Source organism: Myotis daubentonii, chromosome 1 (genome assembly GCF_963259705.1).
Source record: "Myotis daubentonii chromosome 1, mMyoDau2.1, whole genome shotgun sequence".
Lineage (NCBI taxonomy): Eukaryota > Metazoa > Chordata > Mammalia > Chiroptera > Vespertilionidae > Myotis > Myotis daubentonii.
In genome coordinates, this window is record NC_081840.1 from 8,550,053 (window position 1) to 8,607,141 (window position 57,089).

General features: G+C 39.0%; 1 protein-coding gene across 7 annotated transcripts; it reads right to left on the reverse strand.

Annotated features, from left to right (window-relative positions):
• Window positions 1-840: 840 nt before the first annotated feature.
• Window positions 841-44,502, reverse strand: PPP4R3A (protein phosphatase 4 regulatory subunit 3A). Of its 7 annotated transcripts, none has more exons than XM_059687720.1 (16): window positions 44,361-44,489; window positions 43,672-43,873; window positions 35,513-35,568; window positions 31,863-31,961; window positions 26,831-27,448; window positions 23,761-23,838; window positions 23,562-23,678; window positions 21,874-22,029; window positions 19,987-20,118; window positions 19,783-19,885; window positions 18,243-18,401; window positions 12,790-12,959; window positions 11,577-11,719; window positions 10,495-10,685; window positions 9,839-10,065; window positions 841-1,150 (listed from the first exon to the last, which is right to left on the reverse strand). In XM_059687720.1, the coding sequence occupies exons 5-16, from the start codon at window positions 27,371-27,373 to the stop codon at window positions 1,007-1,009; spliced, it is 2,163 nt and encodes a 720-aa protein (XP_059543703.1). In that variant the 5' UTR covers window positions 27,374-27,448; window positions 31,863-31,961; window positions 35,513-35,568; window positions 43,672-43,873; window positions 44,361-44,489; the 3' UTR covers window positions 841-1,006. The 7 variants fall into 7 exon arrangements, 6 of the variants coding, with proteins under 6 accessions (XP_059543703.1, XP_059543711.1, XP_059543680.1 ...); XM_059687728.1 differs by having other exon boundaries at window positions 26,831-27,471; XR_009451863.1 differs by lacking the exon at window positions 43,672-43,873 and adding an exon at window positions 1,263-1,359 and having other exon boundaries at window positions 1,016-1,150; window positions 44,361-44,502.
• Between the last annotated feature and the right edge of the window lie 12,587 nt (window positions 44,503-57,089).

Genomic DNA, 57,089 nt, shown 5'->3' on the forward strand with positions numbered 1-57,089 from the left:
AGCCTTCTAGAAGTTCCTTTAGGAAGCCGGTAATGTGGCCACATTGACCTGGGCCAGGCCCAACTGACATCACTTCCCCTGCCCCCACCACCACTGCCACTTTGCCAGAGAGGAGCCAAATTCCGGATTTCAAAGTGGGGGACATAGCAGCAGCTTGGTGGCAAGCGACAGGAAAAAGGACAAGGGCCCCAACTGAATGGAAAGCAAAGGCCCAGTCCTCCCTGCTGAAACAGCTGCAGCAGACCCGCGTTCCTGCCCTTCTTTGCCGCCTCACCGTAATTCGGTCATTGTTCAAAGCACTTTATACGATTTAACTAACCTCATTGTCACGTGTTACCCCACCAGTGCAGGGTTGACCTGAAGCGCCTACCATAATGCGAGGCAAGTATTCAATAGGCACCAAATGCCCGCCCGTTGTTAGCAATTTGAAAGTTGGCTGTCAAGTGTTAGGGCTGCGGCATCTGCCGGTAAAATGTGGCATTGCAGCCGAGTTTTGTCGCACCTCGTTGGACTGGCAAGGTGTGTGGTCCCAGGAGCCTAATGGGAGTTAGGGTTTCCTAAAGGGAAGGTGTGGAAGTCAGAGTGACAGAAAAGAAAGTGGGGGACTGCGCAGGAACTAAAACTGAGAGGCTATGTGGTTTCCCTGTGCACCAGAAATTCAGTAATTCCTTAATTAATGCAACAGCCCGTTTCGTAAAATCGGTTAGAAAATGGGTAGAAGTTGTATCCACACTCATCTTTATTAGAAGGCCTGTTCTGTAAAGTAAGGGATGCCCGTATGGCCAGAATTTTTTTCTCATTGACCCTAATTCGTTTGGAAAGAGGAGGAAGGGATTTTCAAAAGTTTTTTATTTCACCATCATACATACACAGGACAAAAGCTTTCTACCAGTGGTGAGACTTCCCACCGTGGGGAGAGAATTTGTCCCTAGTTGACAGTCCCTAGGCTGTAGCCAGGTCAGGAATTTGTTTTGGGGGCAGATAGCTACTGTGTCTTGGTTCATGATCACTGGTGTTTCAGCAGTTCATTGGCTGGAGATCCTACCTCACATTCAGAAGGAGCTGACTCAGCATTCTTTACTTCGTTCTGTAAACTGAATGGTGCCCATGTGTTGGAAGGTTTCGAATAGCTGGATGAGCAGGACAAGTTCTTTGATAGAGGAAGGGAGAGAGAGAGAAACATCAATGAGAAACACTGATTGGCTGCCTCCTGCACACTCCCTACCAGGCATGGAGCCGGAAACCCAGGCACATGAACTGACCTGGAATTGAACCAGCAACCTCCTGGTGCACAGGTTGACGCTCAACTGAGTCATACCAACCAGAGCGACAAGTTACCTCTTAAAAGTCACTTAATCCCTAAAATCAGAATAAGAACATTTTCCCTATATAATTTTATAATTTTGAGGTTGAAGGTGATGCATGTACTAGTAAAAGGGTTTATAATCATCTTTCTCATCTTCTCCATGTTCTACCACTACTTTAATAAGAATTATTTCCTCCTAAATCTCTATCCAGTTAGGACATACACTTTAGGGAACACACAGATCATATACTAATCACTAAGCAGTGGCCCTCCATCCCCCCTACCCCGTCCACCTCTGCATAAAATAAAATTTTTCTGCTTCATACGTTGCCTCCTAAACAGAAGCAGTATTGTAATTTTGATCTTAATTCTGATAAAGGAATGTTTACCCCTCTCAGAAAATGTTGGCTTAACAGTGTAAGCTAATGGCATCTCTATGTTATGTGATAGAAGCTTAAATTATTTGTACAAGTTGAGGGAGGAATGACTATTTGTTAATGTGTCCTTGTATTTTTTTGTTATGAGCATATATTACTTTTATAATTTTGTTAAAATACATAAAATTTACCATCAGCCATTTTGAAGAGTACAGTTCATTGATATTAAATACATTCACATTATTGTGCAGTCATCATCCCCATTTTAGCATGTAAATAAAACTCTAATAAGAGAAACATGCAAATTGACTGTACCTCTGCTACGTCCAAGCCACGCCCACCAGCCAATCAGAGTGGCTGTATGCAAATTAACCCAACCAAGATGGCGACAGGCAGCCATGGGGCTGGAGCAAGCAGGAGGCTTGGTTGCCCCGGCAATGGAGGAAGCCTAGCTTCCCGCCTGCCCTGGCCGGCTGTGGCCTCTGCTCAAGGCAACAAAATTTCAACTATGTAAGATAAATCCCAGATACCTGCTTCCAGCCAGCCTCCACTGGGAGCTTGAGTGGTTGGGGGCTGTGGCCAGCCTGCAAACAGCCATCAGCCCCTCACCCAGTCTGGCCAGGCACCTCAGCGGGAACCCACCCTGACCTGGGACACCCTTCAGGGCAAACCAGCCGGCCCCCACCCATGCACCAGGCCTCCATCCTATATAATAAAAGGGTAATATGCAAACTGACCCTAACAGCACAATGACTGGGAATGACTGGTCACTATGACACACACTGACCACCAGGGGACAGACGCTCAATGCAGGAGCTGCCCCCTGGTGGTCAGTGCGCTCCCACAGTGGGAGCTCTGCTCAGCCACAAGCCAGGTTGACGGCTGCCAGTACAGTGGTGGTGGTGGTGGAAACCTCTCCCGCCTCCTTAGCAGTGCTAAGGATGTCCAACTGCAGCTTAGGCCTGCTCCCTGCTGGCAAGTGGACATCCCTCAAGGGCTGCCAGAGGGATGTCTGATTGTCATCTTAGGCCCAATCCCCTGGGGAGCAGGCCTAAGCCAGCAGGTGGACATCCCCCGAGGGGGTCCCAGACTGCGAGAGGACACAGGCCGGGCTGAGGCACACCCCCGACACCCCCACCACCAGTGCACAAATTTTTGTTCACCGGGCTTCTAGTACCTATTAACTCCCATTCTCCAGCCCCTGGCAACACTCTCCCCGCCCCCCCCCCCCATTCTACTTTTTCTTTTTGATTTTGACTATAATACCTCATATAAGTGGAAACATTTAGTATTTATCTTTTTGTGAATGGCTTAATTTAGCCTAATGTCCTCAAGGTTCACCCATGTTGTAGCATTTAACATTGAAGAGCGTGAGATTTGCAAACATCAGACCAAAGATAAGTGGTCTGTGAAACCTATAGCTCATGGCTAGGTCCAGTGATAAAAGGGTCTGTACTTATCTGTAAGACTATGACCAGCGGAGTAAGAGGCGTTGGAACCCAGGATGAATAGACCAGGAAGGCTTAAGAACTGCAGTTGTTGAAATGAGTCAAGGTAATTTTCTGAACCTAAAATACCCTCTGTTCATGCTACTAGCTTAAAACACAGTGGTATAAAGGGCAGAAATCTCAAGTCCTCCCTTTATATCAGGGGTCCTCAAACTACGGCCCGTGGGCCACGTGCAAATACAAATATTGTATTTGTTCCCGTTTTTTTTTTACTTCAAAATAAGATATGTGCAGTGTGCATAGGAATTTGTTCATAGTTCTTTTTTTAAACTATAGTCCGGCCCTCCAACGGTCTGAGGGACAGTGAACTGGCCCCCGGTTTAAAAAGTTTTGAGGACCCCTACTTTATATCCACCAGAGGGAACTTTATGGTCAAAAATGAATCAGCTAGGTGTGGAATACAGGGTATATACAGATGGATGTGGTGTAGAGTTGTGCACCTGAAATCTGTTTTGTTAACCAGTTATCACTCCATAAATCCAATTAAAATATGAATCACTTTTAAATTTTAATTTTCACCTGAGGATATATGTTTATTGATTTTAGAGAAGGGAGAAATATCAATGTGAGAGACACCAACTGGTTGCCTCCCATATGCGCCCCAACCTGGGACCCAACACACAACCTAAGTATGCGCCCTGACGGGGAACTGAAACAGCCTTTTGGTGTACGGGAGCTCCAACCTACGGAGCCATTGGGCCAGGTCTTAATCAAACTTTGACTGTGCTGGGGCATCAGCTAAAAGACTTTCCCAGTCTATATATTCTGTGTGCATGTTATTCAGTCTTTTGATCATTCATCCAGTAAACATTTGGAGACCCATCTGTGGGCTTGTGTCATACCAGATACTATGAATACATAGTTGAAAGGCTGTAACATACCCTTCCTTCAAGGAAGAAGTGGAGTGTCAGGGAACATTTCTGAACATTGGAAGGTGAATATGATTTCATCAGCAGGTAAGGCAAGAAAAGCATTGAGAAGGGAACCTAAGTTAAGGTAGTCTTTTAGGGCATAGCATGACTGGGTCAGGGATATACAAGCAATGTGGCCTGGCTAGTGATTGGGATGGGTACCCAAGGTGCAATCTTAGTGAATCCTAGCATTGAAGGGATAAAGGGGGCCATGAAAAGAAAGTCATGAATGTTAAAGCACATGGTGCAATAGAAGCCAAGAGAAAGAGATCAAGGAGATAGCAGTACATGCTGTAAAAGTATCAAGTAATACAAGGATGGAAAGGTGTCCACTGAATTGGCAGGTAGGGTATGACCTACACCAGGCAGTTTTTTGGGATAGTGGGAATAGAAAGAAGCGAAACAAAAACCCATTTAACAACACGTTGAAGAAATCACTATTCACTGAGCCCATGGAATAACTTACCTAGAAGAGCAAAAAGTCAAGGAAAGTTGTCTCTAATCAGAGCTATTTTAAGGAACAAGACATCTGACTCCAGTAGTTAAGACATTTATCTCTGAAGGCTAACAGTTTCATTATAAAGAGTCAAGAAGCATTAAGGCCAAGCAGAGAAAAATCAGTGATTTAGCATTGGATCAGAGATGATTGCCCCATTGCCTCATGCGACTCAATGTCCCAGTATACTGGTAGACAATAACCCATCCCTTAAAACTTTTTAATAATCCTCTTGCTCGAAATGTCATGACAAATATGACCTTGTAAGAATTTTTTCATGTTTTTTAAATTTTATTTTTAGAGACAGAGGGAGGAGAAACACTTAGACAGGAACATCATCCATCGGCTGCCTCCTACACATACCTCTACTGGAGACTGAGCCTGCAACCCAGGCATGTGCCCTGGACTGGGAATCGAACCAGCAACTTTTTGGTTCCTAGGTCTATGCCAGCTGTGGGCAAACTACGGCCCGCAGGCCGGATCTGGCCCGTTTGAAATGAATAAAACTAAAAAAAAAAAAGACGGTACCCTTTTATGTAATGATGTTTACTTTGAATTTATATTAGTTCACACAAACACTCCATCCATGCTTTTGTTCCGGCCCTCCGGTCCAGTTTAAGAACCCATTGTGGCCCTCGAGTCAAAAAGTTTGCCCACCCCTGGTCTATGCTCAACCACTGAGGAACACAGGCCGGGCATATATAAGAATTTTGATGGTCCCGTTTCCCTCCAAAATTCTAAACAAAGTTTTTTATGGTAAATACTAGAAATTGTAGACAATTTGAAGTTTTCTACTTCAAGAAATCTTCCAGTTTAAACTTGCTGTTCTAAATAGACTGTTGCTTAAATCAATTTAGAACAGAACCAGGAAGAATATTAACCCCTGCTCTATGCCTCCCATTGCCAAATTCACAAAAACTAACTTGCAAATTGGAGTTCCTGGGGACAAAGTGCAGGATCTGAATACAATCAGACAGGGAAAAACCATCAGGCTTCTTCCTGTCCCAAAAAAAAAAAAATGCCCGGGTAGCATTTCTGGACAATTCAGGATGTCAAGGTGTTTCCTGCAGCAATTATAAATGTGTCCTCAGAAATCGTTAGGTAATCACTCTGAGTTTTTTTTTTTTTATTTTAAGCATTACAAATGAGCAAAAGAACCAGTACCACTGAAATGGAAAATAATCTATTCACATCATTATATTTATATCAATTACCACGACATTATCTATGCTTAAGAGCATGGACTTTTGAGTCAGATGGAACTATGGCAATTCAAGTGTTGTATTTCTAGCTAACAGTCTTTTTGCTAATTTATTGCTAACAGTCTTTCTCAATGAAATGACAAGCTATTTTAGACCTCACTTTTCCTATTATAGCAACTTGTGTTAAGTTTCTGCTTCAGTAACCATAATCACTAAAGAAACAAAACAATCCATCAATTAAAGGGCATCTCTTAAATGTCCAAGGCCAATGGTATCTTTTTAAAAAATATAGGACACCATAATTGATGAAGGCAAAACCAAGAACGCTCAGAATATGAAGGCAAGTAATATTCCAGGAGTCAGAAAGGTGTATTTAAACTGTATGTTTAGCCTTGGCGGGTGTTGCTCAGTGATTAGAGTGTTGACCTGAGCAGTGAAGGGTCTTGGGTTCAATTCTTATTCAAGGACACTTACCTTGGTTGCAGGTTAGATCCTGGCCCCAGTCAGGGCACAACCAATTTCCACCCCACCTCCCTTCCACTCTCTCTAAAAATCAATAGGAACAAACAGCCTGGATGAGGATTAACAAAACAGATGCAAAGTTAACTAATTTCTGTTCAAGAAAGACATCGTGCCTGGGATTTTTACAATACCTACATGATGCCACCAGAGCTGATAAGCTATTGCAGCATTCAATATGTTGTCATAAAAATACAAAAAGAGAGATACCAGAAATTAAAAACTAAGTTCTTAAATAAACAAACATAAACAATAAACTGTATGCTTAAAGCAAAACATTTCACATGGTACTTTCATTTCACATGGCACATGATATAATTAACTTAGATCCTATTACGTTTTTCTTATCTTTATTTGCAAGATAAGTGGATAAATTTCAATTATTAATAGCCAGAACTTGTGACTCAGAAGTAGCCCTATACTGTAGTGAAATACACTTAAACTCTTCTATTTAATTATACACTCAAAGTTTCAATTAGCTAAAAACAAAACTCTCCTCGAGTGTAACAAATGTTGCTTTCTGGATTTCCACCCAACTATTCAATATAACCTTATTTTTGGTACCACAAATTAGAATTTACTAAAGACCAAAGCAAACGAAAAGCTTAGAAGCACACAGTGCTTAATTAAAACAGTATCCTTTCCTGGATATGAATTTTTACTCACTTTTGCCAATATATTCTTCAGTAAATTCTAAAATCTTCAAAGTGAGGGTATGCGGAATTGAGATTTTTCATTTTAGCACACCTAAGACAAGGAAAAAACCTATTTAAAAAAAAAAACTGTTTTAAAAGGTACTAGCTGATGGTCCTCTGGCCAGGTATTAATTTAGGAACCACCACCATCAACTCCAACTGGTATTCCAAAGGGAGTAATTTAAAAAAATAAAAGAAACATACAACTAATACAATTTCTATTACTCTTCACTTTTCTTTTTATTATTCAAAAGTCAAATGTTAATTTTTAAATCATCCATCCTCAATTTTTATTTAATGTACCGTCATTTTCCCAAGATATGAAGTTTCAGAATCTCTTTGGAATACTAATGTCACTGTTCTAGGTTTAACAAAACTGTTGAAAGTTTAAATTCCACTCTATTTCCCTGAATTCTCAAGACAGTTGCTGATGTAAATTTTAATATAAAATATTTAGTCACAAAATAGTATTGCTTTTGTATGCACATAGTTGTAAGATTACTTTGCTTTTGTCAATAAAAACTATACCATCTTTCATAAAACTCTAAACAAATTAAGAACTGTGATGTAGAACAAAAATTACACATGGTAAAACAGGTACCAGCACAACGTTAGGTTATATTACATCAAAAAAAGTTTTAATGGTCCCAAATATATATACTCAACTAAGCATACACTCAGGGGAGCAAAAAATCAAAAAACAAAATGAAACAAAAAAATTATGACACAAATGACCACATCTAGAATTCCACTCAATCTTTAATCAAGTAGGGACAAATCCCCACTTTTAAAAAATCTGCAGTTCGAAGGGCAAAGGGAACAGATAAAAAAGAGGAAATTTTATATTCACCCCTCCCCCATAGGTTTTCCAAACCTGTTGTAGCTTGACTAAAATGTTCAGAATGTATGGTTTTAAAGGCAGGTCTCTTTAGATAAAGAAACTGCTGGCATTCTTAACTAGTGAAGAATTATGGCTGAAAAGCCTATTCTTCCGAGTCCCAAACATGGTCCGACAAAGCATATTCTGATTGTAGCAACTGACCAGTCAATCCAGAGTTCCACTTACAAAACCCCTGCCCTGTTGGCTTTATGTTTCCATTTCCTTCCCTGAGAAAAGGGCAATGTGTGGTCCAAGCTGGAGAGCTCAAGGCTTAGGTCTTTCCCCTAACGTGTAATATCCCCTCCTTCTGCTCCTTTGAATTGGCACTTGATGAGCAGAGGTCAAGTGTGCGAGGCTGATCTGTCAGTCATTCACAAGAGACCACTGCTTTGCTGTGAATTTTGTAGGGGATAGGGGTAGAAGAACCAGTTTTTTCAACAGGTACTGATTGTAGGCAGTTGCCATTATTATGACTCAAACTTTGCTTTCTTTGACAATGGTAGCATGTCTTCCTTGTCTTCATCCTCGTCATCATCCTCATCATCATCAGGATAATCTACCAGACCCACGAGGCCTCCCTGTTCAAAAACAAGGATTATTTAAAGAAAACACCGTATTTTCAACATGTTTTAAGTTTGGGTAAAGGATATAGAACCCCACCCCATCTCAATACAACCGTGGTTATTTCTGGGTAGTGAGATTATATATAACTGAAAATTCATTATTTTTATATATTTCCTAAATTTTCCAGAGTAAAACATAAATTTAGTAGTTTATAATCCTAGTAGATCACCCAGGAGATAAAAACATAAATGACTAAATTTAAAATGTTAAGATTAACAATGCATTAAAATTTTTTAAGCAAAGTTTATATAGTATATCAAAATATCTACAAAAGATTAAACAGACCACTAGAAATGAGGGCACACAAACATCAAACATCAGGAAAGTGATTCAGCCCTGTCCCCTCCCCATCATTTCATCTGGACTTCCCAGAGACCTGCTCACGCCCAGAAACCACTGTAGTTCACTTTATTTAGGAGGGTGGGTGGTGAGATTCAAACAGCTCTTGCCTGGAGCCTTTCTCTTCATCTCAGCATTTCTCACATTCACTTTTAGCCAAGGGGTCCCTGCTCACATCAGAGGAATGATCATGTGTTGATGGGCATTATATTTCTGATTTAGATCAATGAATCCCAAATGCTAGTCTGTTATGCTAATCCAGAGCAGCATAAAGCAGCCCAATGAATTGATTTTCATTCTGAGAATCTCTTTCCTACATTTTTGGTGTCAAAATTTTGATCTGTTTTTTAAATGAAATGTTACTAATAGATGGTTTACTCCTTTTTATAAACTTGCTTGGCAAAATAAAGTCAGACGTGTCTAGATATTTAGATTATCTTTTCCCCACAAAGTCTTTATCTTGGTATTAATTGGGAAAATTGATAAAAAAAATAACTTAAGCCCAGCTGGCCTGGCTCAGTGGTTGAACATCGACCTATGAACCAGGAGTAGTTAAGGGTTCGATTGCCGGTCAGGGCACATGCCTGGGTTGCGGGCTCAATCCCTAGTGTGGGGTGTGCAGGAGGCAGCTGATCAATGACTCTCTCTAATCATTGTTTCTCTCTCTCTCCCTCTCCATTCCTCTCTGAAATCAATAAAAGTATTTAAAAATTTAAAATAAAAAAAAACATAACTTTTAAATTCCTGTAAATGTTGTGACACATACAAATCTGAACTTGAGATTCTAAGATGCAAATAACGAAAATTAGAATATATTCAGACTCCTATATTGGTCACAAAAAACGTAAGTTAGTTCAAGTGATGATAGGAGAATGATTCTGTAGTTCACAAATTTAAATCAGTTCCAAAAGACAGTTAACTGTCACAAAAATTATTGTTGAGAAAGCTTAAATTAGATAGGCCTGGGAGTCAAAAGTGTACCTTGGTAGTAATAGCTGCCGTCTGAGATGTATTTTTAGGGACGGATCCAGGAGATCCAGGAGATCCTGGGGATCCAGGCGACCCTGGGGATCCAGGCAGGTTCGTTGCGGGTGACTGGCTGGTGAGGTTAGTCTTTGTCCCACTAGAGAGGGAAAGCTTGAAACTTGGGCTTTGCCGGCCGGAAAGATTTGTTTTCAGAAGTACCTCCTTTTCCTCACTTTCTTTTACTAAAAATAAGAATGTTGTCAATAGTTGTCAAACATACTCATCTTTAAAAACCCCCCAAATGAGGAGACACTAGAACACAGTTTACTCCTCTGCTAGGGAGAAACACTGAAGATCAATCTCTGAACAAAACTTACTTAGCAAAGTACTAAACATCATAACTACTGAATTTTTATTACTGATAAGGAATGAAACCTTTAGTATCATATTTAGTGTTTCTACCCTTTCTGATAATTTTCTCCTTAAGTAAAATTAAAAAAATTTAGTTTATGCTTTCACAACAGAACTATTAATTCACACTCTTATAAGCAACATCTTTAAAATTTATGTTGTCATACATACAAATCAGATACTAATCATACAGTCACAAAATAAGAATAAACGTAAGGTGAGAAAGACTTCATTTCTCCTTGTTCATATTTTCAACATACATTTCTTCCTTTCCATGAATTTACTTATTGGATCCATAATATCATCATCATTTTTAGCTTTGTCAGATGGAGACACTACAGCTTCTCCATCTTCCATATCATCTTCATCTGCGTTGAACCACATCTCCTCTTCATCTTCGAGTGTTCTGGCATCTCTTCGGTATCTATGATTCCTCAAAATGGACCGCATACTATGAGTAAAGAGAAGATAGAGTAAACAGACTCATAAAGACTTCACTAGATATTCTTCAAGTATTGTTCTGAATTAGATACAGTCTTTTTTTTTTTTTTAATATATTTTATTGAATTTTTACAGAGAGGAAGAGAGAGAGAAACATCCATCAGCTGCCTCCTGCACGCCCCTACTGGGGATGTGCCCGCAACCAAGGTACATGCCTTTGACCGGAATGGAACCTGGGACTCTTCAGCCCACAGGTGTGCTCTAACCACCGAGCCAAACTGGTCAGGGCTGAATCAGATACAGTCTTAATAAATGGGATAAAACAGATTTATACACTAAAGACTGACAAAAAGAGATTTTACCTGACATGTAATTTAGAAACACACTGCCATATCTATCTAGTATTAACTAGTGGAATCAAACTTCCTATAATCAAAATTGTACTACTACAGATCAGTTACTAAACTTAACATTAGGAATTAACAAGTCATAATTTATGGATTTTAAAATATAGCATGAGTATGTGAATTCAGGTATTTAGGAAAATGTACAAGAGTTCTTAAAAATACTTTGTAAAAAAAAATACTTTGTAATTCAAAGCAAGTAAGATAATATTTTGATTTGTTTGGACACATGAAGCTTCAATGCCACGTAAGTGGCATTCTTTTCTTTTTCATTATCTAGCTTGATATATGCTTGAGGAAGAGCCCACAGATCAAATCCACCTACATCTTCAGGGAAACACTTACACTGACCATTGTACAGAACCCTACCACTTCTAGTCACTAGCTGCTGTTTCCTCCTCCTCTGCCAAGCCAAACAAGCAAAATACAAGCAATACAAGAGTCACTGCCCTACAACTTGTCACTGAATGAACAGGTTCAAATACGGGGTAACTTACCTGTCAAGTTTGGGATTATCTTGCCTTTCTCTTTGTTGTTCAAATCTCAATTTTAATCCTTTAAATGTCTGTACATAATCTACATCTTCCAGTGCTTTCCAGTAATTTTCAATAACATGAGCAGTCAATGATTTTATATCTTCCTATAAAAAAGAATTATAATAAAAAATGAGATGAAATGCTATTTTAGAAAGATATGACTTCCTTGTCATGAACTGACAAACGCACCCAAAATAGTCTGACTTCATAAAATTATTATACTATCTTAGAGATCATCAAACAATAAAAATGGGCATACCATACTGGGTCCTTCAGTAGTCCCCAGTTTTTGGTGTACCTCAGCATTATCTGTGGGTCTTTCCAAAGTAAATGCCCAGATACCATCTGGGCAGATTTTAAATCATCCTAAAGTGTTGGAGGTGGATGGTGGTAATGGTTGTGCAACAATGTGAACACACTTAATGCCACTGAATTATATACTTAGAAATGGTTAAAATGGCAAATTTTATATTACGTATACACTTTACCATAATTTTTTAAAAAGCATGCCACAGATAACTCTAACACACACCAATATTTGAAAAGCACTAACCTAATATATTATTAAAGAACCAAGAAGAGTTTGTTATGAAATTGCCCTTTAGAAATATATGGGAGAGCCATGGCCAGTGTGGCTCAGTTGGCTGAGCATCGTCCCATGCACCAAAAGGTTGCCAGTTCAATTCCTGGTCAGGGCACATGCCCAAGTTGCGGCCTCGGTCCCCAGTAGGGAGCATGCAGGAGGCAGCCAATCGATATTTCTCTCTCTCCCTTTCCATTCCTTTCTTGCTCTAAAATCAATAAAAACATATTAAAAAATAGATAAAAAAGTTTAGAAAAGAAGTAAAAAAGATATATGTGGGAGAAAGTCAAGAAAGCTAAACAAAAAGACATCTAAATAGTTATCAACTGTAATGTTACTTTCTTAAAATGATTACCCTGACAGTATTAAAGCAGTTTTCAAACTATCCTACAAAATGGAATCATAGCTGCTGAGAGAGATTATTTTGAATATTAGTTTGAATTGACTCTCTCTCACAAGCTTTTGGTAACACACGTTTTCTTTTAAAAAATTATCTTCAAATACAATAACTCAAGCCAAAGTACCAATAATGCAGATTAAAGTTCCTCAATAATTAAAACCAAAACCTAACTAATAAAGTACAGAACCTACCACTCTAATAAATTCAAACATCTCTATTATGGCAGAGTTCATCAGATTGTAGCGGGATCCATTGTTGAGAAATGCTTTGACTACTGGTTCAAACAAAAAGCTTTTCATTATGTAGCGGTTGTAAAACTCATCTTTTAATCCAATAATCTTTCTCTTAAAACGAAGAGCACCTGAAATGAAGAGGCATTATTCAAATTATATACCACACTTCCATATTTTAGACTCACACACAAAAAAATCTGTCTAATAAATATAATTCTTCGTGCAGTGATGTTACTGCTTCCAGAAGTATGAACCTAAAGATAAGGATTACAAAAGGGTTATCAGAAAAATGTATTCTAAGAGTAGTGTGTGTCATCATAGAACACAAGTCTTAGAGAGCCAGAAAAATTCTGGAAGTTACTAATGACCAAAATGTACTTTACAGCTGACATAGGAACTAAGATAGGGCTAATGAATGAATTAACCTATCATACTACTTAAGATGAGAATCTAAATATATCCGTTTATATATACCGTCAAAACAACAGAAAAACCATTGTTTTATTAGGGCAATCCACTGGTATAATTTGACCATTACTTTTGGACACTTTATTATTTTGCATCAGAACACATGGTTGCATTGGTTTATTTGTGGACGTGCTTGGAGAAATGCTATAAACCACAAAAATCTGCATGACCCAAAATTTGCCTTCCTATATTTTAAAATAAATTTAGAGGATGTTATTTTTAAAATGTGGTCCTCTATGCTTATTGCAGCGAGTATGCTTTTTAAATTTTTTTCATAGTTTTCCTTTTTTACAATTAATTAGGCTTTAACTTACAGATTAAAAGGTATATTTACATCTTGAGGTATGGGGAGTTAAGTCACCATTCGTCAAGATCCAAATATACGCAGACAGCTAGACTTCAACAAAGCCCTCTTTACCTAAATGGAATTATCAGTAAGTTAATGCCCCAGTTACTGTAAACAGTTCAAAAAAGCATACTCACTTCATGCAGTCACATCGTCTTCGGTTGGCAAGATTAAATATTGTGTTTGTATTTTGGTTTCTTTGGAGATCATGGAAGTGGCTCGTTAAACTGCCAATTTGTTATTAATCAAGTCCTTCATGAGCAGGTAGCCAGGCAACCATGCTGACACGGTTTCTGGGTGGGAAGGCAGAGGAGTAAAGCAGCTCAATTTTTCTTTCGTTGGCAGAAAAGAGGTGCACAAGTGAATGCCCAATCAGGTACAGTTGATTATAAACTGCCTTAACAATCCAACTTTAAGAGTGTTTCTTTCTAAAGAGACACTCTGGGCAGGGAATTTCAAAATAGTTTATATAATAGCAATTGCATTTTATTTTTTAAACTAATGACTATTTTCAAATACATAAGCATGGTGAAATAAGACATTTTATACAATAAGAGGCATCTTTCTGTGTTTTAAGTCAAACCAGAACAAGGGTTTATTTTCCCAAAACAATGGTTTTAGAGTTTGGTTTTTCTTTTATTACTAGACAAATGAACTTAGTGAGGCAGTTCCATTTGTGAGAATAAAAGTCAACACTTTAGAGCTCATGCTACTAAGGCCAAATTTTAAGCTTTTAGTAATTAAGGCAAGAGCTACTAAGAATTGGTGCTCTAACTTTGCAGGCTTTGTGGAGACTTGTGTCCTACCATAACACACACTAGCTGAACCCTGTGGTCTGCATGCAGTTCCTAGGTTAAGTGCAAAGTAGCTCCCTTCCTAGAATTCACTAAGACTAAGGGTATGTATGCAGAGAGCACCACCATTTCCTCAAGAGCAGTTCTGTTCAGAAACTGCTGATATAGATAGAAGGTAGTTCTAAGATCTTTTTGTTCTGCTCATTTCCATTTGCCCTCATTTATTTTTATCAAAACTTGTATTGTTTCCACTCAAACCTTTCCCCAAAAAGAACCTGCATCAAGAATATCCAACCACTATTTTTTGCTGTTGGATAAAAAAAAAAAAAAAAAAAAAAATGCTTTCAAAAATTTACCCGAGTTCTGAGAAGTCAAGTTGCTCAACGGAGTATGAGAGAAGGCTTTTGGGATATGTCAAATTGACATAACCATAGGATTTTCAATGTAAAGTGCACTCTACTTCCACTCACACCTCTAGCCTTCATTATTAACAAGCCAGGGATCTTTTGTGCTTAGTTTCAATCATCTCTAAAACAAGTAATCCATCTTTACCTTATAGAACATGAGATTTCATGTAATAAGTTTGAGACTTTATGCCTCCTATGTAATTAAATGATAGCTGAATAAAAGCACCTCGAACAAAATTACCTCATTCCTCTTACAGATTTTCATGTTTTCTACAAAAATACAGACAACATAAAAATATGAGCTAGAAGGCTATAATGTAAGATCCAAGAATCCTGAAAAGGCCAAGAAATAAGACTGCTATTACTAGTGTGTGTGTGTGTACATATCTCTAACCTATATTTGAAAGGATTGCTGGTCTCAGCTACAAACTTGATTAGTTGTCTTTAAATATGATAAAAGTATACTAATTAAGCAGCAGCAGATATAAAAAATGAAGTTCCCCAAGTCCCCAAATTGTTTACATTTAACCATTTATATTTTGTCCTTACAAGTATGTATCTAAATTTACTTACAAAACCCTCCCTTACAAAACTATACCTAGTATTTTAATGTACTCCTTTCTCAGAAAACCAAAAATACCTTAAATCATCTCAAATTATATTTAGTTCTTCTCGAAATCCTTGATAAAAACTCGTATATACTGCAAAGCCAGTCCTAAAGAGCTCATTACTACTAACAGGCATCTTCTTTTAGAAGCTACTTATATTCTCAGTACTGGGAAGACAGCCACACTGAGACTAATTTGAGGGTTAGGATTAATGATAACTTCATTTGGAAAATATTAATAATAAAACATAACTAAGATTTATCTGGCATGCTTGAATTTCCTAAAAGATAAACTTCCATTAATTTGTAATGATTCTCTTCAGAGTTCTCATTAAATGATGAGACATTTTCTTTGCAATACTGCAAGCCAAATGAGATGGAGAACTGAAGAGATCTTTCCTGCCACTCTCCTATGGGACTTGTGTTCTACCCACCCCCAAACACTCACACACCACTTTTCCACATTTGCACATCTTAACAGCGTGTTCAAATAAGAATGCCACACTCGCCCCATGATTAATAGAAATTCAACTGAACTCTTTCAAAATTTCCTTGATCTGCCTTATTCATGTAGAATAAACCATTTCCACTAAACATCTAAACCCACTACACATCTAAACACATCACAATATAGTGCTTGTGATGATGTGTTTTGACTTTTATAGGCCATCTCCTGAGTACAGGTCAAAATCATCTTCATTTTTATAATTCCAAGTACTTCTTCAAATCGAAGATGCCACTGATTGCAAACTCTTTATCTTTTCTACTACTAGGAAAACAAAATGAACAAACAGGACTACAGATCATGCCATTAACTGTGAAGACTTACCTTGAATTGAGAAATGATAAATGCATACAAATATATACCTTAGGGCAACGGTCGCCAACCGTGGACCACTGATGGTCCGCAAGGTCTGAAAAGTTGGTGACCGCTGGTTGAAGAAAACCTTTGGAGCAGCAGTCACCAACCAGTGGTCCATGTGGTCCGAAAGACTGGCGACCGCTGCCTTAGAATCAATGAAATATGGTAGTATTTATTTTTATTAAATTTATTGAAATAAACTGATTAACGTTTTTATTCAGATGTTCCATTCCGTCCCACCGGCTCACAAACTCCCTTTCCCACCTTCAAACAAAACCTTCTATGGTGGACATAATTCAAAGAAGCATTCATTATAAACTCCCTCTCAACTTGGTCTTGGGGCTCACTTTTGCTGTGATAGGTATACAAGGAAAATGCACATTAAAAACCCTCTTTCACATGTGCTAATAAAGCTCATGAACATATGCAAAAGCAGGATGGAACCAAAATAATTAATTTATTTTTTTGCTGCCCTTAGCAGTCTAGGTTAATACCACCAATACTATTACTTCTGGCTGGAAAAAATGATCACTAAAGTATTATCAAAGATTCTGGGTAATTAGCAGAAAGTAGTTGTACTTAAATATCTGAAAAATGAAAAATATACTCTGTCCAGACGTATTCTCAGTACATACTGCAATGTGTACACAGGCCTGAAAAACTGTCAAGTGTAACAACTGTTATCCTGATAGAAAATTAAATGAATTTTTTAGAAGGAAACCTATTTCTAATAGATAAAAGATAAAATGTTGATAAAACAAATCAACACCAGAAGCAGTCTTATATAATGTTTTTATAATTTAAGGATGTTTTTAAAAGTCAAGGAAAAAAATGTTAAATGATGTAAACCAAAACGAGCAAAAACGGGTATATATATTCAGGTTCCTAATTAGTGTATGACTATGATGCCTTTAAACAATAACAACAAAACAACCAAACTTACCTATAAACAACCAAAAGCATAAGTTAGTTACCAGCAGATGTCTCTTAATGAGTCACTAGGGTACCCCTAAAATTGGTCTACCAACTTAACCAAAGAAGGCTGGCTGCTATATGATCAAGAATGGATTAACCTATTCCCAATATAGAAAAAATGTTTTTTATTTCAATAAAGTAGGGTCTTAAGAACACAGTGAAAGTCAATTTTTGAGAACTGTGTAACCATAAACAACCTTGTTAAAAGACTATCTGTTACTCTAAAAGAGTTGACAAACCATTCTATAAAAGTGTACGCAGTACATACTCTAAGCTTTGTGAGCCACGTATGGTTGGTCATATGGTCTCTCACCTTTTTTAAACAACCCTTTAAAAACATAAAAACCATTTTTCAGTTTGCCAGTTGCATAAAAATAGACCACAGGCCAGATTTCACCACAACTACCACCCTGCTCTAAAATATCTGAGGTAACACAATGTCAATAAAGCTGGAGAAAAATCATTTGTGGAATTAAAAAATGGACCATCTGTAGACATCTGTGCTAGGCATTCTGTAACTTGAGAGAGGCTGTGCTTTGTGAACTCAGTTCTATTAGGTATAAATTTTCCAAATTATGAAAATGTTTCTTCATGATTTCATTTGAGACAAGTCTAACAAGAAGAATGCCTAATTTGTAATTAGTAATGCAATCTAAGGTTAAAAAATAGTAACTGAGTTAAAATGATCTCAGGTGCCATCTTAATGATGGAATGTAACACTCTACGGCAATATACTTTACAGATATACTTTAACCCTTTGCTGGATACTAACGAGAAAGAATAAAGTCAGGACAATCAGCTGCTCAAAATGTGGCACAAATACATAATCGGTGTAGCTTAGCATTAGCTCTTCTGACCTGAAATCAGTCATCAATTCTTAGGCAATGAGACCTAAAAATACCAACAACATGATAGTATATAGATAAGTAATTCTACCAGAAGCAACACTTACATAATGCCAAGAAAGCATGCTTCGAGGCCATGAGCACTAGCACTCTCCGGAGGATGTCCTTATTAATTATGTAGTTCTTTATGTGGTAGGTATGATGCTCCACACAAAACGTTAACAATTCCAATACAAGTGCCAACAACTGGGCAGTCTGAAAATCATCTAAAATAAACAAAACACAATTTATATTTAATGGATAATTTTCTTTTTCTCCCCAAATATAAGAACCAAAATTCAAATCAAGTAAAATTCCTTCTATTAACCTAAATATTTTAAAGTTAAGGAAAAGGAAACTAACATTCACTGAATGCCTACCATGTACTAAGAATGACGCTTTACATTTTTTCTTCATCTAAATAACTCTATGAGGAATTAGTTTTACAAGACCCACGTCTGAACAGTTAGTAAAGCAGAGATGGGATACAAATGTACTACATCTGCTTTATTCCAAGTGCAAGAATGCTCTACCACGTCTTTAACACACCCCTCAGCATAGCATAGGTTCTGCCAGACACATCTAGTCTTTGGTGGAATTATTCTCTCTACTCCTATGAATGAAGTGTGTTCTGTGCCTCCTTTACTATACATAATGAATCCATACTGAATTACCATGATTGGTGTATCTTCCTCACCAGGCAGTAAGCCTCTGAATGTATTTTACTAATTTTTTCAATTCTCCCATTAAGCCCCTAAGGATTATAGCACATGCCTTCCATGCAATGGGTTCTCAATAAATGTTTGATGAATAAAACATCTGAGTCTGGAAAAAAGCCTCAAGCTTTACCTAACAGGAATAAAGTAGGTAGGAGAAATGAGTATATCTTGTTTCCAAGACTTGATTCCAAAGTCATTAAAAGTAAATTTAACATTTATTTTCTAAGCAGTGCTGTAAGTTAAAATATTCTATACTGATAATTCATATGACAAAATAATATAGTTATTCGGAAAGCTTCAATAAGGAATTTCCCAATGAAGACCCTAAAACTACTTTCTAAATTAAACAGACAAGCTAAAAGCAAAAGGAATAAAATGCAGAAGTAATAAATAATCATGTTTTGATTCATCCTCAATGCAAATATAAACAGCTTAATATTGAGTACAAGCTTTGCTCTACTACACATCTCAAGTATAAATAACTTAAAATGAATTTTCTCATAGCTACTTCTATTTATTTCACCTATATAAATGCAAACTAAAAACAAATACTGCCAACAAAAAATTGTTTTAAAATTCTGAAGGCGCCCTGGCCAGATAGCTAGAGTTGGTTAGAGCATTGTCACAATACATCAAGGTTGTGGATTCATCGGGGACAAAAATCAACCCATGAGGGCATACTGGTAAATAAATGGAACAATAAATCCCTCCGCGTCCTCCCATTAAAATAAAATTTAAAAATCCGAAAGCAATTCTTATTTTCTTTGATCTCTGATTATAACACTTTAAAGAAATTTTACTTTGAACACCTCTTCTGAAAATACATTAGACCTCTATGTTAACACCATGAGTTTCAGAATTCAAGAACTACCAATCTGCATTATCTTACCTTTGCTAGGTTTGTCTTCCGTGGTATTTGCCAGTAAAGGAGCAGTGAGGACATGCATACAGTGTTTGTAGAAGAAACCCAGAAATTCAGTCTTTTCTGTTTTCTAAGGAACCAAAAACACTTCCATGAACTTTAACTGCATTGGTTACTATCAGCAATAATCATTATACTAGTATGATAAACAGAAAAACACCCGTGGCTTACATTGGAAGTAGCTAACATGTTCTCTGGGTCAACTAAAGTTCGAAGCAGGCCCATAAGTTGGACTGCTCCTCCAAGTTCAGGGTCTGTATCACAAATCATATGTTCTATAATGAGGTTGATGAGCAAAATATCCTGGTGAGAAAAATACAATAAGGATCACTTATTATGGGGGAATGGAAAAAGCAAATGCTATGACATACTACAGCATTATAGCTAGCTCTAGCAATCTTGTTAACCTCAAACAAAATGAAATGATTGACTGACTTAACAGGTATATGGCAGTGTTTCCCTAAAATGTGGCACAGGCACATTACACTAAATACTACCAAAATTAAAGTTTCTTTCCTTTTCTAGTATCTGTAAATCCCTCTGATTAAAGCAAAAACAAAGTTTCAATTTGGTACTAATAATCTTTATACCTTTTGATAACAAAATATCCTTCCTGAAGAAGGCAAATGGGCCTTGGGTTCATAGCTTTAACAGTAAGAATATTTAGCTAAAATTTTTAACATTGTTCTACTTTCACTGCATTTTTATGGGATTCCTTCTATTCATGGCAAATGATATCTACATCTATATTCCATTTATGGAAACAATATAAAGTTTCCACTTTAAGAAAAAAATTAGTTGGTACCTGAATGTCTGAAATCGGGGAAACAAGATTATAATATTTAAAGGAAAACACAGGCGAATAAATGTATTCTATAGACTCCAAATGTCACTATGACTGGTGTTCCTGGCACAAGGAGTAAATAAAAATTGAGAAGGATTCAATGAGAAAATCCCTGCTCTTGCCTATATATGCAATGGTAGGATAGACAAAAAGAAAATGCAGACAGTATATGGAAATGATGATTAAGACTAGGAATCAAGAGACCTACTGCATTTGAGTAAACTACATTAATGTATCTTCAACTAGTGGGTTACAGGACCAATAAGAATAGCCTTTATTTTAATGCAGATATTTTGGCTTTCAAGATAGGTCTATTTTATAAAAGAAAATGGTAATTAAAAAACAACAACCTTAAATATAGAAGTTACAGTCTACTTCATTTTGACATCACAACACATTAATTAGGATCTTTTTAAAAGTAAAAGTTTATTTTCTCTTTTTGTAAAACTATGGTAAGAGAAAAAGATCCACACAATTCCAGCCTAAGAGGATGTGCCCTACTCTCACCCCACTCCTTAGGAAGGTGAGGGCGTGCCCTAGCTGCTTTGGCTCAATGAATAGAGGGTTGGCATGTGGACTGAAGGGTCCCAGGTTCGATTCCGGCCAAGGGCACATGCCTGGGTTGTGGGCTTGATCCCCAGGAGGGGGCATGCAGGAGGCAACCAATCAATGATTCTCTCTCATCATTGATGTTTCTATCTCTCTCTCCCTTCCTCTCTAAAATCAATAAAATATATTAAAAAAAAAAAAAGAAGTTGAGGGCAGAAAATCTTAGTTTATTAGTAAGTAAAAAATGTGTGTATGTATGAACAAGACAACAGCTTGTTCCCTATGGTTAGGTAAAGGCCCCTAAATACTTTCCAAGGAACTGTGCTTCATTTCTTCATTCTTGATGATTCTGAGACTCAATCCCTAGCAAAGTCAATGTTTTCCTAGGAAAGTTATTAATTCCACATACAGAATAACAATTTATTGATAAATGATTTAAACATTACAGAAAGTTAACTTCAGAATTAATAAATAATCTAAAAATTTTAAAAAGAAATTTAAGTTGAGCATTAACAAATAACTGCTGTAAGACACACTTTAAAACTGAGACAGTCGCCGATTTAGGGGAAGAATAAGCCAATTGATATTATGGCTACACTTTTCCCAAACATCAACTATTTAAATCTTAAATAAGTACAGTTACTGTTAGTGCAAATAATATTTACCTTGTTGGTTATTTTTTGCTCTGTTAACTTCTTACTTACATCATCATTCTGTTGTGCCTCCTGCATGACAAACTCTCGTACCATGGATGGATTATATTCAACCAAGTATGAGAATATATCAGTAGCAGCACTTCGCACCTGTGTATCATCCATGCCCTGCAGATAAAAAGAACTTATTTCTCCTATATTATAAAAACATGGAACTTTTGTATGGCTACATAAATTCAAAACCTAACAAATTATAAGAAAACACTGCAATAAAAAAAAAAGAGGTAAAGGAAATTCTGCATATAAAAACCCTTTTCCATGGATAAAGTTATACTTTCTTTATTCCTGTTTACTTTTCTACTTTAACATGTCATCTAATAAGCTGCAAAGTTAACACATTATTAAAAACTAGTAAAAATTCGTGCAAGAGTAGGCCTTCTTTCCCCCAGCTGCTGGCACTGTCTTTCCTCCAGCACCCGGGACCCAGACTTCCCTCCTCCAGGCGCCACAGGTACTCGGGCTGCTTTCTTCCTCTGGCCGCTGCAGGCACCTTGGACCCAGGCTGCTTCCCTCCTTCGGCCACCCACGGGCACCCAAGACCGGACTGGCTTCCCTCCCGCCCTGGCTTCGACAGGAAGGACATCCGGAAGACGTCCAGTCTAATGAGCATATTACCCTTTTGTTATTATAGATACTAGAGGCCTGGTGCACAGCATTCGTGCACTGGGGAGGGGGGGGGGGTCCCTCAGCCCAGCCTGCACCCTACAGTCAGGAGCCCTCAGGGGAATGTCCGCCAAGGGGTCCTTAACGCTGCAGCGGAGGTGGGAGAGGCTCCCGCAACTGCTGCCCAGTGTCACCAGCTGTGAGCCCGGCTTCTGGCTGAGTGGGGGAGTGCACTGACCACCAGGGGGCAGCTCCTGTATTGAGCGTCTGCCTGCTCATGGTCAGTGCGCATCACAGCGACAGGTCATTCCGCTGTTCAGTCGATTTGCATATTAGGGTTTTATTATATAGGATGGAAAATTCCTAAGGATTCTTTCAGCACTATGTAAGAACTCTAACACTGGAATTTTATAGCTTTTTAACTAGAGGTCCGCAGTCTCTAGGCATGGCCGGCGATCAAAGCGCGAGCATCTGTCGTGGAAGGGTAGGTCCCAGCTGACCTCTGGGCCCTGGGCAGTACCTGGGTCCCCGCGCGCCCTCCTCGGCCTAAGTCACAGTGCCCGAGTCCCCACGCGGAGATGCAGTGAGTGCAGCTGGATGCCGTGAGCCAGGGCACAGCTTGGGCCTCTGGGCCGCCCAGTGGTGCTGCACAGAAGCCATCTGGCCTTGCAGACCAGCTCCTGCGCGAACCCATGGGGAGCTTGGCCAGCCCCTGTGGTCCCGGCAGCTACGGCCTGGCTCACCCGGAAGAGGCTGCATGGGTGCAGGGTGGGCTCCTCGCGGGCAACCAGCACCTGAGAACCTGCTGCCAGAGCCATGTTCCGTGCCACCCCCTGGTGGTTAGCGCACTTCATAGTGAGTGGTCAAACGACCACCTGAGGGGACAATTTGCATATTAGGCTTTTATTATATAGGATACTGTGTAATACACAGCTAATATTAAATATTGGCTATAATTAAATACTTGCATGTTACATATGTTACCTTCGTGGATTAAAAACATAATAGTAATTAAATATAAGGAGAAACAGACTTACAAGGATGACTTCTAAAGCTGGTAATATGCCCATGTTTGACAAAGTCTTGAAAAAAGCATCTCTGTTTTGAGGTTGTAGCGTTTGGGAAAACGCACAAAATTCTTTTAAAAAGTTAACCTGAAATTAGGAAAAAGGATCAGTGAATATAAAAAAATCAGTTGTTTTAGTTTCACGTCCTCTATAATATCAAAGTTCTTACCAATTCTTGTCTTTTTTCCTCATCTGTTGCTTCATCTGTTAGTTGTGCAAACAAATCTGTCAGAAATTTTTCATCTTCCTGTGAAATCAAGGATAAATTATGCTACTTAATGGTAAAAGTATAATAAAAAATTTCAAGATGCTATAATAAAAGATACAAATTGTAATAACTGCAAAAAGGGAAGAAGGTATTGATGATGCTATTTTTTTTAAGAGAGAAAGAAAAACCAAACTATTAAAGGATAAATTGGAGATTTACACAGAAAGATTGTTCTTTATATTTTGGCAGCACTCTATTTCCTAAGTCTATTTAAGGGCCACATTTTAAATATTTCACACTTTTCAGGCCATATGGTCTCTGCCACAACAACTCAACTCTGTTGTTACAGGCCAGATGGTCTCTGCCTCAACTACTCAACTCTGTTGTCATAGTAGGATGCAGCCATACAGTATGTAAATGAGTGTGCTGTGTTCAAATAAAACTTTATTTACAAAAGCAGGTATGGGTCATATTTATAGACCCTGGTTTTCATAAGGTTTCGTAATTTTAACTTTAGAAATTAAGGTTCTACAACCTCTCAAATAACGATTAAAATGAAAATAAAGCTTCCTTGATGTTTAAAGACACAGAAATGACTCAATTTTTTAAAGGGCTACATTCAGAGCTTTTAAAGAAACATCTATTATTTGAAGATAGCCATATACACAATTTAACATTGCGTACCGCATAGAAATCTCTAAGACATCCACCAGGGACTGCACGTTTTTGGGCAAACTGCATGTTATTTAAATCATCATAATGCATTTTAGGTGTTGTTTTTCAATAACTGTAACATTTTTATTTACAAAAACAATTAAACAATTAAAGTTCCTAGTACTTTTTTAACGAATGGTACTGCGTAAAACATTTTCCTCTATGAAGAGGGACCAAACAAAATTTACATAAGTATCTAGATTCGCTCCTTTTTCTATTGGCGTGAAAAACGAAAACACTCGTGAGTGGTCCTTAACAGATGGCACGCGAAACACGAGAAAACTCCTGAGCGGTACGAAATGTGTTAATATGCATTAAATTTTTAAAAGGATTCAAAATACATTCTCATAGGGTAAGAACTTGGAAAGAACCTCAGGTATTAGCTTGCCTCCTTATTTTATAACTGAGAGAGATTGAGAAATTTAACCAAAGCCCAATCACAATAGGTAGTAGTAGAGCCTTCTTGATTGCCCATTTAATTTTTTTCCATCACTATTTTAAAGATTTTTGTTTTAATTCCATACTACCTCAGACTAGAAGTAAATTCAACATTACTTCAGCCCTACAGACATGCCTAAGTCTAAATATATATATAGATACCTATATGTATATGTATGTACATATATAATATCCCACTAGATCAGGGGTGGGCAAACTTTTTGACTCGAGGGCCACAATGGGTTCTTAAACTGGACCGGAGGGCCGGAACAAAAGCATGGATGGAGTGTTTGTGTGAACTAATATAAATTCAAAGTAAACATCATTACATAAAAGGGTACGGTCTTTTTTTTTTTTTTTTAGTTTTATTCATTTCAAACGGGGCCGGATCCGGCCCGCGGGCTGTAGTTTGCCCACGGCTGCACTAGATTATAACCTCCATATTCCCTGTTCTAGATGCTCAAGAAGCATTTTATGATATTGAAGTAGTTTGGTTACTCCCGCCTTTACTTTTTCTAAAATGTACAAATAGGCTAAAATAACATCCAATTTCAAGATGTATCCCAGATATAATATATTCCACCAAAAGGCAATCAAATAATTAAAAAAAGATTCTCTGAACTGCTACATTTGGGGTACAGAAGTAGAAAGAATAAGAACATTTAATAGCATTATGTAGAGTAGTCAATGGTAAGAGATATGATTGTGTACTTAAGGTGGTAAAAACCTGCTTTAAATTATACCTCCATCACTCCTTGTCAAAAATGAGTAAAATTCTCTTCTTCAAAGAAGCACTAACAAGCTGCAATTATTCATTACTTAATAAGTAAAACTAGCATTTTACAGGTATAAAGACCAAGAAAACACAGAAGGGACAAATCACTGCATACCAAGATGAGAACCACGTGGAGCTAAAGAAAAAGACCCACAGCACTCAGTACTAGCCAAGGAAACCAGGAATCAAAACTGGACCAGAACACAGGCTCTACTAGGAAGCTAGCAAAAACTAGTTTTATATCAAAGAACACATGGAAATTGGTACGAAAACCCTTCTTCCTCCTCCACTGTCAATTATAATACACTGTATAGAAGATTACTAGTATACTTACCAGACTATATTGCCTATATTATTTGTGTCCGTTTTAAATGAATGGAAAACATGTCAAATTAGTCAACATGAACTGGAATAATTACTAGTTCCAGAAAAGTAGCTTTGGTAAAATTACTTCTATTTGAAGTCCCTTTTTTTAAAGGGTGACAAAGGCCAAAGACACTGGAAATACATCAAGTGTCTAAAAAGATACACTCGTTAAAATTAAATTTGCTGCCTTATTTATAACATGTGCTACCAAGTAGCTTTTACTGATATTTATTTGCCTCCTTTTTTATTTAACAAATTCAGGTTTCAAATAATTATTTTGTTTGTAGATCTCAGGTAAGGCTTTATAATATATCTTTCAAGTCATATCACCTATCTGTTATTCTTATAATATCATGGGCATCAAAGAAACAAAAAACGGGAAGTATGCAACTCACAAACCTTTCCACCATGCAGACTTCTATTTCAGTTAGAGTAGACTAATTCACATGCTATGGGATATGATATTGAGAGGTTTTTTGGTTTCAGGAGTGTTACAAATGCAGACTACTGGCCAGCTCAGAGATTTTGAATCATATTTTGTGCAGAATCCAGAAAATTGCAGCCTAGGCCATTCTGATACAAGCACCCTAAAACACCAGACCTGACACTGGGCATACTGTTAAAAGAAAACTTAGTTATTTAAAAGGATCACAAAATTATTTCTGCTGAAGACAAAAGTTTAAATGTTACTGATCCAATGGGTATTGTTTTAAGTAGGAAAAAAATGATCAAACTCACCTGCAACATACCAACAATCTCTACCTTATTGAAAAAGATGAAGGAGTGAAGTGTTGATAACATATTTTCTTCAAAGACTGAAGGGGTAGGTAGAACCATATCTTGTATATACTGGACTCTGTATGTCTGATGAATTTTTTGTTTCAGCTCAGGATCTGATATGGGAATCACTTCTTTAAACTTGGCTGTTTTTGTTAGAAACTCCCTGTGTTTTCGTGGTTGTGATAAAGCAGGATCATATTCTAAGCATCCAATAACATCCATTATACATTCCTCAGAGAACATAACTTCGAAAAGAGCAGTTCGATTCAAGAGGAAGATGCCTTTGATAATTTCATACAAGTGGTGCAGTCCTTCAATATTTTCCAAATCCTCACATACATGAAAAAGCTCTAAGAGCTTTTTAATATAACCCTCATTTTCCAGTGCTAGTGCAAGTTTTTCACGACGCAGGGGGGAAGGTAAAGATGATGCCACAAGTTCTGCAATTTCCTCAAGACGACTTAATTCACAAGATGGCAATTCTAAACCTGGCGATGACATATCATCAAAACGCTCCTCTTCAGATTCATCTACAAGGTCCTGAGTGATGTCCACTGAAGGGTCCTTTCCTTGAACCTATTAAATCAGATTTATGATAGCTGACAAGATAATCAAGCAAATTAAAATGATATTCTTACATAAATACAAGAGATGTTCTAAGAAAACTATAATAAGCTCAGCCAGCGTGGCCCATTGGTTGAGCATCGACCCATGAATCAGGAGGTCACCGGTTCGAGTCCCGGTCAGGACACATGCCTGGGTTGTGAGCTTAATTCCTGGGGAGGGGGGAGTTGGGCGGCTGTGTGTGCAGGAGGCAGCCGATCAACATCTCTTTCATCAACATTTCTCTCCCTCTCCCCTCCTCTCTCTAAAATCAATAAAAACATTTTAAAAACTGTGATGATAATTTTCAAGTTTAAGACTCCAATTGCCTATTTTCCTAAGTTACATTTCTACAAATAATATATACTTTCTATTTTAAGATATGGAATGAGATTCCTCATAAGTGCAAGGTTTACCAGTAACAGAAACATTCTAGGATATGCTAACCTACCTGTGAACAGAGTGCTCTGTAGACCCTACCTTCAGACCCTCAATGTAGAGGCCTGATATTGAAACATCCACTCACATCTTATATCCATGGCCCTCTTTTACAACAGACCAGGGCAAGTCTCAGGAACATTCATAGCACTGTGCTTCCAGGCTAGTCATCAAACTCCTCAAAGTTAAGCTTTGAGTTAAATTCAAACAAATATCATAATGCTGAAACCATAGACAATATATCTAACTGTAAGCAACAAAGAAAATACTTAATGTCAATTATAAAAAATCAAGGGCCAAAGGGCATATACAAAATGGCTTTGAACCAAAGTGGGTCACTGATGTGCTGTACACACTGGTTGGTAGGTCCAAAAATATGATTAAGAAAACCGAGTGGGAAACAAGTGTACCCATACAAAAATGGAACCACACAACCTGCTATCCCCAAGAATATCTACTAAAAATTAGACAACCAAACCACAGAAAAGTTTTCCCATCTACATACATAAACCTTTCATGGTCCTCCAGAAGAAGTCCTTAATTTTGTCATAAAACCCCAAATTTATGTCAGTATAGGGGCTTTAATTATAAAAAGATAACTTAACTCTTCACAGCTAAATACATTTTAAGGTAAAACAGTATTTTTACAAAAGGTCAAAGACACATGTTGAAACAAAACTATTTTGCTCTCTTGGCAAAACTGCCACTAGTGTTGCCCAATAGGCCAAATTGAATGGTGGAAGCATGGAAAAATTAGGCCTTACATGAAATGGCCAAGAAACTTAAATTGCTAACTAAGCATAGTTAAGAGATAGTGCCCTGGTCAGGTAGCTTAGTTGGTTAGAGTGTCATCCTGATAAATCAAGGTTGCAGGTTCGATCCCTGGTCAAGATACATACAAGCAACCAATAAATGCATAAATAAGTGAAATAACAAATCAATGTCTGTCTGTCTCTCCCTCCATCCCTTTTTTAAAAAAAATCAATAAAAACGTTTTTAAAAAAGCTATTGTTGACGAATATTGGAAGGGAAGAAGGCCTGGAATATGTCTTGAAATATGCTGTAAGGTGATACCATCTTGACCTTAACCCAGTGGGCAGCACCACTCACAGGAGGCTAGGCACATTTACAGCTTGTACCTGGCATGACCTCAAGTTTAGCTCTGGATTTGTTAATTACACAAGTTCTCATTATAATTTTAGATTCCTAATTTTCAAGCCATGGTTTTACCTATAAAAAAAAAGGGTAGCATTTGATTTTTTTTTTTTAAAAGGAACAAGAGCCTTTATTGTAATGAAAATGCTATCTTCTTGAGGTAATTTGCAAATATAACGTTTAAGAAGGTAATGAATGAAAAGGGTCTGCACTTAAGATACTCTTGGAATCTGATCTGCTCAGGAAATTAAGATGGAATTATAAAATTTGACAAATATGTTTCAGTCTTACTTTCAAAACAAAAACAACGGAAGAATGGAAACAAAAGGTATAAGCTAGCAAAGAGCTTTCATTAAGAGAAAGTATAAATTTTAGCCGTCTGGACAAGAAGATAATGAGAATGTGAAGGCCATAAAAAATATAAAAAGGGAAAAGAGATGTGCCCAAACATAACTGCTATCCAAGAGTATACTAGAAAATGGTTTCTAGATCAAAAAATGGTGAGATCTTGAGAAACATGTAAGATCTCAGAGAGCGCAAAATATAATGAATTCCCTAGTATACGCCATGATCCAGAAATACGATTGAAAAGTATAAACAGGATCATAAAAGAGTGACTTAGAAACAAAATACTGAACACATTATGTAAAAGTTGGAGAAGGTCAGAAAAGAACATTAAATAGCCAGTGATTCCTAGGAAAGCATACAAGTACTATATTAGCTGTGCCCCAAATGAAGATGACTAAGGAAAAGTACAGTAAAAACTAGACAATTATATTAAAGGAGAGCAACAGATTGAGTGCAGGTTTGAGTTAAATAATTGGCTTAATAGAAGATTGTGCCCAGAGTGTGACTGCTCAACTCAGAAAGGTGAAGGAGAAGAAAACTTGTCTGAATAGGTGCTAATAATTTTAGCATACCTGAGCTCATTAATTTCACCTTTTTTGAGAGAACTTTACAGACAAAACATTGAGGAATATGCTATAAAAATAATGTAATGGAACAGGAAACAAAGAAGGCATTTAGATGTTAGTCTCTTAGAAGGAAGCGACAGCTTGACAGGTAGGTTAATTTCTAAAAAACACAGCTGAGTAGAATGCATAGCAGAGATAAATTCTGTAAGTTAAGGAAAAACTGTCTCAAGGACACTGTAACTTCTATTAAGGCAGTGGCTCTCAAATTTCAGGGTGCAATAGAATTGCCCAAAGCAAGGGTTGATGAACTATAGCCAAACTTGGCCTACCACCTGTTTCTGTAAATAAAATTTTATATGAAGAGAACCACTCCCATTTATTTAAGTGTTATCTATGGCTATTTTCGCACTAAAACAGCATATTTGAATAGCTGTTAAACTGAAAGTCTAAAATACTTAGTTTTCGCCCTTTACAGAGAAAATCTGACCTAAATTATTCTTATAAAAGCCATGCTCTACCAGGCCAGTGTAGCTCAGTGAACTGAGCATCATCCCATGCATTACGTGGTCACTGGTTCAATTCCCAGTCAGGGCACATGCCCGGGTTGTGAGCTTGATCCCCAGTAGGGGGAGTTGCAAGCTCAAACCCCAGTATGCAGGAGACAGCTGATAAATGATTCTTTGATCAATGATTCTTTCATCATTAATGTTTCTATCTCTTTTCCTCTCCCATCCTATCTAAAAATCAATAAAAACATTAACAAACAAACAAACAAAAATAAACCATGCTCATGCTGCCGGTCTGAGGACTAAACCTTGATAACCACTGAATTAAAGAATCTGCTCAAGATTGTTCTCCATCTAAAAGAAATTTTAGAGATAGAGAAACTATCCTTAAGATGCAATGGTCTAAATGAGTCCATAACAAGAGCCAATGACTTAAATCATTGGAGCACATAAAATGCATTCACAATAAATTATGGAGATTATAGACTGAGGTACTTGTCACTAGGAAAGTCTAGAATCAACTAGAATATACAAGATGAAGTTGAAGAAATAGTGAAGAGCCACAAAGGTTACTGAACAAAGAGTGATATGATCAGACTTGCATTTTTAAAAAGACCACTCTAGCTATGTTATAGATTTGAAAAGACCAGTCAAGATGAAAGCAAAAAAACAACAACCTCAAAAAACAGCAAAATGATGGTGGCTTAGTAAACTGTGATAGTGAAAATGAAGATAAGTGAATGGATTTAAGATTTAGAATTGAGCAACTGAATGAATATAAGGGGTAAAGGAAGGATAAACACAACCTTCAAGTTTCTGGTTTCAGCAATTGGATGGCATTTACTCAGATGAGATGAGGGATATAGGAGAATGAACAGATCTAACTGAGATTATGTTTGGTTTTGAATTATTAAACCTGAGATGCAAGTGAGCCCTAATGGATGAGCTATCAAAGGCAGCTGAATAGAAAACTGGCATCCAGCCCTGGCTGGGTAGCTCAGTTGGCTAGAGCTTCATCCTGATACACCAAGATTGTGGGTTCAATCCCTGGTCAGGGCACATACCAGAATCAACCAATGAATGCACAAATAAGTGGAACAACAAATCAATTTCTCTCAAATCAGTAAGAAATTAAATAAATAAATAGAAAACTCTGGCATATAGCAAAGGTCTATCTGGGCTGGATGTCTGGTGTCAAGAAACTGAACTTTTCTATAATTCAAGCTTTTCACAGAAAGCAGTAAATATAAAAGATCTATATGAAATGCTTGTGTATAGGATTTATTTAAAATCTTGGGCATTAGCTGAAAGCACAGCAAAAAACCCCCCACAAAATACTAAAGAATATGTTGGTTTTCTAGTTTTTAAAATTACCTGACATATTTTCTCCCAAATTTCATCACATCCAGCTTTTTCTTGAAAGCTAAGGGCCAAATCATAGTTTTCAGCTTCCGACCACACAATCAAAGTATCCTTGGAAGAAAAAAAGAAGTCTGAATTATTAACATACATTACCACAAACTGCTTCGAAGTATAAAGCAAATTAAGAAAACAAAGAATTGAGAATAGTACTCATTTTTACTTTTTGCAACACTGGTATCAGTAATTAACTATGCCTTTTTATACTTCACTTGAAAACTCTTTTTCTTTAGAAATTTAACTAATATATGGAAAACATGACAAAATGAGCATACAATCTAAATGTACTAAAACATACAGGGTGAACATTGTATCCTATGCTTGCACATTAAGTTACAATTTAGGCTCAAAGAAAAGTCTGAGCATTTAATAACTAGGGCATATTATGAGGATGGGATTGATAAACCTAGCTCCTCCTCCTCCTGTTGTCAACATCAAGTGCTCTTTATCTGGGGCCCATGAAGTATTGGCTAAATGTGTAGTGTGTGAGTATTCATCTAGACAGTTTTTAAACATGCACCAGTGTTGTGGTTCAAGAAGCAAGGTCCTACCACCACTTTACACTTACTCACTTTTTTTAATAACAGTAAGTTCAATCAACAGTTTTTATTAAGATATAATCTCAGCAAGACACTACACTTAAAACACAGAGACCATTTTATATCCCCTGTAATATAAAATAATGTGTATTCTACAATATGCATGGTATAATAAAAATATTTATAGGGTCTAGGTATCTTCTCAAACTTGCACACTGACATGCACACTGTTTCACAGCAATCAACCATTTCAAAAAAAAAGGGTCCTCTAATTGAGAGAAGTCTATGAAATGTTGAAGGACACTAGAGAGAGTTACATTTAAATCCAACTGATAAGAAACTGGAAAGAGCCAATCAAAGGCTGGCTAAGCATCTATTAGGGTACTAAAAGTTCCTGTATTGAGGAGGAAACATGATTAGATTATATTTAAGGTACCTTAAAGGATATCTATTAACACTGTGCCAGTTTCTAATACTTTTCATTATCAAAGACACTTCTTACTATACATAAATGGATCCCATGTTTAAAAATTTGTCTGCTACACTTGCATATTAACTCTGTTCAGTCAAGTATGTAACTGTCCATCATAAGACCAATATATTCTCTCACTGAACTAAAGTGATGTTAGCCAGAAGTGTACACTTGATCAGGCTGTGCAGCATTACTAATACAGTGAACCCTTAGTTTTTAAACTTAATTGGTTCTGGAAGGCAGTTCAAGAAGCGATTTGTTTGAAAACTGAATCATTTTACTCCATTAGAAATAATGGAAATTGAATTAATCTGCCAGACCCCCAAATGATTCCATCGTAACCTTTCTTATATACAGTACATATCTAAGCTCTATCGTTGTTCTTACAACTTTCCTTTTCACTTTTCTCCTATTACTAACCTAAGATTCTTCAGATCCATGGTGACTTACTGTATATATTTAGTAATCAGCAACAAAAGCCAAAACCCCCCCCCCCCCCAAAAAAATATTCATGGCACAATTTCTTGAGATGTTAACAACGCAAGATTTAGCAGTAAACTCATACTCCCACATTCTCTTCTTTGACTCCTGAAAGACACATGACTGATTGTGTTGTTGGATCGAGAACCGAAATTTTGTTCGACAACCAAGATGTTTTTCCATGAACAACTTGGTTGAGAACCAAATTGCTCAAGGTGGGAGACGTTTGAGAACTGAGGTTTGACTAGTGGAAATCTATAATCTTATTCAGAATTTTTAAAAATAGCTCAAATCCCCCTCTTTACTATCTTCAAGAACTTCTAGAGATCATGGATCCCAGGCAGGTAATCTGTTCCACATTGATGAGTAGCTGTTCAGGTTCAAAATAATTTACATGAACATTATAAGATCAACATGCCAGAAATTATCTCCCTGAGCCTTAGTTTCTTCAACTTTAAAATGAGTACTGATGCAAACTGTTATGAAAAGTGGTGATAGCACCCACTGGAACAAATCTAAAACCATCACATTAGTATATAAGATAGATTTAATAAAACTGTAAGCAACTGCTCTGCTACAATGTATATTCAGAATCATTGGGAGATTTCAATCAGAGCACAGCTAGACATCCGCTAATTATCCATGTGGCAATTTGGAAGTTAGAAAATTTTTACAACTTGCCCTTCTGTTTTCCTTGAAGAGCCTAATTTTCATCAAATCACCTTGCCTGTTAATCAATAGGTTAATCATTAATAGACATGGATTTGCTCATTCATCCTCAAAATAGACTCAATCTTTCCTTTTTCTTAGGATATGCTTTTACATTTCAGCTAAAACCTCAAAACATGAATTTATGTATTTAAGTATGAAATATCAAAGCCAAATAGTCTAGTCTCCAACCATTCAAATCAAACCTAAAGTTTTCTTAAGAACACTAAATACAACAAAGACCATTAAACTACTAGAAAAATGTTTCATATTGTACCAATGTTTTGGGACAAATAAATCACCATTAAGTAAATTTAGGAGTTAGTATCAGCTTTCCTATGTATTCTCTGTGTGTTTTCAAGCAAGTCACAATCTTTAGGCATCAATTAATGTACAAAATAAAGACAATACTGATTTCCTTCTAGCAGTATTTTAGAGTTGGTGATGAAGCAAAGCACTTTTATAATTTATAAAATGATACATGCATATATTTATAAAGTAACATATGTATGAACGTGTTGGTAATATTATTTTAAATTATTTTATCTCTGCACCTCCAGGGCAATGAGGAAACTGATACTGATTTCACTGGCTTTGTAGAGCAGTATGTGTGCGAGTTTTAAATAAATACCATTTGTCGATAGTGCTAGTAGTACTAAGTGAGGGAAAGATTTACTTTCTGGTATCTCTTACATATCAGAAAAATACAAGAAAGAATATACTCAAATTGAAAGTTGCCTTAAAAACTGTAACATCAGTATAAAGTCCTCTTCAGGCTATGTAAGAAATCAGATTCTTGCCCTGGCCAGAATCTAAGTAGCTCAGTTAGTTAGAGCATTGTCCCAATATGCCAAGGTTGGAGATTTGAACCCTAGTCAGGGCACATACAAGATCAACCAATGAATGCATAACTAAATGGAGCAACAAATCAATGTTTCTTTTTCTCTTTCTCAAATCAATAAGTAAAAATTTAAAAATGAAGAAATCAGATTCTTATCTACACTGATTTGCTGTAGAGGGATACAAATATTTCTTCTGCACTAGCATCTACAACAACGAAGGACTTGTGTTAATGGCTGATGATTACATCAGTTGCCACTTTGTTTTTTTACACTTTAGGCAGAAACAATAAAACTGAGTTGTTTTACCTTTTGAGTATTGAAGCTCACCTGCTAGACTACCTGGAACATAAACTTGGCTTAATACAAATCAACTTTTTTTTTAAAAATTTAGAATGATTGTTTCATATGCTAAAAATTGATAGAAATTGTATTTTAGAATTAGACTGGCAAAGTATGTTGTAATCTGTTCTTAATTTTTCATTATAAGGAATCAGAGAGTAAATTTTCATCCAATCACCAACTGAGAGGATAATATGCAAAATAAAACACATCTTCATATTTTACCTGTTGTTTCTGGTATGCAGTGTTAGGATTTATTTTGGATTCTAAAAGTAGAGAGCCTAGGAAACAAAAGAAAAGATATTCCATTATGTAACTGCAAAGCAGCAAAACGATATATTCTTTACATACACACATATTTTCTTTTCTGAACATTTGATGCACATACAATTTCAGCTAAGGAAATTTCTTATTACAGGAATTACCACACTTCTCCATCTTCAAATAATTTATCTCATTGTAAGCTAATTTGCACACTTCTGATCCCCCCACTCTCCCACCAGCAGTAGCATAAGACTCATGATATTTAGAAAATAACTACTGCCTTGTGACCAAAAGCAAATTTTAAAACTAAACTTCTTTTCCCTCGTCAACCAGTTCGTTTAACCCCCAATGCACTAATCTAATGTCAGGTTCTGGCCCAAAATGCTTGAGAAGAAGCAGGTTTCTTTGCACCTGTCTCTCACCCAAAGCTTCCATTTCTTCTCATATAACACTTATAACAGCTGCTTTACCCATCCCAAATAGTAACTAGACAGTTGAGAAAAGGGCGCCTATCAAAAGTCTTCAACTAACTTTGTAAATATTCTTGTACTGTTTTAACTACCAGAACAAAAATTGTATTCTATTATTTCCCAAAGAAATCAGAGTATGTTAGGTATATTATGGATCAAACTTACTTTTTAAAGATGAATCATGGCATGTAATTACACTTACAACATGGTTTCCATGAGAAAATACATCCCCCAAAAAACCTATTTTGAAATATATCATGCCCTAAAAAAAAAAAAAATTCATCTCTAGAAATCTACATAAGACAGTAGAGTGAACAAAACAACTGGATTACTTTGTAACATTTCAGAAGATGCAAGAGGTCTAGTGTCATAGAAATAAGGCAACTAAATAAGTAATGCTTCTTTAAAAGTGAAACTGCACAAAAGCTCAACCTAACCGAAAGGAAAAAAAATGATCAAAATTAAAAACGTTTGCTCTGGCCGGTGCTGGTTGAGCATTGACCCATGAACCAGGAGGTCATGGTTTAATTCCTGGTAGGGCACGTGCCTGGCCATGAGCTTGATCCCCAGTGGGGAACGTAGAGGAGGCAGCAGATCCTAGATCAGCCGTGGGCAAACTACGGCCCGTGGGCTGTTTGAAATGAATAAAACTAAAAAAAAAAAAGACCATACCCTTTTATGTAATGATGTTCACTTTGAATTTATATTAGTTCACACAAACACTCCATCCATACTTTTGTTCTGGCCCTCCGGTCCAGTTTAAGAACCCATTGTGGCCCTCGAGTCAAAAAGTTTGCCCACCCCTGTCCTAGATCCTCTCTCATCACTGAAATTTCTCTCTCTCTTTCCCTCTCCCTTCCTCTCTGAAGTCAATAAAAACATTGGAAAAAAAAAAAAAAAAGACGTCATTGGCAGTGTTTGTAATAATAAAAAACTAGAAACAATCTCTATGCCAGATGTTCTCAAAGTTTGGGGGGTCTCTGTGCCAGGTGTTCTCAAAGTTTGGGGGGTCTCTGTGCCAGATGTTCTCAAAGTGTGGGAATCTTAAGGGGTCTGGAAAATCAAAATTATATTTATACTACGAGACCCAGTGCATGAAATCGTGCACTTGCGGGGGTGGGGGAGGGATCCCCTCAGCCTGGGCCTGCGCCCTCCCTCTCGCAGTCTGGGAACCTTTAGGGCAGGGGTGGGCAAACTTTTTGACTCGAGGGCCACAATGGGTTCTTAAACTGGACCGGAGGGCCGGAACAAAAGCATGGATGGAGTGTTTGTGTGAACTAATATAAATTCAAAGTAAATATCATTACATAAAAGGGTACGGTCTTTTTTTTTTTATTTTTAGTTTTATTCATTTCAAACGGGCCGGATCCGGCGGGCCGTAGTTTGCCCACAGCTGCCTTAGGAGACGACCAACTGCTGCGGAGGCAGGAGAGGCTCCCACCACCGCCGCTGCACTCGCCAGCCGTGAGTCCTGCTTCTGGCTGATCAGTGCTCCCCTTGTGGGATTGGGCCTAAACTGGCTCTCCGACATCCCCCGAGGGGTCCTGGATTGCAAGAGGGAGCAGGCCAGGCCAAGGGACCCCACTGGTGCACGACCGGGGTGAGGAGAGACACGGGAGGCTGGCCAGTCGGGGAAGGGACTGTGGGAGGACTCTAGGGAGTGTCCGGCCTGTCTAGCTTTCCAATGGGCCAGACCCGAGCAGCAAGCTAACCTACGGGTCGGAACGTCTGCCCCCTGGTGGTCAGCGCACGTCATAGCGACTGGTACACCAGTCAACTATGGTGATCAGTGCTCATCATAGTGAGCAGTTGAGCAGCCTTAGCATATCATTAGCATATTATGCTTTGGTTGTTCGGTTGTTCTGCCATTCAGTCTATTTGCATATTGCCCTTTTATTATATAGGATTACGCTCTGATTGGTTGAACAGCCGACAGGTCAACCAGACACGATATTAGGCTTTTATTATATAGGATTACTAAAAGGTGATTTGAATTTTCTATCCTTATTTTTCTTAGTGTCCGTACTGTGATATTGTAACAGGCTAACTGAAGAGGAGAATCATCTTTTAAAAAAATTAAGCCAGGCACTAAAGAGATTTGTAAAACTATAAAATAATAACTCTTTTTCATTAAATTTCTTTTTAGAAAAGCTCTTGAAAGTCTTAGTTTTAATTTCTAATATGGTAAATACCAATAGATACAACCTACATACACAAAAGCGTTTGGGGGTCCTCAATTTTAAGTGTATAAAGGTATCCTGAGGAAAAAGTTTTGAGAAGTGCCACAAACAATGTACTGTGTGAGTTAAACATATAGTGGAATATTATTCTACTTTTAGATGAGATAGATCTGTGTATCCTGACACTAACAGATGCACCAAATATACTGACAAAAAGGAGGTCTATACAACACTCAGGAAATGGGGGAACAATGGTAGTAGAGGGGAAATGCCACTCAGAACACCACCAAGACAATTATGGGTCAAAGCAGTCATACATTGACAGCAAGAAAAACTCACAATAAAACAAATAGTACACTTTGAGTATAGTTAAAAATGTTTCCTCCCTGCTTTCCTCCTATAAAATGCAATGTGAGATCTTTTTTCTTTTCTTTTTGTATCCTGTTGCCAAGCCCCAATAAACCTCATCAAAACAAACACCTCCCAGGAGTGGGGTGAAGGGTAGTTGGTAGTGCAGACCAAATTATCATTCCAAAAAGTTTAAATTAGCCTGGATGCAGCCCACAGATAGCTTGTTTGATTCCTAGTCTAACAAACATATTCATATACGTATGTAAAAATTTTAAAATGAAAAGATCTTACATTATTAATAAATCTAGATTTCTTGCTGGGTGCAGGAAAAGACCACAACTATCCAATCAAAGAACCAATACACCCTGGACGTGTGGCTCAGTTGGCTGGAGCATTGTCCTATATACCAAAATGTTTCAGGTTCATATGATAGGCAACTGATAGAAGTTTCTCTCTCCCTTCCTTTCTCTCTCTAAAATCAATAAAAACATATCCTTGGCCCTGACCGGTTTGGCTCAGTGGATAGAGCGTCAGCCTACGGACTCAAGGGTCCCGGGTTCGATTCCAGTCAAGGGCATGTACCTTGGTTGCAGGCACATACCCAGTGGGGAGTGTGCAGGAGACAGCTGATCGATGTTTCTCTCTCATCAATGTTTCTAACTCCCCATCCCTCTCCCTTCCTCTGTGTTTAAAAAAAAAAAAAATATATATATATATATATATATATATAACAAAAACATATCCTTGGGTGAGGATTTTTTTAAAAAATTCAATACACCAAGACTTATGGTTGGAAAAAATAATACCTCATCATAGGGATGTTGTAATAACTGAACATTTATATTAAAATGCCTATCCTAGTATCTAGTACATAATTAGCACTCTTGTTTTTTTAGGGCATGAAGAGAGTATCATCTCACTGGCATCACTGTACTGGTGAATATAGTAGAAAAATTAGTATTGAAAATGATGATCCAGAAACACATTACAAATGAAAGGTTAACTAACAGGCTCATTACACTGCTTAAAAAAAAAATTCAAGCGTATATTTAAAAAACATTACATGAAAATTGTTGCGTTTTAATCTCTGGTATACAGTTTTATTGAGCTAGAAAATTCATTTATTTATAAGTTATTTCCTTTTATTGGAGAACTGAGATATTACAGTCTCTCTAATTTCTGTGGTTCTATTTTTATTTATTTATTTTATTATTATTTTTTTAAAAAATATATTTTATTGATTTTTTACAGAGAGGAAGGGAGAGAGATAGAGAGTCAGAAACATCGATGAGAGAGAAACATCGATCAGCTGCCTCCTGCACATCTCCTACTGGGGATGTGCCCGCAACTCAGGTACATGCCCTTGACCGGAATCGAACCTGGGACCTTTCAGTCCGCAGGCCGACGCTCTATCCACTGAGCCAAACCGGTTTCGGCTGTGGTTCTATTTTTAATATCAACCAATAACCAATCAGATTCAGGCAGTATGGGATTATCTTAGGTCTCGTCCTTACTTTTGATGTGGATAAACACTTAAGGTTATTTCAGAATGAACAGCTCCAGCCTTGTCACTCCTGAGTAAGCAGTTAAACCTCTAGGCCAGTGGTTCTCAACTTTCCTAATGCTGTGACCCTTTAATACAGTTCCTCATGTTGTGGTGACCCCCAATTTCATTGTTACAAACTGAACATAATTAAAGCATAGTGATTAATCACAAAAACAATATGTAATTATATATGTGTTTTCCGATGGTCTTAGGCGACCCCTGTGAAAGGGTCGTTCGACCCCCCAAAGGGATTGCGACCCACAGGCTGAGAACCACTGCTCTAGGCTTTTCCAGTATATAGTTCTTATCAATACTCAAAGCTAAGGGCAGGGGCTCAGGTAAAATGCTTCATTGGTAAGAAAAAACTCATCTGGATAGACTAGTGAATGCTTCATACCTATAGCAGGTCTGTGTTCCAAGTCCCTCTCTTCCTGATTTTGTGGTCCACCAAATTACAGGTGATATATAAAAACTGAAATGGTTTAGGAAAAAACATCGGTAGCATAGGCCACACCTATGTCAAGTCTTCAATACACTCCCCCATCAACTATATCCAATATAGTTAATGCCCCTCAAAACTTTGTTATCACCTGCAACAGATGATAAATAAGGGTTTGGTTATCCTAAACCTATTAATTTTCTACAATGTAGGTCTACACAAGAAAAAAAGTATTTAAATCAACTTTTCAAATAAACTATTTCTTTGTACTGATACTTAGCTCTTTTTGGTAGCTAAATCTGAAATGCTTCCTGTATGCAAGATTTATAAGAATAGCAATGAAAAATGCCGATGCCACCTGGCCAGCGTTCCCAGTGGTTAGAGCAGCCGTGGGCAAACTACAGCCCGCGGGACGGATCCGGCCCGTTTGAAATGAATAAAACTAAAAAAAAAAAAAAGACCGTACCCTTTTATGTAATGATGTTTACTTTGAATTTATATTAGTTCACACAAACACTCCATCCATGCTTTTGTTCCGGCCCTCCGGTCCAGTTTAAGAACCCATTGTGGCCCTCGAGTCAAAAAGTTTGCCCACCCCTGGGTTAGAGCATCAGCCTGTGCACTGGAGGGTCTCAGGTTCGATTCAGTTGCAAGTCTGATCCCTGCCCTCCCCACCTCCAGGCACATGTGGGAGGCAACCAATTGATGTGTCTCTATCACTTAACATATTTCTCTCTTCCTTCCCCCTTCCTTCCACTCTCTCTGAAACCATTGGAAAAATATCCTCACTACCCTGGTGAGAAAAAACAAAAACAAAAAACTGATGCTTTCTCTGTTCATTTCTCTCACCACAGCAGCCAAAACAAGACAGACTTTTCCCACCCCAAAGTGTTCTGACCTCCTTTTCTAATTATAGGAGTAGAGGCAACCAAGTTCTACCAGAGGCAGGACAGAACTCCAATTTTTACCATTAGTTAGCAGTGCTACCTTGACCAAAACATTTCCCCATGTCTCATTTTCTTCATGCCTCATTGAGAATTTAAATCAACTTTTTATTGATTTACAATGAGAATGTAACCTTTTAAACTCTGAAATAGTCCAGTCAGGTAATAGATAAAACTATTCTGAAATGTAAAAAATACTTTATGAAATGAGGTAAACTATCTTATTAAAGAAAAATACATGTTCCTACAATCTCTTGCCAATAGGAACCTATTGAATAAGGATGCGATGCAGAAAACGGGCTCAGTGGCTTGTTGGGACATCTATCCTTTCCAAGGTAAAATGGGCTACAGATTAGCCGAGCCACTCAGCTTCATGGGAAAAGAGCATACTTACCCAGACAAATGTGCCCTGTAATTGGGAGGCCAGAGTATTTCCATTCAGAAATTGCATTCCTGATTTTCAGATGAGTGTCTAAGCTACTCTAACAAGATAAATGATTCATTGTATAGAAAATCGTAAATACTTTCTATTCATCACAATAAAAAGAAACTTCTCAATGATCTTAAATGGAGAATGAGGAAAGCACGCAATAACCGATAACCCCAACTAGCAGTCAATACAAAAAGTCCCATGTGTGGCTTGTAGTTGGATAAAATCTTCAGGCTAAATTTTTTTTTCATTTTCTTTGAGATAAGTCTGAATCTAAGCATAAAGCAGCAAATGCAAGTAGACAATATGGGAATTTAAGACTGAACAATTAATGATAATAAAATAATTGATACTAATTTTAAGTCATAGACTAGGTATCTCAATCAAACTCAGTTTGAACACTGACCTTGCTTCTTAACTAAGTTGTTAAGAAACCTCTCTAAACCTCAGTTTTCCTATCTGTAAAATACAGCTAATAATAGGTCCTATACCAGAGGATACCAATAAAGAGTCTTTGGCACACAGTAGGCACTCAAAAAAAAATTGGTTATTCCTATTTGCAATTTTCCTGTTAGAAAAAAACACCGACTACTCATCAAATTAAAGATTATTTACAACAATATTTCACAAATAGTTACAATTTTCTAAACCCACTCTTTGGATTTAGTTTTCTTTACAATGTAAATTTAACTAGTGTACATCAGTTAATTTTTCTCTAATAGGGAAAGAGATGAAATAAGTTAAGTCCATTGTTTCAGCCATTCAACCAGCCTTATTGCTGGATCCCAAACCTTCCAAAGGGAGGGAGGAGGTTTGGGGCTATTTCTAAAGTAGTGAAAATAAAAATGAGGGGGAAGGGAGGGATTCCCGTATTATTATGTTAAAAGAGTATGATTCCCCATACATAGAAGACGTTTATGACTTTGAGATTTAATGCTTAAAAACAGTTTAAAGACTTTTAGTCCAACTAAATACATGATGTGAAATAGGATTTTGTCTCACATTATAAGATTTCAGAATCTTAATGGCAAATCTACTCATGCTTTCATCTCAAAAGTTAACTGAACCTACAAACAAAGCCCATGCCTTCCAATTTACTATGTAGAAATTTTCCCAAGCATCCCAAAATGTAGAGGTTAAAAGTCATACACTAACACTTGACATTCAAACTTATATTTTAACAGTCCTCCGAAAAAAATATACCCAATGCATTCAAAATCCTTTAAAATGTCACCAAAAGGAAATAATTTTTCTCCAGTTTTAAGTTATTTTTGGTAGCCATATTAAGCTAGCTAACCTGTTGGCAATATACTCCAAATTACCATTCTTCCATTCAAATTGAAAATCAATGTTCCTAGAATCTTCAATTACACAAGGGTGAGTCTTTGTTTTTTTATGTAAGTGGAATTCTGGGTAGAGTCCAATTAAAAGTCTTGCACCTGAAACTTGTATAATTTTGTTGTGTCACCCCAGCAAATTCAATAAAAAGGGAAAAAATTTAAAAACCAATTTGAAAATAGTTTTACCTGAGATGAACACTGTCTTTAAGTGAAATTCACCGTAGGTCACCGAGGGAATTGGCAGTCACAAAAGAAAGTCTTTTAAAAGGTGAAACCCTTATTTATTTATTTTTAACAACTTGGTCTTTGAACCTTGAGGGCTGTTTCCAAATATTCGAAGCCTAGGGCAGATTCGAACGGCTTTAAAGATTATCTGCCCACTTTCCCCCACCTGTGAGCTGAACCAAATAACGAATATACCTTTAAGCAATCAATACAGCTGGCATCGAATGGTTCCAAACTTGCAAGCCCTTAACACAGGGAAACCACACACGGGATTCCGCACTGCTAATGAAAAGGCAAACTAACAGTGCGGAATCCGACTCTACGTTCTCACAGCAAAGAAGCATTTTCCCTCTACGGTGTGTAGAGGGGCCTGAACCGTGGATCCAGTGTAGCCAACCTGCAACAGGATCAGAAAGATGTAGCAGGAGTGCTTAAAAAGGAAAAAAAAAAAAAAAAAAAAAGCGGAGCGAAGGGTTCTCCAAAGAGGGAAGCGGCGGAGAGCTCCCCAGCTCCGAACGGGGTTGCGGGCCGGCTTCGCAGGCGGGTGAGCGGCGGCGGCAGGTCGGATGGGTCGGGGCCTTTCTCAAGGTCAATGTCGCGCACAAGAACCGCCCGGCCCGGACTCCCGGTCCGGCTCCGACCTCCCCTCACTCCCAGGCGGCGCGGCACAGCCCGAACCCGCCGGGCCCCGCTCGTACCCGCAGGTGCCGCCGGGCGCGGGGAGCAAGAACGTTCCCACCGGTCGCCGAGCAGCGCCGGGGCCGGGGGACCGGCGGCCCGCCCTCTCCCGAGGCGGCGGGCGCCCCCTCCGTCCTCGTAGGAAGCGGGCCCCCAGCCCAAAGGGGAGCCGGGAGGCGGGTCCCGCCGCGCAGGGGATCACTCACCGTCGCTCTCGGCCCGGACGAGCAGGGACATGCCCTTCAGCCGCTCCACGTAGCCGGACGACACGTGCCCGGTGCCCCGGTCGTCCCACTGCCGGTCCTCGTTGAGCGTGTACACCTTCACCCGCCGCCTAGTGTCGGTCATCGTGCCGCCCAGGGGCCGGGGCAGAGGCCCCGCCGGAGTCGCCCAGGAAGAGGGGCCGGGGAGGCGGCAGCCGAGGCGGAAAGACGCCGCAAGCGGAGGGCTCCCCGGCTTCACTGCCGCCACAGGCCGCCGCGGGGCCGCGCAGCCGCCGGCATGGCCCGCTCCCGGGCAGAGCTGTGGGCCCCCGCCTTTCCTCGCCTCCGGGGCCTCGGCGCTATTGTCCAGCCCCGGCCAGTCCGGCCGTCCCGAGGGGGGCGCGCAGCTCTTCGCAGCCTCCCGCCCGGCCGCGGTGCCAACTCGGGGCGCCGGTCACTGCCCTGCTCCCGCTTCCACCATGTCGTCCGCGAAGCCGCTTCCCGCGCCGCCGCCGCCGCCGCCTCCTTAGGCGGCCGCCGCCATGTTTTCCTTCCTTATACCTGGCCCTGCCACCGCAGCCGGCGGCTCCGCTCCGCTCTCCTGCTTCGAGTGTCCCACGCCGACAGGCGCCTGCCCCTGCCGCAGCTGCTTCCCCTGCGCGGGAGACGCCGACAGCCCCCAGGAGCCGGGCGCCCCAGGCTATTGGAAACCTCTTTCCTCCGCCGCTGCCACCGCCTCTTCCGTCTTCCTCACAGAGCCAAAGCCGCCGCCATCTTGGTTCGCCCCTCAATAGCGGCGCGCGGGGCCACCCAGGCAGCAGCTGCAGGGGCGGCCCGCTGACCCCACCATTTAAAGAGACAGGAGCGAGGCCGGGAGCCTCGCTGCCTCGAAGGCCTCGGACGGAGGCGGGAGGCGGGCGCCGAGGGGCGGAGGTGGCGGGAGCACAGGGTGCGGAGGAGGGGGAACGCTGGTCGCGCCGGTGACGGCCGGGCTCCCTCGCGCTCCCTGCACGCACCGTCGTGCGAGCGCGGGGCGGCGTGTACGTGCGTGCGTGCGTCGATCCGTCTGCGTGCGTCGCGCCCTGTGTTCGTCATCAGCCCGGCTCGGGGATTCGGCGGGGTGGTGGACCCGCCTCCTGCCGGGCGGTGGCGCTCGTGTTCTGGGCCCTCCGCGAGCTCGGTTGTCGGGGACTGGGAGGCGGCCCGCGGTGCAGCCCGCGGTACTCGGCCTGGGGCCGTGCGGCGGCGCGCCCGTTTCTACGACTGTCTTTTCCCGGCCGCCTCGGGGGCTGGGCTGGGGACCCGGAGCCTCTCGAACTGCAGGCCGTTCTCCTTGGGGAATAAATTGAAAACCTTCTGGGAAAGGCCACAGGTTTGGGCAGAGGACAGCCGATGGCTTTGGGAGCTGTGTGGGGCACTCGCTGGTGTTGCGAGTGTAGAAACTGGGGACATTTTCTCGGCCTGGGACCAAGTCCAGAAAGTGACTAGTCTTGCCCTGGCCGGTGTGTTCAGTGGTTAGAGCGCGTGGGCCCACGGACGGAAGGGTCGCGTGTTCGGTTCCGGTCGAGGGCACGTACCTGGGTGCAGGGGAGGCAGTCAATGGACGTGTCTCACATCCATGTCTGTCTGTCTGTCTGTCTGTCTCCTCTAGTACCTCCTTCCCCGTCTACTCAAAAAATCACTGGGAAGGATATCCTGGGTGAGGATTAAAAACCAGAAAGTGACTAGTCTGAAACCTCACCTTGCAATTCAGCTGCTACCTCCATTTCATTATCCTTTATCAGCACAGTTATTTCCTAGCTGTCCATGTTGCAAAAAAGAACTTGAGGGACATAAGAATAAAACGTGATCCTGAAGAGTCAGGATAAGTAATTCTCAAAGTTACAGGTTAAGCAGGGTTAATCTTCATAAGATATAACATTCTGATTATTCCTTTCCTGCAAGTAATAGTCACCATGTGAGGGGCTTTTTCCATTTGCCAGGCTATCTAGATGACGGGTGTCCACTAGAAATAAGATGCGAGCCGTATGTGTAATTTTAAATTTATGGTAGCCACTTTGTAAAAGGATAAAGAAACTGCTGGCATGTATTTTAATAATTATTTTCTTGAGTGCAAGCTCTTAAAAATATTAATAAATAAATAATGAGACATTTTACATTTCTTTTTTTGTACTAAGTTTAAAATGCAATGTGTTCATTACCCTTGGTGTAAGTTTCTATTTGGATGCTAACTTTTCATTGGAAATACCTGATCTGTATTTAGATTTAATTAAATTTACCATCAAAAAACATTCACATGCTCGTTATTTCTTTTTTTATTTTATTTAATTTCTTAAAGTATTACAAAGAGTATTACACATGTCTCCTTTATTTTCCCCCTTGACGTTCCCCCGGCTTCCGACCCCCCCACCCCCCAGTGTCTTGTGTCCATTGGTTATTCTCATATGCATGCATATAAGTCTTTCGGTTGATCTCCTACTCCCCCCAACCCTCCCCAGGGTTCCCACTGTAGTTTGACATTCTGTTCAATGCTGCTCTGCCTCTATCCATTTTTGTTCATCAGTCTATAATGTTTCTTATTATCCATAAATGAGTGAGTTCATGTGGTATTTTTCTCAGCTTCCAGGGACCGTCTCAGTCTCACAGGGGCCGTCTCAGCCTCACAGGGGCCGTCCCAGCCTCACTGGGGCCGTTTCGACCCCACCAGGGCCGTCTTGACCTCACTGGGGCCGTCTCACATGCTCGTTATTTCAAACATACTTAAAATGTTCCCAAAACGGAATCAACTACAGTACCAATTTTTTAATTTAAAATTTAATTAAAACTAAGTGTAGTTTAGAATTCAGTTCCTCTGGCCGCATTTCAAGTGCTCAGTAGCCACACGTGGCTATGTCTACCCTTAGGGCAGGTTCAGGTGGTGAACACTAACAGGAATTTCACATCAAACTTGCAGCTTAGTTTGAGTTCTAACCATCTATTCAGAAGGAGGCCTGAGCTCTTCCTCCCCCAGTGTGTCAACTACAAAGAAGTGTTTGAAAGGGCAGCTTGAGAGTTCCCTCACAAACAACATGAAAATTAGACAGAGATCCTGAAGAGATTGAAGAGGAAGAGCAGGCGGCTGCTGAAAAGGCTGTGACCGAGGAGGAGCTTCAGGGTGAATGGGCCGCTCAGCGCCTGCGTAGGCTGCTGCCCAGCCTGAGGGCACAGGCAGGTCTGAGGGGGCAGGTGCCCTCGGTGCCCTTTCAGCAGTTTCCTACTGGAGACTGGAGCGCTCAGCCTGCCAGGAAGACTGGTCTGCAGCCCCCACTGCTCAGGCCACCGAACAGGTAGGAACAACCAGAGTGGTCCGGAGCTGTTCTTCAACAAACTCAGAACGGAAAGAAGGTGGATGGAAAATAAGTTTATTTTAAAAAATCCTGGAAAATTATAAAAAACAAAGTAATTGTTTTTTGTTATAAAAAGTAAAATGCAATCATTTCAAGCATCAAGACATGGCAATAATTTTGTCCGCTTTGACACAGAAAGACATTGTTAAATGTACTCACGTTATTGCTTATTTGATCCCCAAACCAAACCTGAAATAATTTGTGGAAAAATCATGTTTTCTTATAATGTACTTTTAAAGTGAATTGAATATCAGGGATTATTTGTTGAATAAAAAAGTAGTTAAAGTTATATATGTTATAAGAAATATTAATTATGAAAGTACTTGTATGCATGTATAGGAGCATACCCCATGGACACGGACAGTACGGGGGTGAGGGCATGTGCTGGGGGTGGGAACGGCCTGGGAGAGGTCAATGGGGGAAAAGGGAGACATATGTAATACTCAATAAAGAATTTAAATTTTAAAAAAATATTATGTTTAAATGAACTGTTTAATATGATCTTAAAAAAACAGTTGAGTTGTATTAGTCAGGGTCCTATTAGAGAAACAGCCAGTAGGATATATTTGTACAGAGAAAGATTTCGAGGAATTGCTTATATAATAGTAGGGTTCGGCTAAGCAAATCTGAAATACATAGGGCAGGTCAGCAGCAGGCTGAGAACTTGGGCAGGAGCCAACACTGCTAAAAACAGAAGTTTAAGCAAAAATTTCAAGGACACATGTAAAACATGGAGAGACATATAAAAGTAATATAATAAAATATTATAAAATATCTATACAGCCCCTGTGAGGTTGGTTTAATATATCTGATCGATATTTCCCAAGTGAAATGTGTCAGAAGTTTGAGATCTAGACTGTGCTCAAAAATTTACTTCAAACAGTCATGGTATCTACTTAAGGAACGAGTTCTATAAAACCTAAGGAGCATATCAGAAGAAAGTTTCTTAAAACACAAAGCTAAATCCCATCTATGTTATTCTTGAAAATGTTCTACATCCTACATTCTAAGAAATGGCTCTTGTAAATGGGATGAAAAGATGTTTTGGTCAGTGAGAATAGTTATGCGTGTATTTAACCACCTGTATTACACCAACCAGATGCTGGTTATGGGTATAATTATCTAATTCTGTTCCTTGAGCTGCAGTAACAAATTACCACAAACTGCCTGGCTTAGAGCAACAGAAGTCCACTTCTTACAGTTCCGGAGGCCAGAAGTCGGAAATCGAGGTGTCGGCTGAGTGGCACTCCCTCCAGAGGCTCCAGGGGAGAGAATCCGTTCCTGGCCTTTTCTAGCTGGTGGATGCAGGTGTTCTTGGCTTGTGGCTGCATCACTCCAGTCTCTGCTGCCATGGTCACATTGCTTCCTCCTCGTCTGTGTCTTCTGTGTGTCTTTCAAACCTGCCTCTGCCTTTCTTTTATATGAACAATTGTGATGGCTTCTAAGGCTCATTCAAATAATCCAGGACAGCCTCCCCATCTCAAAATCACTAACTTAAAGGCTTTCCCCCTTTCCCCCAATAAGATAACATTCCGAGGTTCCAGGAAGTAGGACATGGATCTGTGTTTTTAAGGGCCACCACTGACCTCACTACAGGTGATATGATGCAAAATAAAATTAAATATAGCTGCTCTTAGGATAATATCTTAAGATGATTAAGAGTCATGAGGAAGCCAATTTGAATATAAGCATTGTTTTCTGTCTAGTTAAGTGGAAAGTCTTAAGCAGTCTTTCTCTAGGTCCCTGCTGGATAGCTCAGTTGGTTAGAGTGTTGTCCCATTATACCAAGGTTGTGGGTTGATCCCCAGTCAGGGTGCACTCAAGAAGCAACTAATGAAAGCATAAATAAGTAGAACAACAAATCCATCTCTCTCTCTCTCTCTCTCTCTCTCTCTCTCTCTCTCTCTCTCTCTCTTTCCCCCTTCCTCCCTTCCTTCCTCTTCTCTCTCTAAAATCAATAAATAGAATTTTTAAAAGTCTATATATTAATAGTCATAAAGGGTTTTAAGTATCTCAAAGAAAAGGAACTAAATTAGAGTAGCCTAATATTTACATTACTAATGTAATTGAATCAGTTTACTTACATTTATTACCAGCAGTGTTTTGATCATATTGAAGCCATTAGTCTCAGTTTACAACCCTATTCCAGTCCCTTAAAGGAACAGAATGTCTGGAAACACAATGCAAGGTTTCAATATAACTACAGATGCTTCTCAAGTTCAAAACAATTGTTTACATAAAACATGCAGGTGAGAACATGCAACCAAGACAAGTATTAGTAATGCTGAATTCTGAGAAAATATCATAATTGAACTACATTTAATGCCAACTAAGGAAGAGAAAGTTCAATATAAAATACTTGACTGTAAGGATATCTTTATGACTCTTTATAATGAAAAAGGAAAATTATTCTTTTTTTTTGGAAAAAGAATATTGAGTTCTAAACATTAGCAAATCATAAGGTCAAATAGAATGTTGACTTACCAGAAATTGAATGTTAAACATTAATTAACTGCTAATATTATATAGAATCCAATTTATAAACACCATTTTATAAATTACTTGTTAAGTACTGCCAACATGTCATTTCGTAGTGTAAATTACGTGTCACAGTAATACGCAATTACTAATCCACTGGTAGCCCTAAATGAAAAGCCCGATAAATACATAGTGCACAAATGTGTTCAGAAGTTGCCATTCTTTTTAGTAGCCTACGAATGATAAAAACTTATGTTCTGCAGCTATTTGAATACTCAAAAATGTTGATATTTAATTTAAAATTTTACAGCTAATTTACTTAAGAAAAAAAAACTCCCTGGAAAGATTCTTTGGAAATATTGTAACTTCTGAAGAGGAATGTAATTTATATGTAAGATTCTTTCTAAGGTTTACACACTTCACATTCTCTGGGGATATGATGCTTTAAAGGCTAAAGGGGTTTTCACAATTTCATATCCTGCAAGTCTTCCGTGAAAACATGACTGGAGCTTTATTTGTTACAGTTTTCAACAATTAGCCTAACAATATCTAAGAAGCACTCTTTTTAAAAAAAATTTTTTTTTATTGATTTCAGAGAGGAAAGGAGAGGGAGAGAGAGAGAGAAACATCAGTGATGAGAGAGAATCATGGATCGGCTGCCTCCTGCACGCCCCCTACTTGGGATCGAGCCCGAAACCCAGGCATGTGCCCTTGACCAGAATTGAACCTAGGGCTCTTCAGTCCCCAGGCCAACACTCTATCCACTGAACCAAACCAGCTAGGGCTAGGAAGCACTCTTAATAAAAACATGATCAGACAAGAAAAAGCTAAAGGAACTCAGCACCTCCAAGCCAGTATTACAAGAAATGTTAAAAGGCCTTCTTTAAGAAGATGAAGAAGGGGAAAAAAAATGACTAAAATGGCATTAACCACATCAGTATTAATAACTACTTTACATGTAAATGGATGAAATGCTCCAATCAGGACATAGAGTGGCTATATGGATAAGAACACAAGACCCATACCTATGCCTCCTACATGAGACCCACTTCAGATCAAGACACACAGACTGAAAGTAAAGGGATAGAAAAAGACATTTTATGCAAATGGAAATTAAAAAAAAGCTGGGGTAGCAATACTTCTATCAGACAAAATCGACTTTAAAACAAGGGTTATAACAAGAGAGAAAGAAGGATTCATTGATTTCACTTCTGGGTGTTTTTTCATAAGAAACCCAAAACATGAATTCAAAAAGACATATGCATCTCTATGTTTATTGCAGCATTATTTACAATAGTTGAGATATGGAAGCAACCTAAGTACCTATTGATAGACGAATGCATGAAGAAGTGGTGCATATATACAATGGACTATTACTCAGACATAAAAAAAGAATAAAACCCTGCCATTTGCAAAAGCATGGATGGACAAATGAAATAAGTCAGACACAGAAAAACAAATACCATGGGATTTCACTTATATGTGGAATCTAAAAACAAACAAACCACAACAACAACAAAACACAACCAAACAAACACCAAGAAACAATTGACGTGATCAGGGCTGCTCTAGGTCAGATTATAAAGTGTCCAAGTTATTCTTTATACTTTTTCATTCTCCCACCTTCCCTCAGTGCCCCTTAAACCATGACTGCTATATCCTCCTTTTACAACCAGGTACCAAAAGGAGTGATTACATGTGCACTATGTCTTCCGTACAAAAATAAACAAGGCTGCATGGAATCTGGGCATGTTATCGCTGAAATGTGAGCAATGATTACTCTCAGGAGAACGGGGTATCCATTCAGAATACACTGAGGACCGTCCTGTATTATGGATCGCCAGTGACTCAAATATCAGTGTCCATTCTCAGGACTTTTTATGAAAGCACTTAGTCAAAATGTATACATACTGAAATTGCGAGAGAGAGAGAGAGAGAGAGAGAGAGAGAGAGAGAGAGAGAGAGAGAGAGAGAGAGAGAGAAGAGGCAGTTGCAATGTTATACTAATTTTCAAAGGATCTCAATATTTCAATATTTGAGCGTGTCACATCTAGTGGCTCCCTATACTGTTTTCTGTTGCATTTCCTATCTGTGCCAGAAGGTGGAGATATTCCTCACTAGAATGATCATCCCCCAATACCCCTTGCTAGTTCCTGACCCAGGACGTGCAACAAACATTCTCTTTGAATTCAGGAGTCAGCTTTTTGAAAATTCATAATGGCATTCACTTCTTGAGTTTTAAAACATTAAACAATAGAAAAAAAAAGTTGGGTGGTGGGCACACAATGCAATATGCAGATGATGTATCATAGAATTATACACTTGAAACCTATGTAATTTTATTAACCAAGATCACCCCAATGAGCTTCATTAAAAAGAAAAAAAAATATTAAAAGAGTGTTGGCTCATTCGATAAACGACATGTGAGAATGCCTGGTGGAGAGCTGTATTTTAAACAGATTTGAAGTTGAGAATACCTTTATGTTTCTAAATGAGAAGGGGATGAAGAACAGAGTTGAAGGCCCAATGAACTACCGGGCCACTATTGTCACTTAAAGTGTAATAACCAACATACTTCTGATTTCTGTATGCCTCACCTCTTACGTCCCTTACCCGGAGAACCTTCTCATCTGCACATTAGAGGTTGCAAAGCACTGACCTGACGGTCAAATCCAGTTTACTGCCCTATTCAGTTTGCCTGTGTAGTTTAAAAACTGGGACATTTTACATCAAAATGGATTTCTGACTTCTCTTGAGGGATTGGGAAATCTGGCCACACTGCTCACGTTCCCACAGAACAACAATGGCTGGCGATACACAGCAGGCACTTCAGAGAGCCCGTGCCACGCCTGGCAGGTCTCACTTGTCCTGCTTCCCTACTGACGGCCGGCCCCTGTAGACCTTAAATTCCAGACTATTCTTAGAAGAATCAATAAAGTGCCTTGCAACCTAGACAGATAACAACATTTTAGATGAGGAAGCAGATCAGTTAAAAAATTTTTTGTGTGTGGTATATCTGCCAGAAAATTAGGTTCCAAAAATTCAGCAGACTTAAAAAAAGAATAAAAATTTCTTAGATTGTGATTTATATCACTTTCAAAGTTTCTTATTTTTTTTGTTAGTTAATTCATCCATCTATCTGTTTTCCTTTTGCTAAGAACAATAGAAAATGAGCTAATACTAAGAATTAGAGCAAAGTAATTCAAAATCTTTACCAAGGCCATTTTTTTTCTTTATAAAATGATTAATAATCTTAAAATATATATATATATATTGAACTGTGGTGTACCAGGAAGGCATGTTGCCAGATGGTGGAGTTTACTAGAAGTGATTATTTCCACTGTGTAGCTATCCAAATCATCCAAATAATTTTTTTAACTTTTATTTTAAGCACATTGGGAATTCCAACGAACACTTGAATAAATGGTACATACAATACAACACACAGCAGCTGTTGTGGAACTAAGAACAACTACTAATGTTCACCTGGTAAGATAATAAGAAAAACAACAATGTTTCGAAAAAGTTAACAATTTTCTCAGTGGCAGAATTCCAGAGCAGAGGCCAGAAACTGGAGCCCTACTACTATATCTGGCCACACGCTAGATTAAAAATTCTGAATTAGTTGCAAACACTGAAAACTGCAATGTCCCTGAATGTATGATGCCTACATTCTAGAAGGCCTCCATGGAGGGGACTTAAGTGCCTTTGTTCCAAAAATGTTTATTTATGTTCCTGATTTTCATTGGTGTGGCTTCGGTGTTTTGCCATTTAAAGATGTAATTTGCCATTGCTTTCTCCATAACTATTCCATCCAATAAAGAACTGCCAAACTTTATCAGATGCTTATTAAGGATTAAATATGATCAGTCAATTTTTCTCTTATAACTTGTTGATGCAATTGTAATGAAATAGCTTCCTGATCCTGAATTATCCATGTATTCCTGAAATACACTATTTGATTATGTATTTTTTATACACAGCTGTGTTTTTACCAATATTTTACTTGGAATTTTTGCATCTATTTTTCAAAAGTAAACTTGCTCATTTTTATTATTAAAGTTATATAAACTTTATAAAAGAACTGGGCAGTTTTCACTTTTTTCTTTTTTTCTGTGCAAATGTTCAAATAACTCTGGGATTATCTTTTCAAAATATATTTTTAAAATGTTTATTTATTGATTAGACAGAGAAAGAGAGAGAGAGAGAAAGAGAGAGAGAGAGAGAGAGAGAGAGAGAGAGAGAAAGAGAGAGAGAGAGAGAGAGAGAGAGAGAGAAGAGAGAGAGAGAGAGAGAGAGAGAGAGAGAGAGAGAGAGAGAGAGAGACATTGATTTGTTGTTCCACTTATTTATGCATTCATTGGTTGATTCTTCTATGGGCCCTGACCAGGGATGGTACCCAAAACCTTGGTGTATGGGGACAACACTCTAACCAACCGAGCTACCCAGGCAGGGCTCCACAATATCCTCTAAAAGCAGAAGCCCCCCAGTTTTCAACCTGTAATTTCACGCCTCCTTGACAAGGGGCTCTTAGTCCCTCCATCCTCCCAGTAAAGCTACTTCCAAGGGATACTGGCCAGTGCAAGGCTTGTGAACAAGGAAAGGAATAGTCAAACCCAGTTGTCCTCTAGTTCCTAACCCCACACCATTTTGGCCTCAGTCTCACATACCACTCACTTCATAGTCATTGACTTATGTTCTGCTTTTATCACCCCAACTCACAATACCATTTTGCCTTCACTTGTACTAATCAACACTATATGCATGGACTGCCCTGCCTCAGGGGTTTACCCAGGCCCTGAGTTATTTCTCCAGGATGCTAAGTGAGACCCCACTACCCCTTTCCCTTGTTAAACATGAAAGGGAAGAACATGTGTTAGGCATCCTTTCTTGAGAACACAACAAGCCATCGGTGTGGAGAGCGGCTACAGTGTTTGGACAGGTTCAAGCCTCGGACTAATGAGAGGGCACAGTCCTCTCATGGCCACGTGCAAGTCCCAGCTTGGAGGGCAGAGCCCTCCCAGCACAATGATAGCCAACAGCTATAGTTGTAAGCTTGAACCTATGGTCCGAACACGTGGCCCCACGTGCCTGAGTGATGTGGGCTTGATAGAGTTCAGGTGCATGTAATTGAGTAGGATCGAAACCCACGAGAATGTTGTAAACATTTTGACCACGCCCTTACTTTGCCTCGTGGAATCTGGCTATAAAATAAAGACACGGCTTGTAGTCTGTGGCACTGTCTCTCTCCATCCGAGAGGGCAGCGTCCCACCGAGACCCAGCTTTCTTCTCTTGTCTGTCTTTTCTAATCCTTCACTGCCCCCACTCAGGCTCACTGAACCTGGCTGAGCTGACACGGCACATAAGGTGCCCAATCTGGGGCTGAGTATACCATGGCCATGCCAGCCCGCCACACATCAGCCTTTTGGTACTTTACCCTCATTTTTGACCCAGTGTCTCAGGTACTTCCCTCCTATTTATAGGGAGAAGTTGCCAGATTGGTCCACAGTCTCCATAAGATTACACACATCATGATAGAGAAAATCTTAAAGGTCTCCTCCATACATATCGGCGGGGACACTAAGGCACTCGCATTGCCCCTCAATATGTCCCACCTTCCAGGAACACCATCCTGGTAAAAATGTAAAAGTGGAGCAAGGATGACAGCCAGCTCCTTCCGGTCCCTTTCTCCACTGGCAAACGAATGTGATAAACTCCCAAAGTCTCGTGGATACAAATATGTCCTAACCACAGTCTGCATTCTAAAATGCATTCTAAAGCTTGGAAGCTTTTCCCAGCAAACAGGCTACTGCCACAACTCTAGCTAAGCTGCTGCTTGAAGGAACTTTCCTACTAGGGAAAGCCCTTTGCTCCTCTCTGGCGATGGAGGAACTGACTTTCTTGCTAAGGTTATTCAGAATAGTCAGTGAGCACTTCCACTCTTAAAAAAATGCACAGTCCTGCACTGCTGGTGGGAATGCAGACTGGTGCAGCCACTATGGAAGACAGTATGGAGTTTCCTCAAAAAACTGAAAATGGAGCTCCCATTTGACCCTGTGATCCCACTTCTAGGAATATATCCAAAGAAATCAGAAACACCAATCAGAAAGGATATATGCACCCCTATGTTCATAGCAGCACAATTCACCATAGCTAAGATCTGGAAACAGCCTAAGTGCCCATCAGTAGATGAATGGATTAGAAAACTGTGGTACATCTACACGATGGAATACTATGCTCCTGTAAAAAGGAAGGAACTCTTACCATTTGCAACGGCATGGATGGAACTGGAGAGCATTATGCTAAGTGAAATAAGCCAGTCAGAGAAAGATAAATACCACACGATCTCACTCATTTGTGGATTATAGAGAACAACATAGACTGATGAAAAGGGACAGACCCAAAGACTGAGAAACAGCGATCAGGCTATCAATCCCCAGAAGGAAAGTAGGGGAGGGCGGGGGTAAGGGGAAGAGATCAACCGAAGGACTTGTATACATGTATATAAGCCAAACCAATGGACATGGACAACAGGGGGATGGGAGCATGAATTTGTGTGTGGGGGGGTGGTTGGGGGTTAATGGGAGGGATGAGGACACATTTGTAATACCTTAACTAATAAAAAAAAAAGTAAAAACAAAATAAAAGAGTGTAGAATAGAATAGTGCATAACAAGTATTAGGTAAATATACTCATCAACCTTTTGTTTATATTATGTAAATAAAAATGTAAACTTAAAAATAGACATGTCTGGCCCTAGCTGGTTTGGCTCAGTGGATAGAGCACCAGCCTGTGGACTGAAGGGTCCTGGGTTTGATTTCTGTCATGGGCGCATTACATGCCTGGGTTGTGGGCTTGATCCTCAGT

What these genes read in the sequence shown, in the direction of transcription:
- PPP4R3A (XM_059687680.1), bottom strand. Translation starts at nt 44,502, where the DNA reads ATGACCGACACTAGGCGGCGGGTGAAGGTGTACACGCTCAACGAGGAC. An exon ending in AGGAAAAAAGACAAGAATTG is followed by an intron (nt 23,679 to 23,760) that starts GTAAGAACTTTG and finishes TCCTAATTTCAG; the next exon opens with GTTAACTTTTTAAAAGAATT. An exon ending in CAGCTTTAGAAGTCATCCTT is followed by an intron (nt 22,030 to 23,561) that starts GTAAGTCTGTTT and finishes TTTTATCTGCAG; the next exon opens with GGCATGGATGATACACAGGT.